Raw genomic sequence first — 60,948 nt, 5'->3', positions numbered from 1 at the left:
CAAAGAAGCTTATATGTTTTATAATCTTGATAAGTATACCAAATTACCCTTCCAAATATCTTAATAAATGCATATACCTCCTCCAACAGCATTTGAAAATGCTTGTTTTTTTTTAATACCCTCTAATTACACAGAATTGCTGATTCCCTGTTTAACCTTCTACCAAAAGTAAAGATAATCAAATCAAACCAAATTGGTAGGGAGATAAAGGAAAGATCAAAAAACAAAAGATCCCATTATCTCATCTTTAACAGTTAACAGATGATGTATAAGATTGAAACAGATAGTTTAGAAAAGGAGAGCTAAAAAGAAAACTTCATACAAAATGATTCTGAGACGGGTCTTTTAGGATCTAAAATCTCTTGTCAGAAAGAAATATGAAACTTAGCTATCTACTTTTCACTCTAGTTTTTTGTTTTTGTTAAACTCAAGTATATTTAATTTATATATTTTATGACTTTCTTTTTGTTTTCTGTGGTGGAGCGTTCTCTCTCATTCATTCTTTGTCTGTATTTATGTGCAGAAATACAGTCACAAAAAGTTAACACTGGTTATTTCTGGGTGGTGGTACTTGGGATTGCTGGTTGCTTCTTTCATTGTTCATTTGTATGGTGTTTGAGTACTTTTAATGATAATGCAATTTGATTACTAAATCAGTTAAGTTCTTATGTTAAACTCCAAAAATAAAAGTATGAAAAAATGTGTTAATATGTGTATCTATACATATACACAAACACACACAGGTTAAAAATCTAAGAGGTATAGAAAAATATAAATAGAAAGTGAAAATCTCCTCCCCTTCCCACTCCTTACCCCACAGCTCTTCTTCACAAAGGCAACTACTGTACATAGTTTCTTAAAATTCTTTTTATTTAAAAAGTTCTGTTTATACAGATATATGTGGATTTAATATATTTATAATCATACCCCTTTTTTACTTACATAAAAGGACACACACTGTTCTGCACCTTGCTTTTTCATATATATATGGTGTTTATTTGTTTGTTTGTTTTCACTTGTTTGTTTGGTACTAGGGATTGAACCCAGGGTGCTTAACCACTGAGCCACATCCCCAGCCCCACCCCACTCCACCCCCCCCCTTTTTTTTGGAGACAGGGTCTTGTTAAGTTGCTTCAGGCCTCATTAAGTTGCTGAAGCTCGCTTTGAACTCTCGATCATCCTGCATTAGCTTCCCTAGTTGCTGGGATTACAGGTATGCTCCACTGCACCTGGCAAATATGGTGTCTTAAACATCTTTCTACATCAACACTTACAGAAGATACACATCTGCTGCCATTCCTTGAGGCCCCATTCAATTTTTGCAATACACTTAAGAGTAAAGAATTTCAGCAGATCAATGAGAGTACAAGGTAAGTGTTGTATGGAAGTTGTCACAAATGAACTGATATTAGAAGACAAGGGCAAGTCCATAGTTCCTCCTCCTTTCAATCTTACCTTAATCATCAGCAAGTCAAAGGTTGAGATAACTGGTAGAATGTGCACATATCAAGAAATGAAACTTAAAAATCAAGTGAGTTCTATGCAGCATTTCTACTATGTTGGTAAGAAAAAGACACATATGCATATACAGTATGAAATACACATTATGTAAATCCCAGCTACTTGAGAGGCTAAGGTAGGAGGAAAGCAAGTTCAAGGTAAGCCTCAGAAACTTAGCCAAGACCCTGTTACAAAATAAAAAATAAGATAGCTGGGGATGTAGCTCAATGGTGAAGCACCCCTGGATTCAATCCCCAATACCAATAAACAAACAGCATTATGTATTTCAATGATTAGACACACATATTAACTATTCTTGTATTGGCATATTACAACTGGCATTGTGTAATATGAAGATGTGTAGTAAAAATCCAGGCTAATAATTTAAGTTTTTGTTTTTGCTTTTGTTTTGTTTTGTTTTTTGCTTAGAATGGCATTAAATAGCAAATTTTTTAAATACTATGATAAGTTCTGAGATCACAGTAGAAATGAAAGTGGGGTTTTTTGTTTTTTTGTTTGTTTGTTTACCATTTCAGCACCTTTTAACAGCACTTTTTTCCTACAAAGGGCTCCATATTTTCATTTGCACTGGTCCTTGCAAATTTATGTAGTTGATTCTGTTTATCAGACTAAAAACTGAAAGGAAATTTCAGTGAGCATGGGACATTTTCATTTCTTGCTTTACAGTAGCAGGGCAGATGCTGTAACTCTTCTGTCCTTCCTTGCTAAAAGAAATCCCAGTTTGTTCAAAATAACAATATATAGTTTTTTAAAAAATAAGAGTTATTATACTCTTATAGATACTCTTATCTCTTAAAAAGGCAGACTGTGTTTACCAAACTATTGCATTTATGGGAAACTAAATGATCCAGTGCTAGCTAGTATGATATCAATAAAAATTTATTCAGTGGGACTTCGGAAAAAGTGATATCTTGATTTAAAAAAGAGAAAGCATGTACCTTTGCCTTTAGTCTTCATCTTCTTTCTTCCTTGAAAATATTAAGTGATGGCTTAAAGGCATCTTGAGACATTGGAATGAAAGTTACATAAGAATGGCGGAAAAGAAACAGAAAACTGCCAACCTCTGAACTTCATAGTAGGTTAGAAATTGAATTCATATTTGGATAAGTCATTGTAGCCAGGCGTCTATTACTTGATCGGAACACAATCAGTCCTTAATACAGATAGATTAGACAACATGAAAACTCTTCCACTATAAACACTTAGAAATGTTGGGGGGAAAGAAAGAAAGAGAGAAAGAGTCGGGGCGGGGAGGAAAAGGGAAGGAAAGAGCTGACATACCTGTAATCTCAGTGGCTTGGGATGCTGAGGTAGGAGTTTCGAGAGTTCAAAGCCAGCCTCAGCAATTTATCGAGGCTCTAAGCAACTCACAGAGACTCTGTCCCTAAATAAAATATTTTTAAAAAGGGTTGGGGTGATAGACCTGGGGACTTCCGGGCAAGATGGCGGCTTGAATGCAGCGGGCAGCGGTGGAAAGCTTAGATGAGCCTTTCCACAGCTCCTGTAGCAGCATCTGCCCCAATTTCAGCTGAAGACTGAGGGTCCCCAGGGACTGGAAGAAATCACAGTGCCGGCTTGGAAAGAAGAAGAGGAGCCACAGCCGCCGCCGCCGGCCATACCGCCGCGCTCCCCTGAGCGCTGGTCCCTCCCCGCCGCCCGGTAACAGGCCGCCGCGCCTCCGCGCTCCCACCACCGCCGCCACAGGCCCGCCGGAGCCGGAGCCGGAGGGAGTGGAACGGCCCCGCACCCCGACCGCCGCCGCCGGCGCCTCGGACCGGGCCGCGCCAAAGCCACGTCCCGCCTCACGCGAGGAGGAGGGCGCGTGGCCGTTGTGGGACCTGGACCTGCCGGGGGCGGCGCCGAGTCCGCAGCGCCCGCGCCGAGCGGCCCCCGCCGCTCGAGCGCCCCCGAGGTCCCTGGGAGGCTGAGTGTGGTTTCGCCGCCGCCAGGCCCGCACCGCCGGAGCCCCGCGGAGCCGCTGCCTGGGACGGAGCCCAGGCCTGTGATTGAAAACATCAAGTCATGAGCCAAGGTGGAGGAAATCCATCACGACTTCAGCGCGAGCAGTAAGGCTGCAGCCCCAGGTACACGGCTCTATCGGCCCCATCTTCTTCTCCTCGCCGCCTCTCCGCCTTGCTTCTCTCCAGCTGTCTCTCCCCCCAAGCTCAGTCTCTAAATCTAGATTTCAATTTCTTTCCCCCATCCCGCCCGCTCTCCCGCGTGTCTGGTACCCGGCCCCCGCGCCCCGAGGCGCCGCCTCCCCTCCCCCAACCCGCACCCCCTCTCCGGGGGTCCCGAAGGCCGCTGCCGCCGCCTCCCACAGAGCACCATAGAGCAGACTCTTCACCACGCGAATGAGCTGCCGAATTAAATGAAACAGCTGATAAGATGAGAGACAATTTAAAATCCAAGTGAACCGAGAACACGCACTGAGCCCTGATCCGCTGAATTCAAACTCCCGGTCACCTGCTTCCCGCAGACAAGCTGCCCGGCTCCTTCGGCCCCTTCTCCTTCTCCTCTCCGCCTCTCCGCCTTGCTTCTTTCTCCCCAGCTGTCTCCCCTCCCAAGCTCAGTCTCTAAATTTAGATCTCAATTTCTTTCCCCCACCCCACCCGCTCTCCTGCGTGTTCGGTACCCAGACCACGCGGCCCTGAAGCGCCGCCTCCCCTCCCCCAACCCGCACCCCCTCCCCGGGGGTCCCGAAGGCCGCCGCCGCCGCCGCAGCCGCATCCCGCGGAACACCATAGAGCAGAATCTGCACCGCGCGAATGAGCTGCCGAATTATATGAAACAGCTGATAAGATGAGTGACAATTTAAAATCCAAGTGATCCGAGAACACACACTGAGCTCTGACCCGCTGAATTCAAACTCCCGGTCACCTGCTTCCCGCAGACAAACAGCTATGACACTGCATTAATTCATCCGGCTGAAACAACTGGTCAGCCCTTCTCATCATACGAATGTAAATGCCTACCGAGCCTTCATAAGTAGTGGCCACTGGTTTGAAACGGGGCTTGGGAGAGGAGGACCCACACGTTGAATTGGTCGCCCGGCAAAGGGAAACGACGTCATCAGACTGCTGCAGAGGAGATAACTTAGTTGAAACAGGTGTGTGATCCCATAGCCTTACCTCTCCACACATCGGGAAACCCTTAGGGCCCCTCCCAGCTCTCCCGTGAGTGCTACAGCCAGCCCGAGGAAGTCAGAGGTGGTGCGGGTCCCGCGGAGCGGAACCACCACCCCCACCAGGGCTGACAGCTGAGGTTCCTTGCACCAGCTACCGGGGGCGTGGCTACTGGAGGGCAAGTAAAATACACTGAGGATTCTCAGCCCCAAACTCTACAAGCTTAGGGTCTGAGGGAATGGCAAACTGGAAGAGTGTGCCCAGTCGTTCATGAAAACAGGGGTCCCGGGAGCAGCAGACTTGGCGTGTAGCCAGTATTGTGAGAGGGGGCCTGGCTAGAGAAAAAGTGGGAAGTGACTAGACACAAGAGGAGGCCCTAGACACTCAGGATTGGAGACTCGCCCAGTCTGGGAGGAGCTACTGCACAGTGATTGGTTCACGCGTATTGACAGGAGTAACTTGACCTGGTGGGCACAGCGCCATCTCCTGGAAGAGAAGTTAATCAAACTCTAAGACTGCATCTATTAGGGTTTTTTTTTTTTTTTTTTTTTGATCTGGGTTTTTCTTTCATTTTCATTTTTTCTTTCTTGTTGTTTTATTAATTTTTTTTCTTTCTTAAAAATTCTTTTTTTTAATTTTTTTTTCTACTAATTTTAATTTAAATTTTTTTAAAAAAAAATTATTATTATTACTCTATTTTATTATTTTTTTTAAAATCTTTTTCTTTTTTAGTTCCTATTCTTTTACTTCTTTAGTCTTTTCATTTTTCTTATCCCCCCTTTTTTCTTGAATTCTACCTGCCTATTCTCATTCTCTTTAGAGACTTCTTCCCTTCCCTTCAAATACCTTTCCTCCCAAGCATCAAATTAATTTATAGGAGTAAACAGTAACTCAGCAGTCAAACAGAACAAGAAGCAACATGAGCAGCTTCAAAAAACAAGGAAGAAAAGGAGTACAAACAATGCAGGAGAGCCTAAATATTCAGGAGGACCTAGAGTCATCAGATAAATGGTCATATAAAGAACTCAAGGAACACCTAAGACAGATGGAATGGAACCTTAAAGAAGATACAAGACAGCAAATTCAAGCAGCGAAAGAACACATTGAGAATGCATTTCACAAACAGATAAAAGAAGAAGTTAAGCATCTTTATCAGGAGATAGAGGTTATAAAAAATAATCAAACAATAATTCTAGAAATGAAGGAAACGATAAACCAAATGAAAAACTCAATTGAGAGTATCACTAACAGAGTGGAGCAGGTAGAAGCCAGAACGTCAGATAATGAAGACAAAATATACCATCTTGAAAAGAGTCTAGCCAACTCAGAAAGGCTGGTAAAAAATCACGAGAAAAACATCCAAGAGTTATGGGATAACATAAAAAAACCAAACTTATGAGTCATCGGGATAGAAGAAGGTACAGAGATTCAAACCAAGGGAATGAGTAACCTGCTGAATGAAATAATTACAGAAAACTTTCCAGAAATAAAAAAGGAAACAGATATACAAATTGAAGATGCATACAGGACACCGAGCACACAAAATCACAGTAGACCAACGCCAAGACACATTGTTATGAAGATATCCAATATACAGAACAAAGAGAAAATATTAAAAGCTACAAGAGAAAGGAGACAGATTACATTCAGGGGTAAACCAATAAGGTTAACAATGGATTTTTCATCACAGACACTGAAAGCAAGAAGGTCATGGAACAATGTATTTCAAACACTGAAAGACAATGGATGCCAACCAAGAATTCTGTATCCAGCAAAATTAAGCTTTAGGTATGACAACGAAATAAAAATCTTTCATGATAAACAAAAGTTAAAAGAATTTGCAGCCAGAAAACCAGCATTGCAAAGCATTTTGAACAAAACACTACAAGAAGAAGAAATGAAAAACAATAACCAAAACCATCAGTGGGAAGTGCCTCAGTAAAGACAGAGGGCAAGGGGAAAGACAATCATGGAGAAACAAACTAAATTTTTTTTTTTTAAAAAGGATAAACAATCAAACATGGATGGAAGTTCAAACCACATATCAATAGTAACTCTGAATGTTAATGGCTTAAACTCTCCAATAAAGCGACATAGGCTGGTATCATGGATTAAAAAAACAAATCCAACAATATGCTGCCTCCAGGAGACACATCTGATTGGAAATGACATACACAGGCTGAAGGTGAAAGGATGGGAAAAAATATACCACGCACACGCTCCTCGCAAGCAAGCAGGGGTGGCCATCCTCATATCGAATAAAATTGACTTCAAGACTAAGTTAATCAAAAGGGATAAAGAAGGTCATTATATACTGTTAAAAGGAACCATTCACCAACAAGACATAACAATTATCAATATTTACGCACCAAATAATGGTGCTGCGACATACATAAAACAAATTCTCCTCAAATTCAAGAATCAAATAGACCACAACACAATAATTATGGGAGACTTCAACACACCTCTCTCACCATTGGACAGATCCTCCAAACAAAAGTTAAATAAAGAAACTATAGAACTCAATACCACAATCAATAGCCTAGACTTAACTGACTTATATAGAATATATCAACCATCATCAAATGGATATACTTTCTTCTCAGCAGCACATGGATCCTTCTCAAAAATAGACCATATATTATGCCATAGGGCAACCCTCAGTAAATATAAAGGGGTGGAGATAATACCATGCATTCTATCTGATCATAATGGAATGAAACTGGAAATCAATAACAAAAGAAGGAAGGAAAAATCCTACATCACATGGAAAATGAACAATATACTACTGAATGATCAATGGGTTACAGAAGACATAAAGGAGGAAATCAAAAAATTCTTGGAGATAAACGAAAATACAGACACAACATATCGGAATCTATGGGACACAATGAAAGCAGTTTTAAGAGGAAAGTTCATCGCCTGGTGGTCACTCCTCAAAAAAAGAAGAAACCAACAAATAAATGAGCTCACACTCCAACTCAAAGCCCTAGAAAAGGAGGAGCAAAACAACAGCAAATATAGCAGAAGGCAAGAAATAATTAAAATCAGAGCGGAAATTAATGAAATTGAAACAAAAGAAACTATTGAAAAAATTAACAAAACTAAAAGTTGGTTCTTCGAAAAAATAAATAAGATCGACAGACCTTTAGCCATGCTAACAAAGAGAAGAAGAGAGAGAACTCAAATTACTAACATACGAGATGAAAAAGGCAATATCACAACAGATGCTACAGAAATACAGAAGACAATTAGAAATTATTTTGAAAACCTATATTCCAATAAAATAGAGGATAGTGAAGACATCGATAAATTTCTTAAGTCATATGATTTGCCCAGACTGGGTCAGGAGGATACACACAATCTGAACAGACCAATATCAATGGATGAAATTGAAGAAGCCATCAAAAGACTACCATCCAAGAAAAGCCCAGGACCGGATGGGTATACAGCAGAGTTTTACAAAACCTTTAAAGAAGAATTAATACCAATACTTTTCAAGTTATTTCAGGAAATAGAAAAAGAGGGAGCTCTTCCAAATTCATTCTATGAGGCCAACATCACCCTGATCCCGAAACCAGACAAAGACACCTCAAAGAAAGAAAACTACAGACCAATATCTCTAATGAACCTAGATGCAAAAATCCTCAATAAAATTCTGGCGAATCGAATACAAAAACACATCAAAAAAATTGTGCACCATGATCAAGTAGGATTCATCCCTGGGATGCAAGGATGGTTCAACATACGAAAATCAATAAATGTTATTCACCACATCAATAGACTTAAAGATAAGAACCATATGATCATCTCGATAGATGCAGAGAAAGCATTCGACAAAGTACAGCATGCCTTTATGTTCAAAACATTAGAAAAACTAGGGATAACAGGAACTTACCTTGACATTGTAAAAGCTATCTACGCTAAGCCTCAGGCTAGCATCATTCTCAATGGACAAAAGTTGAAGGCATTCCCTCTAAAATCCGGAACAAGACAGGGATGCCCTCTATCTCCACTTCTATTCAATATAGTTCTCGAAACACTGGCCAGAGCAATTAGACAGACGAAAGAAATTAAAGGCATAAAAATAGGAAAAGAAGAACTTAAATTATCACTATTTGCAGATGACATGATTCTATACCTAGAAGACCCAAAAGGGTCTACAAAGAAACTACTAGAACTAATAAATGAATTCAGCAAAGTGGCAGGATATAAAATCAACACGCATAAATCAAAGGCATTTCTGTATATCAGCGACAAAACTTCTGAAATGGAAATGAGGAAAAACACTCCATTCACAATATCCGCAAAAAAAATAAAATACTTGGGAATCAACCTAACAAAAGAGGTGAAAGACCTATACAATGAAAACTACAGAACCCTAAAGAGAGAAATAGAAGAGGATCTTAGAAGATGGAAAAATATACCTTGTTCATGGATAGGCAGAACTAACATCATCAAAATGGCAATATTACCAAAAGTTCTCTATAGGTTTAATGCAATGCCAATCAAAATACCAACGGCATTTCTTGTAGAAATAGATAAAGCAATCATGAAATTCATATGGAAAAATAAAAGACCCAGAATAGCAAAAGCAATTCTAAGCAGAAAGTGTGAATCAGGCGGTATAGCGATACCAGATTTCAAACTATATTACAGAGCAATAGTGACAAAAACAGCATGGTACTGGTACCAAAACAGGCGGGTGGACCAATGGTATAAAATAGAGGACACAGAGACTAATCCACAAAGTTACAACTATCTTATATTTGATAAAGGGGCTATAAGCATGCAATGGAGGAAGGATAGCATCTTCAACAAATGGTGTTGGGAAAACTGGAAATCCATATGCAACAAAATGAAACTGAATCCCTTTCTCTCGCCATGCACAAAAGTTAACTCAAAATGGATCAAGGAGCTTGATATCAAATCAGAAACTCTGTGTCTGATAGAAGATAAAGTTGGCTCCGATCTACAGATTGTGGGGTCGGGCCCCAAATTCCTTAATAGGACACCCATAGCACAAGAGTTAACAACTAGAATCAACAAATGGGACTTAATTAAACTTAAAAGTTTTTTCTCAGCAAAAGAAACAATAAGAGAGGTAAATAGGGAGCCTACATCCTGGGAACAAATTTTTACGCCTCACACTTCAGATAGAGCCCTAATATCCAGAGTATACAAAGAACTCAAAAAATTAGACAATAAGATAACAAATAACCCAATCAACAAATGGGCCAAGGACCTGAACAGACACTTCTCAGAGGAGGATATACAATCAATCAACAAGTACATGAAAAAATGCTCTCCATCTCTAGCAGTCAGAGAAATGCAAATCAAAACCACCCTAAGATACCATCTCACTCCAGTAAGATTGGCAGCCACTATGAAGTCAAACAACAACAAGTGCTGGCGAGGATGTGGAGAAAAGGGTACACTTGTACATTGCTGGTGGGACTGCAAATTGGTGCGGCCAATTTGGAAAGCAGTTTGGAGATTCCTGGGAAAGCTGGGAATGGAACCACCATTTGACCCTGCTATTGCCCTTCTCGGACTATTCCCTGAAGACCTCAAAAAAGCATGCTACAGGGATACTGCCACATCAATGTTCATAGCAGCACAATTCACAATAGCTAGACTGTGGAACCAAACCAGATGCCCTTCAATAGATGAATGGATAAAAAAAATGTGGCACCTATACACAATGGAGTACTATGCAGCAATAAAAAATGACAAAATCATAGAATTTTCAGGGAAATGGTTGGTACTAGAGCAGATTATGCTTAGTGAAGCTAGCCAAACCCTAAAAAACAAATACCAAATGTCTTCTTTGATATAATGAGAGCAACTAAGAACAGAGCAGTGAGGAAGAGTAGGAAGAAAAAATTAACATTAAACAGAGACTTGAGATGGGAGGGAAAGGGAGAGAAAAGGGAAATTGCATGGAAATGAAGGGAGACCCTCATTGCTAAACAAAATTACACATAAGAGGTTGTGAGGGGAATGGGAAAATAAACAAAGAGAGAAATGAATTACAGTAGATGGGATAGAGAGAGAAGTTGGGAGGGGAGGGGAGGGGGGATAGTAGGGGATAGGAAAGGTAGCAGAATACAACAATTACTATTAGGGCATTATGTAAAATTGTGGATGTGTAACCGACGTGATTCTGCTATCTGCATTTGGGGTAAAATTGGGGGTTCATAACCCACTTCAATCTAATGTATGAAATATCATATGTCAAGAGCTTTGTAATGTTATGAACAACCAATTAAAAAAATAAATAAATAAAAATAAATAAATTAAAAAAAAAAGTGTTGGGGTTATGGCTCAAAAGTTAAGCACCCTGGGTTCAATCCCTGGCACAAACACACACACACACACACACACACACACACACACACAAAGAGAGAAATAAAAAGAAATACATGCCCAATAAAATGTAGGGGAAAAATTACTGCATACTTGAGCTTGCAAAAAAGATAGGAAAATATCCAAGCAGCAGAAATAAAGAAGAAAATGGATACCACAGCCATAAGTATACAACATGACCCTGTCTTGAGTGGGGAAATGGCTGTTGGGGAAGATGTCTGAATGTTTAAACCTAGGTGGTGATGAATGGATAAAGACAATGTAGTATTTACATTCACAAAGGAATGCTACTTCGTCTTTTTTTCTAATATTTATTTTTTAGTTGTATTTGAACACAATACCTTTTTATTTATTTATTTTTATGTGGTGCTAAGGATCGAACCCAGGACCTCACAAATGCGAGGCAAGCACTCTACCACTGAGCCACAACCTCAACCCCTTTAAAAAAAGAAATTCTGTCATTTGCAAAATCATGGATGAACCTGGAGGACATTATGTTTGTGAAATAAGCCAGAAATAGAAAGAAATACCATCTATCTCACTTATGTATGATCCCTCTTATATATATAATCTAAGTTGAACTAATAGAAGCAAAGTATAGAATGGTGGTTACAAGGGGCAGGGGAAGGGGGGAATAGATAGGGGTTGGGTGATATTGGTCAAAGAATTCAAAATTTCAGTTAGATAAGAGAAATGAGTCCAAGATTTATTGTACCACATGGTGACTACAGTTAATAACAATATATTGTATTCCTGAAAATCACTAAGAAAACAGATTTAAGTGTTTTACCATAACAATAGTATGTGAGATAATGCATATATTAGCCCAGTTTATTAATTCCAATACATATATACATATTTCAAAATATCGATAAATATATGTCAATTTTAAAAATAGTGTATTATAAAAATCCATACAGTAACTAGAGAAAAGACCTTAGACCTTTGTTACAATCAGGAATTGGTAACAATTAGTGTCCCCATCCCCACTTCATAGCCTCATATATACACATAAATTAAAAATCATGAAGTTCTGTATCTTCAGTAGAAGGGTGGACCAGATAAAACCTACCGCATGGCTGATGGGGAAGATGTCTGAATGATGTTTATGTATCTGTAAATGATACTATTTATTTTCAAACTTTGTAATGGGTATAGAGATGTTTACTTTTTAATTAGGGATCTAATATTTTTGGTTTGTCTGCTTCTATTCTTTGTGGATTGATTTATTTTGTGTCTCATAACTTTTAAACCATATGATGCTAAGGAAGATTTTCTGTCATAGAACAAGCTCTGAAAAGGGACAGGGTCTTTCCTGAAATTTTATAATTATGGTGTACTCCCACTGATTTGGGTTTTAAATCTATAACAGCTAAATGATCTTGGAACTTCCAAGCCAAGAAAGAATTTCATACCAAAATTGCTCACTGGGCAGTGATATCCTTTAGGTACCTCTGACAGAAGAAACATTTTTAAAACAAGTCACTAAGAATGAGTTTAAAAAAAAAAAGCTATGTTGCCAAAAATTAAACAAATAATTTAAATAGAGTGAATATCTTTATTATATGGGGTTTTCTAACTAAAAACAAGGTTTCTCCATTTAGTCAAGTTTCCTTTGGTGGCCCCCAATGGAGAATTATAATTTTCTCCATATAGGTCGTGCAAAATAATTGCATACACCTAGAAAATCTACTTCCCTGATACTGCTAGGAATGAAATATTTTCTTTTATTATATTTTCTGATTGGTAGCTGGTGTAAAGCAATGTTACTCATTTTTAGATATTACTTTTTAAACTGGTCATCCATTTCTTATTAAAAACTGAGTAAAACAGAAGATATGGTTTATGAGACACAAAAGAAATCAATCCACAAAGAATAAAAGCAGACAAAAACAAAAGTACTATATCCCTAATTAAAAAGTAAACATCTATATACCCATTACATAGTTTGAAGATAAGTAGTATCATTTACAGATACATAAAAAAATTCACTGAAAGTAGAAAATAAAATAGACATTGATATATCAACTTAAGAAGTTAGCCCTGGGGAACAGAGGGAGAGGGATAGTATGTCCAAGAGCCTGAAGAATTGATCTAGATTGAAGGAGGATTGAGCAACATGTCACATGGGTACAACACATGCTCTTAGCTTGGATGCTTGTGCTGTAAATAAACTCTGGAACAATTGGCTAAGGCTTGAGTGTGGTTTCTAGGCAAAGGGTCTACAGAATTTTTTGAACCATTCTTGCTTTTTTGTTTGAAATTATTTCAATTTTTTTTAAAGAAGAGAACAAAGAAACATTTTGGAGGTAAAAACTGTCAGGAGGTAGGAAATGATCAAAAGGAGCTCAGATTTCTGGCTTAGGTGATTTTTCCATGTGATTCAAGTTGCAAATATAGGAACCTCAAAAAAGGAACAACTTTCAAGTAAAAGCAAACTACAACAGCCTTACCACTGGAAACACTGAACCTGAAAGTGAATAGGTATTTGGAAGTGGAGGTTCAGGGTACTGGTGTCACAAAAGAACCCAGAACTGTATACATCTTGACTTGAGTACATTATTCATCTAGCAAATTATCTGAAAATCCACTCTGTCATCAGGAATGTAGAACATAAAAATTTTAAAATAAATTGGAAATAGTTACTACCTTTATGAGACTCACATCTGGTAAGAAACAGAATCTATCTGTGGGCAAAGGGAAGAGATAGTTCAAGAGGACAACGGGTTCATTTTTAATCTTATCTACACATTAGATATCACCTGAGGGAGCTTTTAAACATCCGAGTGCCCAGTCCACACTCAGGATGGGATCCAGGCATTAGTGTTGCTTAGAGTCTTCAGGTGATGCCAACGTGCAGCCAAGATTAAAGGAACAGTGGCTCTACTCAGAACACCTGAGATCCTCTCCCTTTTAAACATGAGGTAATGGTGGGGAAAAGAGTGTGGAGAAGAGGAAATGGAAATAAGAAAATTTAGTTGAAGGAGATCCTACCAAATAGTCTGACGATTTATATGTTCTCTGTAAAGAAAAGGTATCAAAGGCTAAGAATAAGGATTTATGAAAATAAGGTAGACAAAGGGAATGGCAAACAAGATTACAGCTGTGGAGGGTTCAAAAGGAGGAAGTTAAGTTTTCTCTTTAAGTCTAGGAAAATCTGAACACTTGAGGAAGAGGATCCAGGGTTCTTTTTCTTAATGGTGGACATGGTGGTATAATGCATTTATAAACATAAACATAATTTATGGAAGATTACCTATTTTACACACACACACAAAGAGAGGGGGAGAGAGAGAGAGAGAGAGAGAGAGAGAGAGAGAGAGAATGCTTCTCCACATAAAGATTTAAAAGAGATAGTAAAAGGAAAATAGGATTTCTGATTGTATGTTTCCTGTTCTGTATTGCTGGAAAATAAGTGGAAATGAAAGATATGGGGTATTTCTGAGTTGGGAGATTTTGTGATATTGGAGTTGCTTTAAAAAGAGTAAGGGCTAGGGTTATGGCTCAGCGGTAGAGCGCTCCCCTAGCACATGTGAGGCCCTGGATTCCATCCTCAGCACCACATAAAAATAAATAAAATAAAGGTATTGTGTCCAAACAACTACAACTAAAAAAAAATATTAAAAAGTAAATTAAAAATTTATATGTTCTTTACAGAGAACATATAAATCGTCAGACTATTTGGTAGGATCTCCTTCAACTAAATTTTCTTATTTCCATCTCCTCTTCTCCACACTCTTTTCCCCACCATTACCTCATGTTTAAAAGGGAGAGGATCTCAGGTGTTCTGAGTTGAGCCACTGTTCCTTTAATCTTGGCTGCACATTGGCATCACCTTAAGACTCTAAGCAACACTAATGCCTCAACTGTTTCTATCACCACCAAAAAGAATAAGAATAAAAGAATATAAATATTTATAAGTTATCTACTTGCCCTTTTAATGTTTTTACTTCCCTTATCTTTCAATCTTAAACAGCATCTATTGCTTCTGTGACTGCTGTTTCTGAAGCCTAACCGGAAGCTCATTTCATTGCCTGTTGGGTCTGCATTTTCCCAGCCCCACTATATCAAATGGACACAACTACACACACACACACAAAAAAAAATAGTGTTTCCTTATTCTCGAAGTACCAATGAATCTCCTTCCACACTAGTACCTTTTTTAACTTCATTTAAGCATAGATTTTGTCGGAAGGCTGCTTTAAAAGTTACTTGGATGGACGGGATTTCAAACAGATTGGACATTATATTTGTTATTGAAATATCACGCTGAATTGTCAAGTGCTATCCTCTTTCACTCACTATGTTATACTTCTTTGTGTCCATGGCCCAGCACAGAGTCCCCAGCACCATGCTTTACAGAGCAGGCACCTAATATGGATTTGTAGTCCTGCAAGCTTGCTGCCTCAACGGATTCAAAGTCCTAGGAGCAGCAAACAGCTCCAGTTAGCAGAGTGAACACCCTGAAGGCTGTCAAGAGAGTAAGAGCATGATATCTCCAGCACCTAGTTCAGCGCCTGGCACACAGCAGATACTCAAAAGTGCTGAATGAATACACAACAGGGTCGGTGGGGATCCTAAATGCAACCCATTCTGAGAACGTTCGCTGAGTGGCCATCCAGGCTTCAGGGAAAGGCGGGGCGCGCCGGTGCTACGAGATGACTGGGGCCGGTTGGTTCCAACTTCACAGATACTTTAATTCTATGCCCTAACTTCCGTATTTCCTCTTAAAACTAAAAGCGGAACCTGGGTCCTCAGCACTCTTGGTTCTCAGAGGTTAACTGCGAACGTGCAGCAGCAAAGAGACCCCCGCGGAGCGCCCCCTAAACTCCCCGGCAAGCTGAGGGGAGGAGCTCCCAGCGCGCCCAGCGGCTGAGCGCCCACGAGCCTCCAGAGGGCGCTGTTCCCGCGATAACCATAATAAAGGCTCCGCCCCGCGGTCGGTGCTCTCTTCCTCGTTTGGGGAGCCGGCCCCACACCTCAGGGACGCCCGCCGGGGTCCAGCTCCCCCGCTACGGCCAGCGGCGACGTTAGAGGCAGCTCTCTCGGCTCGATTGGCCCAGTTTCTCGGCGGCGGCCGCCGGGCGCGCGGCCTGCTCCGAGGCGCCCATTCTCTCCCCCTGGCCCCACCCTCTCACCCCTCCTCCTCCCCTCCACGGAAACGACAGCTGGGGCGGCGGGGTTGGCGCCGCCTCCCTCCACCTACCACGTCTGCCCCCGCCGCGCTCTCCCTGAGCCCCAGCCCTGTCGCGGCGCCTCCGCCTCCCGGCCAGGTCCGCCGGCGGCTCTGCCCGGCTGCCGCCCAGAATGAACATTATGGACTTCAACATGAAGAAGCTGGCAGCCGACGCGGGCACCTTCCTGAGTCGTGCTGTGCAGGTACCGCGCTGGTGGGGGAAAAGGGTGGCGGCGCCGGGGGAGAGTCTGGGAGGGGCCGTCGCTGCCCGACTGGAGGCGGCGGCGCCCGGGTACCCCGGCCTCGCCATCTGCCCGCCGGCCTGTTGTAGCCCCGGCCTGCTGTAGCCCCGGCCTGCTGTAGCCCCCGGGCCTGGGTGAGGGGCGCGGCCTGGCCCCGCTGGCCGTTTCCCCCCCACCCCACTCCTGCTCAACCGCCGCTCCTGGGAAGCGAGGCTGGGTGGCGACGCGGCCCCGGACCTTCCTCCGGCCGCTGGAGGACACCTTGGGTTCGCCCCGGGGCGGGGGCACTGCCCCGCCCGCTTTTCTCAACCCGCGACGCTACTCCGTGTGACCTTCTTCCCCTGCCTGGGCCGGGCGAGTCCGGCAGGGTAACCCAGACGGACCATTCTTGCACCACCCCCACCCCTTCCTTTAGTCTCTCACCCTCCTGCCGAGTCCAAGAAGGGAGTTTCCTTTTCCTTCCCCTCTACCCAGGGAGCTGCCAACACAGTTCCCTCCAGCCCTCTCTGAAAGGACTGTCCCTGGGCTTGGCAGCTCTTGGGGCAAATGGAGATCTCCTGTTGATATCCAGACTCTGCCAAGTACACGGAAAACATGGGAGTTTGGGTGTTTTCACTCATTCTCAAAATGGGAAGCAAGGAGTGATGGGGGATATTCATATTACACCATGGTCACAGTGGTATGTTTCAAATATACTTTAAGGGGGAAAAGTTCACTACCTTTTGGTATTCTGCAATCAAGGAAGTGTCAGTTGTGGAGAACTTGGACAGCTTCCTGTAGTCATCACCCACATTATGCTAACTCAGTTAAATCTATGAACAGATGTAAATTTCACAACATGGTTATAGACAATCTGGTGTTTATGTTAATGACAGAGTAGCAACAGTATTCTCTTGTAAGGAGAAAAATAATTTTCTAATATGCATATCAAATTAACACTAAAATGTAAATCTGTTCTATTATTTTACTTTCCTTGTCTCCTTCACCCTAATTTTATTGGCATGTTTGATTCTACATTGCGATATCATTGGCAAAAGAAGGTAATAGCTGCCAATATTATGGAAAACTGTATGTCAAGAATTTTGCTATCCTTTCTGTCACTTTGCCAGATAGATGTTATTAATGCCCGTTTATGTATAAGGAAGCAGCTTCTGCGAAGTTTTATGACTTGCTTAACTTGCACAGCTAGTAAATAACCAGTGCTGTCTAACTTACTACAGCAAGCTGCTTTCTCATCCCACATAAGCAGTGCGGGTTTAAGATATATAGAATAGAATGTTGTAGCCTAGAGAGACCTTAAAGATCATCTCGTACAATCTGAGCATTTCAAATGGGAAATTCCTATAATTTAGTTCTTAAGTTTGCATGTTAAGCAACAAGGTAGTTGCTTTAACCTTCCTTTCTCCTACTTCTAAAATATAAGGTGAGTGAGAGTCTGAAGTAAATTTTGATTATGAGACATTTCTTTTAGACTTAACATTGACTGCAACAGAAGACTGGATGGAGCCTTTAGTATATTTTGTTTTAAATGATGTTTGCTGGTGATTCTAGATGCTTGATGGAAATTTGACACCGTGTAGTGCTGTTCTTTTAAATACAATTAGATGTGTTTCAGGTACTTATCCTACACTGCTTAAATAGGACAGATACATTTTACTAGCATTTAGTCTAATTTAAATTGCTGAGGGACTCGATTTTAAAAAGTAAATTGCCTTTTGCAGTGGCAGGCGCCTCTAATCCCAGCGGTTCGGGAGGCCGAGGCAGGAGGATCATGAGTTCAAAGCCAGCCTCAGCAAAAATGAAGTTTTAAGCAACTCAATGAGACCCTGTCTCTAAATAAAATACAAAATAGGGCTGAGGATGTGGCTCAGTGGTCCAGTACCCCTGAGTTCAATCCCCTGTAAGCCTTCCCCGCCCCCCCCACAAAAAAAAAAAAAGAAAAGTAATTCTAGCAAAGCTCCTAAAAGGTGTACTTCCCAAATGGATTTAAGTACTTGTTGTTTCAAATTCTTTAGGAAAAGGTTCTTAAATTCCATCTTCATCTGTTAGCTATCAACTAATTTTCTTATCAGCCTTCATGTCTGCCTGTCACTATTTTGGACTCTGGTGATATAGCAGTGAATAAAATCAACAAAGTATTTGCCCTCCCAGAGCTTACATTCTAGCAAAGCTGTTAGAAAAGGCCAGCAGAAGAGGATAATGGCAGGGTTGTTGGTGGTGGGTGTGTTATATAGATAGTATATAGTCAGGGCAGGTCTTTCTTGGAAGGTGAAATTCAAAGAACCCTCAAGAAATCACATAGCCACAGTGGGGTTTTCTGTTTTTGTTTGTTTGTTTTTGAGGAAAAGCATTTCAGAAAAAAGAAACAAATGCAACTTGTGCAAACTTGGGGGTTTCACAGGTAAAAGATAAAACAAGTTAGGGGACTATGGCCTTAGAACAGTCAAAAGGTAATTTTGATTTAGTTGATAGTAATAGCAAGAAGAGGTTCAAAATCTTTACCATGTTGGCTGTCACATTGACTCTGAAATATGAAAGAAAAGTTGAGGATGATTCCCAAGGTTTTAATGTCAACCATTTATTAAGAAAGGAACTTTTTCAAAATAAACAGGCTTCTTTAATGTGTCTTTTATATTCTCATAACTATCAGACATCAACTGAAATATAGAAAAACTTCTATCTTTGATGTTTGCTTTAACATATTTCAGAAGAAAAAACAGTTGAAACAATTAGTGTTGACAGTTTGTGAAGGGAAGTTATGGGTCCTTGGGCTTCTATTATACTATTTTTCATTATACTGTTTTATTTTTGTATGTTTGACATTCTCCGTAATACTTTCTTAAAAATAAAGGTTAGGAAAAAAGATGCTTTCATAAAATAACATGTAGTTTGAAATGCTGTGTGGTAATTTTCAACAAAACACTGCTTTCTCATTTCAATATTTAGTCAGTAACTGAGTTCCTACTCTAAATTGAGTTGACATCAGCATAAATGCCAGACTACCACAATTCATGCTAAGAGCTATGCCAGTGACTTTATGAGTAATAAAAAACAGTAGGGAAAAAATTAAGTTTTCTCATTACTAAATAATTTCCATTCAAATCAAATTGTACTTTAAAGAATAAGCCATTCTGATAGACAATTAATTACCATACTTTTTTTTTCATTTTACTTTAAAAAGTTAAAAATTAAACTTCCTTGTTTTAAAATACATCAGCTCAAACTATTAAAGTATGTATGAATGATCTTACCATCACTCCATTCTCTCTTCTAAAATTTGTTTATAAACCTTGGCATTTTTCGAGGTGAGCGCTCTACCACTGAGCCACAATCCCAACCCCAAACCTTGGCATTTTGAAAAGAATGTTAAGGTAGAATGTATAAAGGAGTAGGAATATTTATTCTTGACTAGTCCACTTGAGTACTTGTTTTCTAACTACCTCAAAACAATAGAATACAAAAGCATCAAGTAATTTGTCCTTGCTAAATTATTTAGTAAGTATCTGTGTTTTGTGTGTGTGATACTGGGGATTGAACCCCAGTATCTGGGACACTGAACTATATCCCCAGCACTTTTTTTAAACTTGAGACAAGATCTCCGTAAGATGCTGAGGCTGCCCTGGAGCTTGAGATCCTCCTATCTCCACCTCCTGAGTAGCTGGGGTTACTGGTATCATCACTGTGCTAGTCCACTAACGTTTTAATAGCCATTTGTTTGTTCTCAGACTCAGTTTTTTCAGACCAAATTTAGTTGAACATAAAATTCTCCCTTGCAATCTGCACTTTTCTGTCACTCACAAAAAAACTGCATTCTCATCACGTATTATTTTTTAATTTCCAAAATATCTTGTACTTGTCTAACTCCAGGTTTTTATAACCCATCTTGAATGCCCTCCATCCCCTCCCTTCTTATTCTTTCTTCCTAATAACAGCTTCAAGTCCATCTCAATTATGAAGGTTTTTCAAACCACAGGAGCTTGATGGGAAATCCTGTGTCATTTTTCAATTCTGTATGATCATGTGACATTTTTCTTTCCATGGAGTAGCTCTAAAATTCTACAACTCTGTGGCTTTCTTGTCTTCAACAGGTTGTATGTCTTAAGGAATCAGCTCTGTTTCTTTCTCTCACAACATGCAGTATGGTTATTTGATGATAGTGGTATTAATTTAATAAACTCCTAGAGAAAAGATAGTTTAACCTTGTGATGATGTTTACACTTATGTACTACATGAGGTTTACACTTATGTACTACATAAACAAGATAATTACAAAATCTACAAGATTTTCAATTCATAGTTTTTGAAATTATTTTTAAGATAATGACAAACCAAGTTTAGATAAATATTTAAATAATTACTTATGAGTTTACAACAGTGACTCTTAGTCTTGGCTGCACTAAAATTTACCTGGGGAATATTTTTTAAATGCCCACATATAGACTGTACCCCAGTCCAATGAAATTAGAATCTTAGGTGTTGAATTGGGCATCACTGTTTTCAAAACTCCTCCAAATAGTGCTAAAGAGCAGCAAAAATTGAGAACCCATGGTGAGGGATTCACTTTATAGTTTATTAGTATATCATATGCAGGATTTGTTATATAGTTTCCCCCTGAAAAGTTTAATTACTTTTAGAATATTAGCCTTACCTAATAATAGAGGGTATTATCTGTGCTCATGCCATTTTACTATAAGTGAAATGTTATAAAAAATTATATATTACATTTTAGAGAGCATTGGGTTAGGATTTCTATGATTTATTTATATTCTGACTTTTGTAAATTGTTTTCATTAAAGTTCTCAATTATTAAACTGTGCTGCTATTCATTCATTAAAATAACATGCCCAAACTTAGCTGTGGTTTCTGATTAACACCAGTTATCAAGAGACTATAAAATCAGCAGTGATTTTTGAACTTGAAGATGTTGAAAACCAAAATTTTTATGGGTTGATTTTAAATTTTTAGTAAGTAGAAAAGGGATCTTTTACATATATATATATATATATATATATATATATACACACACACATGTCTTTTGACTTCTGAAAGGATGCATTCATTATAATTTTACATTTGTATTAAAATAATATTATTATCCCAACTAGAATATAAAGTCCTTGAGGGGAAGAATCACATCATATGCTTATCATCTTGCAATAGAAGGAAATATATATTCCATAAATATTTGTATTAGTATTTTATTTTTTTAATAATTTTTTAAAATTTATATATGACAACAGAATGCATTATAATTCTTATTCCACATATAGAGCACAATTTTTCATATCTCTGGTTATATACAAAGTATATTCACACCAATTCATGTCTTTATATATGTACTTTGGATAATAATGTATTGGTATTTTAAATCTCCCAAATTTAATTGTGATAACTGTTTTCTGTAGCAAATGTATTTTTAAATTTTTGAGAGAAATGTATGTATTAAGTGACATTTTATTGTTAATACCACATACCTTCTGACTGATGAAAAAACTCCTGTAGCTTCCACAAAGAAAATAATGGAAAATATTATGTCTTTTGTAATTATTCATTTGGGTAATAAGACTTAAATACATCATTTCAATTTAAAAATACCATCTTAATGGTGGTGTGTGTGTGTCCGCCTCTTTTTTTCACTGAAGATTAAATTTTGTCTACCTTTAATTGGGTAGGTAATTATTGAGCATCATGTAGGAAACGGGAGAGCTAGAGGAGATAGATGTCTAAAACAAATACTTAGGAGCAAAGAAACACAGAATATTCGTGGATAATGGTGATATAAATAAAAATACTAATTTCTTTGAATCAAAATATTTAATGGAAGGGTAGTTTAGTTTGATAAGACATAATTCAAGCAGATGTGTAATTGAATTCCAGCATTGACACCTTAGGCTCGGTGTGATTAAACATTTTGCCCAAACTTGTTGATCACTAAAATTATAATTCTTAACAGAAGATTTTTTTGACTATCAGATAATGCCCAGCTTAGTGTATGGCATTTTTTTAACATCTAAAGTCTTGACATTAAGAATTCAAAAGTATAAGAAATATGTAATAATCTTGTTTTAAAAAGAAAACATTTAAAAAACAAAAGATAAAACCACATATAATAGACTGAAATGTGAAAAAAATCAGAATTTCTTATTGGAACTTAGATATTTTCTTCATGTGGGCCTTCGTATAGAACTGCCATTTTCTAAACATGTTTCCTTTATTCAGGCCATCTCACACATGTGAAAGAGTTTCTGATATTGTTTTGATTTGGTTTTGGCAGTTTCTGATATTGTTTTGATTTGGTTTTGGCCTTCTGAACTAGAAAGTAAAAAACTACTATGGTGTTTGTAAAGAACTAACTTTGTAAGTGAATTTACATATTTTGTTTCTACTTTACACTTATGTAATTACAGGACTTGTTGCACATACCCATCTTTGGTTTATTCTCGCATGTTTTTTTCACTAAAACTTGTTTTTAATGAGAGATACCTATAAGAGTACCATGAGAATCATGGAGAAAATTTTAAATAATAAAGCAAACAGGCCTTTGAACTGAAGATTGAAATGCTTTATTTTCTGAATAATTATTTATAATTGATTCTCTGAAATTCTGTCAGGGAAAACTTGTCTTGAATCCCAACAGGTGGCAGATAAACTCAGTGATTACTTAGTGACTACTTCTTTAATCACTATTATAAATTTTTTTAAGTCGTTTCTAGTCTTTTCTCCTCTCCCACCCCAAGTGCTGGGAGTTCAACCCAGGGCCCTGCATATCATAGGCAAGTGCTCTCCCACTGAGCTATATTCCTGGGCCTAATCTATACCTTCAAATTTTAGTGTTTCTAAAACATCTCTTAGGCAAGTTTAACATTTTATATACTGAAAACAATAGACCTGTAGGTTTAGACTTCTTAGATAATACTTTTCAATTTATTCTCCTGTATAACAGATTTTCTTGTTAGTAGAAGGGTACTTTACACAAAGACTGACTTAAGTACCATTTTTTATATTATTGAATTTTCTATTATTAATAAGTATTCATTTTTAAATACAAATAAGGAATGTCTACACAGAAATAACATTTAATATGCATAAAGGTGGTATTAATGATACTATAGAAATAATGCAACTGGAAGAAAAATCATCAGCTTAAATATACTAATCCTCTAGATCTTTATATAACTAATTTCTTATCACTAATTCAAAGATCATTTGTTACCTGCTCAAAGATGGGATTTCTCTCTAACCAACCCAATCTCAAATCCTTTATACTCTTCCTCCTTCTTCCAGGCCCTGGTCATACATCTCTTCCTGAGTGAAGCCTTCCCTGATACTCCTTCTTCACCCTTTCCCTGAAGAATTCATTCTTTCTCTACATTTACATTTATTATATCACTTAGAAATGATAGAATCACCTATTTTGGTCTTTTCTTTAGCATCTTATATCTTTGTGTCCCTGTTATCAAATTATTTGTTTTTTTCATTTTTGTCTTTCCACTAAAATGGTAGGTTCCTAAATAGAAATCTTATCTGCCTTGTTGGCTGCTGAAACTCATGTGCTTAGAATATTACCTAGCACATACATAGGTAGTTTCTTGATAGATTTTTGTTGAATAAATGAGTGAAGAAACAAGTGGATATTCTTGCTTAAGGAGAAATTTATGCAGGTATTTCCAGTTTTTAAAGTGCTGGGTGAAAGTTTTTCTTAGAGCTAGGTGTATCCTTCTCCTCTTGCTGTTGGTTGCTTTCCGGGAGATACTATATCTAACTATTGGTGGTATTCTTTTAACATGTTATAATCCATACCTCTGTAAGATGTCTATTGCTTAGAATCTTCAGAGATCTGTAAAGAGTACCAGTTTCTCTTCCTAGGAATGAGGTTGCATAGTGTATCCAGCTGACCTTGGGATCAGAATTTGCTTTTATCCAGTGCCCAGTTCTGACATACAGTACACTGCAAGTTTTGGGGCTTAGGCAATTGCTTTAGAACTGCTACTCTCAGTTCCACCCATTGAGTCAGTCTCTAAAAGACTGACCAGGCCATTCTCTAAAAGACCTAAAGCTTTACAAAAGCTTTAAAGCTATTATTTCAGCTGGGCATGGTGCCTCACACCTATAATCTTAGCTACTCAGGAGGCTGAAGCAGGATGATCACAAGCTTGAAGCCAGCCTGGCAATTCAGCAAGACCATGTCTTAAAATAAAAAATAAAAATGGGCTGCGGGTATAGCTCAGTGGTAGAGTGCTTGCCTAGCATGTATAAGCCCCTAAGTTCAATTCCCAGCACCACAAAACAAACAACCAAAAATAAACCACTGTTATTTCTAGTCCTGAACAGGACCTTCAGTAGAGATTATAAACAGAAGTCTAAGAATATGATTCTAGAGGACCCTTCAGCTAAACATGGTGATAAGTCAGTTGAAAGAACTAGACTGAGAAGAAGGATGCTGAAAGAAGCAGATAATAAAACTCAGAAAATAGGACAACAGAAGAATTTTTAAGAAATGACAGGAGCTGGGCACCGTGGCACTTTTCTGTAACCCCAGCAATTTGGGAAGCTGAGGCAGAAGGATCACAAGTCAAGACCAACTTAGCAATTGAACAAGAAGACCCTGTCTCAAAATAAAAAGTATTAAGGATGCAGATCAGTAGAGCACCCCTGAGTCTATTCTCCAGGACTGGAAGAAAGGCAAAGTGATACTGTTTTGTTATCTAGAAATGAGTCATGACTGAGTATAGAATTAGTGCTGGTAATGTGCCTGTGTTGAGATGAATAAAAACCATATATTCTAGGAAAATTATATATGATAAATATCCTGAGTCATCACCTCTACTTTTAATTAAAAGTATTCAGAAGGCACCATAAGCTCTACACAGAAATCTTTTTCATTTTTATTATTGTGTAGGCAATGCTACCTTTCCTCAAACATCAACACAATAATAAAAATTGCTGAGTTCAGCATGTTTAACTACATTTTATGATGTTCTAAAAAAATTACCTCCACAGTAAGACTGAATAGGATATATACCAAAAAATAGTCTATAAATTATAGGTATGACATCATGAAGAAACAAATGATATTTTTCCAAAATATTCCTTAAAAACCTATCTAACTTGGGTGTGATTAAAGTGCTAATAGTATATAAACAGCCCTTTCTAAATTTAAACTTAAAATAATAATTACAAGGCACTGAACAGAGTGAACTACATAGTGTTACTCAGTCCTCAAAACACTGTGTATTATCTCTCCTTTACCATAGAGAATACTAATGAAAAATATTCAAAATGTTGCTCAGGTCACACAGTTGGTAGCAGTCAGGATCTGAATTCACATCGACCTAACTCAAAGCTCTTAGTCCTTTCATTATGCTGTCCCACCTTTATAGGTAAGAAATATTTATATACCAAGCAGTATGCTAGATTTTCTACAGAATTCACACCATATATTCTAACAGAGCTACCCATTATAGCTATGAGATAAAGTCATTATGAATGTTACAGTAAAGGGTATGGAAAATTACCATGGGGCAAAAAAAGCATTTCATAAGCAATGGCATACAAACAAACCTGGAATACATTTATTTGTATGTTTTAGGGTTGTTTGGATTTGAGTTTGCTTTTTACATTGATAATAGTTTTCTAACACTTATTTGAAGTATATTTATTTCATTTTTTTATGTAATCACAGTTCACAGAAGAAAAGCTTGGCCAGGCAGAGAAGACAGAATTGGATGCTCACTTAGAGAATCTCCTTAGCAAAGCTGAATGTACCAAAATATGGACAGAAAAAATAATGAAACAAACTGAAGTGTTATTACAGCCAAATCCAAGTAAGAGGCGGGGAAAATTGGGGGGGGGGGGGTAGTAGCCGGGGAGTGATATTGACCAAATTATATTGTTGTATTGTATGCATATATGAATATGTAATAACAAATTCCATGATTATATACAACTATAATGTATCAGTTTTTTAAAGTGGGGGGTGGCAAATATAAGAAATTTTTATCTTATTTACCTAAAGTGCTATTAGTGGTTTTTTAATGTTGAAAATAGATTTTTTGATTATGGCTAAAGTATCTCTGGTTATTTTTGTGTGTACTTTGGGTAAAGAAGAAATGATAAACACTTTTGGTGTACCCTCTTAACAAATTTACAAAAAACATTTTTTTAAGCCTTTGTTGTGTACTCTTGAAACCTCAACTTCAGACACTGGCTTTGAATTCGAAGAGCTGTGAGAGGCTGAACTGATAAATACATTTTCCTTTTCTGTCCAGTTAGCGGTTATCCTAAACTATTAAGGGAAAGTTATATGGAAGCTTAAATAATTACCAGTTTTTTATCTTTATTTTATATTTTCAAATAAATTATCCTATTTAATTACCATATTTCACTTCATAATCGCCACAGATTTTATCCCAAATTGTTTTTCAAAAATGGGGTGTAGCAACTATGTGAAACTTTTAAAAAATTATGTCAATATTATTTAAAAATTATTTATTACTAAACTATCTTTGGTGCAAGATTAGGATGCAGGGAATACTTTAAATATATGTTAATATGGTAGTGATAATTATGTGTTTGAAATATTATATCAGACAACTGTGAGATCACTCATGTCAACCTTGCCAATACTTGAATGTTGCATGAAACTCACAAAGTTAGCCTCTGTCCAGGGTAACATAGCTAATTGGATGTGGAACATAGACTAGAACCAGGTTTACTGACATCTAGTCTTTTCAATGTAAGCTTTATATATCAGAAATAAAGCACAAAGGCAAAAATGAATGCTTTCCTTCTCTTTTCCCAAGTACTGTTATGACCATGTTATGAAAGGCCATAAACTTATTTTTAGAAACTAATTTAAGCTTCAAGAGTAGAAATATTAATAATCCTGTGTGCCATTTTAGTTAAATTGTAGTGATCTTTTAAAATAAGCCTTTTACACCTTGAGTGAAGCCTATTTTCTTTGGACGCCATGTGACATTTCTTATTCATTTAAGGTTATTTAAATTATAAATCATAACACTTTTTTAAAGTAGTATGCAAACATATTTACATTATAGCAGAATTAACTACATATTTTAATATTTTATGATCTATTGAATGGGCCACTATAATGAAGCAGTTATTTTTGCTATATTATTATCATACATAGATGTTTTATTAACCAAATGAAATAATATAGGATTTGCCTTTAAACTTTTGACTAGATAGGTAAAAAAAACAGTCAAAACTAAGAATCGGTTAGAAAATGAAATTCTGGAATGAAGTTAGCATGTTTTAAATGATTATTTTTCAATGACTCAGTTTTAACTAGATTTTAAAATTCTGTTTAAAAACTCTTCTGAATTTGCACCAGAATCTGCCAGAAAAGCAAGTATTAATTGTAACATCCTTTAATATGTATATTTTATTTTAACTCTTTTGCCAACTTCTGACATGCTTGCTGGTTCAGCTCATTTTTGGAATTTTTCAGTGCCCTGTGTGAAACTTCCAATTATATAGGAATCTCTGGGGGATACTTACAAGGAACCTATTTGACTTTAGCTTCAGATTGTAATTCTAATTTATACTTAATTATTGTTTCTGGAAACTTCTACCATGTTTACATTTAGACCTGAAATACCTTGCTGTTGGGCAACAAGGAGATTTTTTTGGTTTTATACATTCCCCTATAGAAGTATTTATTCAGCTTTTATTGTTTTTTCCCCCTTTCCATTTATACTAATGTTCTGTATTACTTTGACCTTTTGTAATTTAAACTTATTTTTAATGGTGAAATCTTGAAAGTGAATGCATGCCCCTGTGTATCACCCATATACCTATGAACTTCAAGTATAACTTCACTAAATCCATGGTTTCATATTGCTGATTTATCTATATTCTACAAACCTAGATTTTCTATTCCTTAAGCTCCTATGTCTATATTTAGACTCTGTCAAGAATGAGTATGTGTTCACGCTAAATGTGTCAGATGTGACTCTTAAGTTCTTTTAGATTCCTCATGTCCATCCATATTTTCCTAGCCAAAAATTCCTGATTGTGAACATAAATGGAGTGTTTAAAGTACTAAAATAGGGCAAAGGCAACATTACTAGATATTAAATACTACCAATTTTCTTCTGAAACAAAGCCCATAGACTACTCAAATAATGGTTTCAGCTTTATTGTAAAATGTTTTTGTGCTGAGATATTTCATCAGATTTCTAAAATACAAATTTCTTAGAGCTATATAATTCTCTTAACATGTAAATAAAAAGTTATACATGAAGATACATACTTGAATGAATGCTAACTTCATATTTAAGAGGCAGTAAATGATTGGGAGGAGAACAAAACAATATTTTAAATAGTTTTGCTCTTTTGAAGTCACTGATGTTAACCTTTCCCCTAGATGCAAGGATAGAAGAATTTGTCTATGAGAAACTGGATAGAAAAGCACCAAGTCGTATAAACAACCCAGAACTTTTGGGACAATATATGATTGATGCAGGAACTGAGTTTGGCCCAGGAACAGCTTATGGTAAGAAAAAAGCAAAAAGTTCTGATAAGAAATGTCTTTACATTTAGATTTTGGCTATTCAGAGATGTCATTAACATATAGTAGAGTCAGTTTTAGTTTCATATTTGTTATGTAAATATTTTGAAGTAAGACCTGTAAGTAACCAATAAATATGTACAGTTTAATACTTAAGCATATATTTACTCAGCCATAAAGAAGAATAGAATTATGGCATTTGCTGATAAATGGATAGAAATGGAGAACATCATGCTAAATAAGCCAGACTTAGAAACTCAAAGGTTGATTGATTATTTTTCTCTCATATGTGTAAGCTAGAGTGAAATAAAGGGAAGGAGGAGGGAAAGACAGGATATCAAAAAGATATAGGGATGATCAGTAGTGTAAAAGGAGATTGGGGGGGAATGAGGAGGAAGGGGAAAAGCGAGGAAATGCAGAATGAATTTTTTAAAAATCATGTTATGTGCATATATCAATATACCGCAGGGAATTTCACCTTTATGTATATGTAGAAAGAACCAATCAAAAATAAATAGATGAGTCCGGCATGGTGGTGCATGCCTGTAATGCCAGCAGCTCAGGAACCTGAGACAGGAGGATTGCAAGTTCAAGGCCAGCTTCAGCAACTTAGTGAGATCCTATCTCAAAATTTAAAATTTTAAAAAAGGGCTGGGTATATAGCTCAGTGATAATGCATCCCTGAGTTAGATCTCCAGTACCACAATAGATAAGTAAATGGATGGAGGGGTGAAAGGTAAATCAGTAGAGGAAAGAGAAGTGGGGTCATGAACTGAAACTGCATTCCATGCATGTATAATTTTGTCAAGATGAACACAATTACTATGTATAATACTCTAATTTAAAAAAATTTTAAGCATACATTTAGTTATTCAGAGAATTCATATCTTTTTTTAGTTCTAAAAATCTAAAGAATTTTTTAAGCTTTTTTGAGATCGTTTTATTTCCTATTAAAGATACTATACACACAATAAATGTTTGAAGAAGTCACTAGTACTTTTGTAAAAAAATTTGCAGTGATATCAGTAAGCAAAAACAAAGGTTAAAAGTGGTTATCTCTAGATGTTTGGATAACATTTCATTTTTTTCTTCATATATTTCATGTTTTCTATGGTGGTGTTTTATAATTAGCCCAGATTTATTAGTTACTGTACTTTTTAGATGTACAACTGTGAAGCTCAAAAAAAGTTACACATCTTTGAGTTACAGCTCAAAATTACACATCTTTATTTTTATTCAGATCTAAAATTCTCATAACGTGAGACTATTCAGATTTCTGTTACTTCTTTTCCCTATTGTTTATGGCTGATAATTCTCTTAAGACTACTGTAAGAAAATGGTCCTTATTTGAATGTGAAATGGTAGGTAGATTAAATGAATTTCCACAAGTAATTCTGATTTATAAAAAGCTCCTAAATTCTGGGATTATGTGGGTTTCAGGTTTTAGTAGTTATCTTTTTTTCAGAAAGAAATAACCTGAATACTGTATAATGCCATTAATACATTGAATGGCTTTTTAGAGGTACAACATTGAAATATCTACATTATAATTTTTAAAATCTAATTTTTGGAAGTCTGAAAATTCTTAAAAACTTGAAATTAATTATAAATAACTTAATTTTTAGAAAACCTTTGCATGTTAAACATGTTTTATTATTACCTGTTTATTCTAGGATCATATAGGTAGGTATATGAAGGGGACCCAGCTCATTCCTTTCATGGAGCTGAAGGCCTAGTAGAGCATGAAAATTATAAAGGCTTTCACTTTTTTTTTTTTTTAATGTTTAATCTCTTTGCACCTCTTAGTAATTCCAGTGAATGTGACCTGATTGTTGGAAGGCTTTGAGAACCTATTATTAGTAAATGATAATAGCTAAAAATTAAGTATTACAGTCATTAGGTTAAGCATGATACAGTATATATGTTTGTGTATTATTTCAGTAAATCCTTACTTACATTCTGCTTATAATATAAATTCTTTTATCTCTATTTTAAAGACGAACTGAGGCTTGAGGAGGTTGAATAATTTATCCATGTTCACACAGCTAGTAATTCGAATACAGATCAGAGACAGAGCTCTTAACTATTATGCTATATTGCCTTCCTTACCAATCAGATCTAATCTTATTGTAACATGAAGGAATTAAAATATATTAAACTAAAGCTTATTGGAGCTAAAACTGGGAGTAGAACCCTAATCTTAGGGTTCCCTTTTTTTCTGCTCTTTCTGCCTCTGCTTTGCTATTGTACTTGCCCTATTTAAACATCACGGGGTTTTCTTAAGATGTAAACTGTTCTTAGTTATGTAAGAGCATGGATATAGAAATAAAACAAATTGTGACTGATATACTTGTTAAAATATTTATATATATAGCTTTATATTTTTCTAAGCTTTTCTATCTGAATTGGGAACATTAATATTTTGGGGCATATATGTCCTCTTTAGTACCATTGGTAGAATTTGTATAGTTAACCATGATATGATAGTGCATAATCTTTGGTCTATTTTATTTAGATATTCATCCTAAATTTACTTTATTTTTTTAAAAAAGAGAGAGAGAGAATTTTAATATTATTTTTTAGTTTTCGGCGGACACAACATCTTTGTTTGTATGTGGTGCTGAGGATCAAACCCGGGCTGCACGCATGCCAGGCGAGCGCGCTACCGCTTGAGCCACATCCCCAGCCCCTAAATTTACTTTAAAATAATCAATGTTAATTACATTTAATTCTGTTTGATTTTACTGAAGTTAACAAGTGACAACTAACTTTTAAGCAAATCAAATTCATGATTTATTTTTATGTGATTTTTAATTTTATGACATTGCTAGACACTAGTTAAAAAAAAATCTTTTCTTTGCAGGTAATGCTCTTATTAAATGTGGAGAAACACAAAAACGAATTGGAACAGCTGACAGAGAACTAATTCAAACATCAGCCTTAAATTTTCTCACTCCTTTAAGAAACTTTATAGAAGGAGATTACAAAACAATTGCTGTGAGTTGGAAAATGTTCTCTTTTTTTAGTAAAATATAATCAGATTTATGCCTAAAGTTGTGTTTGTTTGTTTGTTTGTTGAGGTACCAGGGTTTGAACTCAGGGGCACTCCACCACTAAGCCACATCCCCAGCCCTATTTTGTATTTTATTTAGAGACAGGGTCTCACAGAGTTGCTTAGCATCTCACTTTTGCTGAGGCTGGCTTTGAACTCATGATCCTCCTGCCTCAGCCACTGGGATTATAGACATGTGCCACCACCCCTGGCCTTAAAGTTTTTAATGAGTAATTTTTCCTCTTAGTGGTCATAAATGTAAGCAGATTAGAAAATTTAAATATTCACCAGGACACACAGAGCTAAACCAAAATAAAAGAATATTAGTAACTTTGGCTTCATTTTTTGTGTGTGTCCTACATTATTATTGATACATTTACATTCATTCTCGTTGATTACCAACATCAAAATATAACAGAGTTCCTGGAATAATTATGGAATTTGCTCTAATATGTAGCTATAGTATAGTTATGTAACTATTTAAACTGAAATTAGAAACCTAATTATTGGAAGATATGTTTCTGGGTACTATTCTTTATGCATTCTTAGAAATATATTATCTTTTCACATTACTGGGTTTACTTGCTGAAGTATAAAACAAAAAACTTGTTTTCCAAACCTAATCTGTTAGTCTCTATCTTTAGTTTAACTTGTTAAGGATGGAGAGTGAAGATCTTGGTGGATTTTTTTTCCTGAAATTTTGTAAGACTGATCTTTATTGTAAACATAATTACGAACATTTTTTTAAATGTTTAAAGCTTCTTTTTTTAATATTTATTTTTTTAGTTGTAGTTGGGCACAATACCTTTATTTATTTTAATGTGGTGCTGAGGATCAAACCCAGAGCTTCACACATGCGAGGCGAGCACTCGACCACTGAGCCACAATCCCAGTCCACAATTATGAACTTTCATTTGCAAGTTTTTTCTTACAAAACCTTATAAAATTTTCAATATGTTTATACAGTGGATTTGTATGTGTAAATAAGTATTTGGCCTAAGACAGAAGAACCAACTTGAAATAAGATTTAAAAGATACTAACTTCTCAGTAGGATAAAATTTTATGTATAGAATCCAAGAATTAATAAAATAAGACAGAATTATAATAAACTTAACCTATTATACAAAAGCTTAAAATTAATGTGAGGAATTCTGAGATACTAAGTAAGTTTATTCATTCTATAAATTTGAAATTCCATTTTGGAGTAGAGTTGCATTCAGTGCTGTGATATGAACAACAGCATGCGTAGGCTGGGAATGTAGTCTATAGGTAGAGCATTTTTTGCCTAGCATACCTATGATCTTGGGTTCCATACCCAGTACCAAAAAAAGAAAAAAACAGAAAAATAGCCTGCCCAATCCCTAAGGTAGATCACATAGGACATCAAGGAATCTTGCCCTATTTGTTTCCTTTACCACCGGACTTCCTGGATAATCTGTAACTGTTTGAAATAGAGTTTTAACAACCTAGCTACCATTAACATTTTGGGCAGAGTAATTCTGAAGTGGGAGCTGTACTATATTATAGGATATTAAGTAGCATCCCTGCCTTCTACTCAGTAGATATCAATAATAGTCCCCAATTGTGGAAAACAAAATTATATTACCAAATATTTCCTGTGGGTGGGAGGAGGACAAACTCATAAAATATTAAGACTAATATTTCTTTGTTTCTATGTTCTATGCCATCTTTCTTGGATTCCCCAGATTCTAAAATGTTTTGGTTATTTTAAAACTGAAAATCTTTTTTTTTTTAATTTATTTTTTTGGAGGATACTGGGGATTGAACTCAGGGACACTCAACTACTGAGCCACATCCCCAGCCCTATTTTGTTTTATTTAGAGACAGAGTTTCAGTGAGTTACTTAGCAACTTGCTTTTGAACTCAGTTCTCCTTCTTTGATAGGATTACAGGTGTGTGTGCCAATGTGCCTGGCGAAAAATTATATTTTAAAGTCAGATACCTGGTCTGTGTGTGTGTATGTGTGTGTGTGTGTGTGTTGCTGGGGATTGAACTCAGTGCCTCCCACATGCTAGGCAAAGCTTTACTATATGGGTGCTTTATAAGCCAATTTATAATCATAGATCTTTATCAGGTGATACATATATTAAATGGAAAGGAGTATTTCATGTATGCTTTTACTGGATTTTAACATCTTGAGTATTTTTTCTTTTCTGTATTTATAGAAAGAAAGGAAACTATTACAAAATAAGAGACTGGATTTGGATGCTGCAAAAACCAGACTAAAAAAGGCGAAAGCTGCAGAAACCAGAAGTTCAGTAAGTAATTTTTTTCATTTTAATTTTAAAAAAAGTTTTAACACTTTTAAAATTTTGTAAAATATTTTACAAATATACCAGGCAAGATACAGATTGTCCTTAAGAAAAGAATATAACTTTCTGGTCATGTTTTTGTGTTTTTAAACAAATTTATCAGAATTAATAATTCAGGTCAGTCAAAAGTAGTCATTTCAAGAGATGTTATTCAGTGATACAGCTGTTGCTAAAAAATAAAAATTATGATACCTCCTAAAGCTGTGTCATGTTCTGTAAATTTCCTTAGTGGTGATGACAAATTTGTATTTATTTAGATTTATAGATTTAGGTAGGTTTATTAAGTTAGGAAACAGCAAAAAAAGATGGTAATTAAGATCAGAATGAATCAAATCTGGGAATACTTAATGTAGCTTAAAATCTAATGGATTCCTATACTATACTGACTAAAGGAAACTCTCACCAAGAGTAGTTCCAAAGGCATAATGGGCTCCCATTGGCATAATGGGCTCCCAGGTGGCTATTTTGAAGATGAGAAAAACCCACTTAGATAACTAAAAGTTTTGGAATATTTTTCAGAAAATCAACTTTCAGCATACTTTTTTTAACTGAGTAGCTTCAAAATATTATAATTTACTAACATATTAAATACAAAAATTTGATGATTTTATACATAACTTTCTTAAAAGGATTCATTTATAGGTTTTTGAGTTAATGTCTACTGTGATTCCATTCCAAAGTTTAAAAGAATTACTCAAATTTAAATTGGCACACATTTAAGATATGGGAAAGCTAACATTCTTAATTTAAGCAAAGGAATGTTAAGAGGTATGATATGTCCAACTCACTACCACTACCACTACCACCAGTGAGTCTCATTGCCTAAATAAGCATATTACTTCAGTGCTGGTAGTAATCACATAATTCTCTTCTTTTAAGGACAATAGGTTGAGAATTAAGAGTGAAATTTAAAACAGATACGGTGTTAGTGATATCTTGTGATACTACCCCAGTACCTTTTATGAGCAGCGTTAAGTTTTTCTTACAGGAGCCTTCTTTTGGCTTTTATATTAGATTTTGCATTCACTTTCATTTTCACTTCAGAGTTTATCATGACATTATCAGCATAAACAACATCACTTCCCTAACAGACTATCTGCAGAATTAAAACTTTCAAAATGAATACTATAGATGGCAAGAGACCCTAAATTATTAGTTTGTAGTTGCTAATAATGAATTTATATTATATAGTAAAATTAAAATTGGTTTTTAAGATACTAATTTTATAATCAAAAAAATATTGAGATAAACAAAGGTCACTTAAATGAATGTTTGAACTAGAACAGAATCTTTTTTGCTTAAAATGCCTGCATATACCCAGTGATGATTGTGGAATAATAGCATTATCAAATTTATAGAATATTGATAGTCTGCTTTTTACTTAGAAAAGTCTCAGGACGTACATAGATTTAACGGTATCAAAAGTCCTTTTTATTCTCAACTATTTTGCCACTCTATTAAAATGTGTAAGAACTAAATATAATAGTAAACACATTTTGGGCATTTACTTTGATACATTTAGGAAATACATTCGCAGTTTTTCTGTGCCATATTTTTTTTAATATTTTTTAGTTATTCATGGGCACAATATCTTTGTTTATTTTTATGTGGTGCTGAGGATTGAACCCAGTGCCTCACATGTGCAGGGCAAGCGCTCTGCGCTGAGCCACAACCCTAGCACCTGTGCTATGTATTTTTAAGGACCAAATTTTTCCCATGGAAGTTTGTTTAAAATTGAAATGATTTAAATGGCATAATCCAGCAATCTCATTTATATACTAATCTTCTGGAATATCTATATTACATAAAATTTATCTGTTGCCAAATATTAAAAACATTAGTCTAGGCAAAAATTCACATTTCCTGGTTTTTATTCTTTCCATGAGATAATCAATTTATTTTCAGCAATAAGTCTAAATATTTGGTATAGGACTAGTTCTTTTAATTTACTACATAAATTCTTAAGGTATGCCTATATTTGGTGATCCTTCCAACTCCACACCCCACCCCCATATTTCTTTTGAATGACTTGTAGAATACAGAATAGAAACCACTAGGGGATTTTTGCTTTTTTTTCCTCTGACAGATTCTTGATTTCTAGTTGGTAAGTGAAGAAGTTAGTTTAACCTCAGACTTCGAGTTCACTGCTTTATAAATTTACATAGATTATTTTGTGACTAGTTTATACCTGTACATGTGAGGTTTTTAAAAAATTTACTAGTTTCCTGTGACCTCTTTTTTAAATTCTGTATTTATTGAGCGCTAATTTTGCACAAGGTACTATACTTAAGAGGAGAAGTTTATAGATAAATAATAAAATCTCTACTACCTTCAGTTCATAATCTAGCATAGTAAAATTTTTGGTGATTTAGCCCTAAAAGGGAAAAATCTGCCTATAACCAATATTGCTCCTTCACTAACTTCTGTTTGACTAAGTTAGCTTATTGAAGAATGGTAAACAACATCAAACACATTTCTTAAAATATACCAATTGAGCACAAAGGAGAACTTTAATGTTTCAAAATGAATAGAAATTGTTTGCAGATATAATAGAATTTATGTCTTGAGGAACCAAGGACAATGTATAATAAATACATTTATTAATATAATCTTAGTCTAATATAAACTTTTTAAAAATTATTTCAGAGTTTCATTAATGGGAAGAAAAAAACAGCTGTTTTCAAAATTTTCTAGTATGTAGAGGTTTAGACCTCTATTATTTGGGGTCATACAAATTTAATGGAAAATATTTCTTCAAATACTTCATATTACACATACTCCCTTTACACTTTAAGAATTTTCACAGCAGTCTAGATCTTTTATCTTTAATATCAGTTGGTAGCACCATCATATAACCTTACCTTTATATGTACACATGTTTGAATTTAAAGCTTATTAGAAATACAAGGATTGACATTCCTTTCATTTGCCTACAGGGTTTGCCAAGACTTGATTGAGATTAATTAAAAAAAAAATGGTTGAAGGCATTGTAAATTAATAAAATACAAATGACCTTTGAATAGGAAAATTGTAAGATAGGCAGAAAGCTTTCGTAGATCAAAATTTAATTAAAAATTTGAGAGTTTTTAAAATGCTTTTTCTGAAATGATTCTAATTTAAAATTAAGCATCAACCATTTTTATTTCTTGGAAATTTGAATCTTTTAGAAAAATTAAATACCACTACATGAAATTTCATAGAATAAGAATAGTTGGATTTTTCTTAAGTAGAAAAAACAATTTTTATCAATTCTTAATACTTGTTTAGTGTGTGCTTTATTGTACAGAAGTAATTTGTTTCACCTTGTTCATTGGTATGTGTTCTTTGTCTCTTACCTATGCACTTAAGCAACTAAACTCAGCTCGCCTTGAAGGAGATAATATTATGGTAAATTTCTCTTACATGCTCAACTTCCTGCATGTAAAATGGCTGAAGGTTTGTTGGCCTACTGTGTTTTCTACATCTTGAATAAAGTGCCTTCTCTTGCTATTAGCTACATGTAAAAATCTAAAATAATTAAAGCCATTCGTTCATAATATGTGTAGAAAGGTGTACTAGCTGAAGTGATAATGGATCTTAAAGAAAATACACTATATGTTCTTACTGCCAATATATGGATTATATCAAATACAGATTTTAGAATCATAGGTATTTAGTTCCTTTTGACAGCCAGTAAAATATGCTAATTTAAGCTAGCATTTCATATTTTCACTTTTGGCAAAGAAAAATAACAAAATTTACCTTAGAGAAAAACAAAGGTATACAAATTGACTTTGCTTCTCAGTAGCATCAGTATTTACCTTTTTGTTACCCAAATGTACTATTTTCCTCCTCCATGCCAGGATTAGCCAAACTCCATTAGGTCAGGTATTCCTATAGGCCAGGCCCATTTCACATCCAGTGCTATCTCGCTTAAGAAAGTTTCAAAATGGTGATAACTTTGGGGCAAAAATAGAGATGAAGATTGTTTTATAATTTCCAATGTATATATTGAGCTCAATTTGAGGAAATTTTTGAGATATTGTGTTTTTAGCTTTAATGAAATAGGTAGTTATGAAATGAGCATAGGCAAATAACTTACACATGTTAGGCCAATGAAACTTTGTAGGGCGTGGCATTATATTCCTAGGTGCATTACTTCCATTAGAAGTGGTTAGAAATCTGCAGTATAGTTAATAAATTGGCAACTAATTGATTTTTTTATTTCATTAGCATTGAACTAGAAGCAGGGAAAAAATGTTTGTTTTTCTTAACTGTAGTTATTTAAGCCCTTGCTAAATTACGGCTTTAGATAGCAAGAGAATGCATTTCCATTGTCCTATCTATAGCTAAATGAAAAGTGTGAAAATGTTTTAGTCATTGTTGAGTTTAGTATATACATTATAGGTTTTCTTTTGTCTTAAGTAAAAATGTCTTCCTAAACAATTAGCAACTGTTTGTTTCATTTATTAATCATTTGTTTTACTATATCATCTACTTATGGTGAGATATATTTAACTCTGGTAATTTTAAATTTTTTATATTTCAAGTTTGTTGTCCTCCCTCCCCCAAAAAAGTTATTTTGTTGGCATTCAATGACCCTTTATTCTTGCTTTGTTTTTAATTCCTAAAATTTTAGAATTTATTTTGAAAAAAAAAATAGAAATTATTTAGTCCAAACATCGCATTTTGTAGATGAGAAAACTAAAACTAAGGCAAGTCAGATGTTCACAATTTGACAAAGTTTTTATTCTTATAAATTTATAGAATTAGCATAAGATTTAAAAATCAGTAGTATTGATTCCTATAAAAGGCATATTTTCACAATATGTTAAGCTGTACTGATTTAATTAGTACTGTGTTTAATTTGATAATAATGACATTTTAGAAAAAGAGTATGCCATTTAGATTAAAATACTTACATTTTTCTATACTAAGTAGTTGTAGAAAATGTTAAATTCCAACTTTCTTTCATGCTGTATATTTTTCTCTTAATTTTTAATGCTTGCTAGATTTGGGCAGAGGAAGTGACAAAAGTAAGTAAATTATTACTAACTACAGAATTATGAAAGAAGAATTTATTTGCCTTGGGCTTGGGATGTAGCATAGTGATAGAATGCTTACCTAGTACACAAAAAGCCCTGGGTTCAATCCCCAGTACCACTAAAATAAAAAAATAATAATAACTTAATTGCCATTAATTCAGTAAACATTAGGTGACACCCATAGGTCCAGTCAGTCTGTGTTACTGTACCTTTATTTTTTTAATTTTTTTTTTTTAGTTGGTGGTGGACCTTTATTTTTTTATTTATATGAGGTGCTGAGAATTGAACCCAGTGTCTCACACATGCCAGGCAAGCACTCTACCACTGAGCCATAACCCCAACCGTATATTACTGTGCCTTTTAAAATCTGAAATGGAAATGCTCTGGTCTGTTTGGCTAACAGCAGCTCTACAGAGCAGTAGAACAATGCTGCAGAGATGTGATTTGCACACACCATGATAAATCCTAGATACCTGTTAATAGTTATCTTATGGTGCCTTGCTAGAATACTAGATACTTGGTTTATTCATTGATAACTTTTTCTAATGACACATTTTAAAATATGAAGTATAATTAACACAATGTCCTTTATCTTCAGAGAAGCAAATGTATCATGTCTTATACAAATAAATTTTAGGTAACTGACATTTGTTCTCTTCAGCACCAAAGCTAGTTTTCCTGTCACTTTCATTAAAAATATCCATTAAAAATGTACTTTATTACTTCATTGAACACAGAATAGCAAATATTTGCAGTTAAGGTCTTTATTATGAATATTCATCATTCTGTGATTTAATAATTAATCAGTGCTTTTGTCTTACCCTCAGCATCAGTCTTAGATTGCTTCTTGTAGAATCTATTTGACTTCTAACAGTTCCTCTGCCTTTGTTAACATTTCTAATCTTTGGTCTGGGAAATCAAGTAATAAAGTAAGAGTTTAAAAAGGAAAAAATATGACTTTGATGCAGATTTATTTCAAATTCTATTTTAGGTTTTTAGAAGCATTTTTCATTTATTTTTCATGCTCAGGCCTACCAAAATCTTACTTTTATGTGAGGATGATGCTGAGGATTTGAGGGCAAGTAGTAATTATGTCCCCTGACTTTTAAATAGCTTCATAAATGTTAACATTTTCAGACTTTGTAGGATTGCCAATTATATAGTATGTTTCATGCGTAGATTACTGAGCTATTGATTTTATGAAATCCAGTGTAAAATTCTTGATTTATACTGTCATCCTCCTTTGTGGAATCTTTTTATCAACTTAGTATGGTTCTACCCTAGCTTCTGATCTCTTCCTAAACCTCTAGCATAAAAAGGGAACAGAGCCACATGGGGGAGAATATGGGTTGAACAAGAAAACCAGGTGTTGCCCCTTTGGTTGGCATACAAGTACATCAAAATGTTTCTGACTTGATTTTGCATCCTCTACAAATTTGAGAAATAGCTGGTATAATGAATGGGAAGAAATTTATGAAACAAATATTTATAAAAAATACTAAGGAAATATGTCAAAATTAATTTGAAGAGTTTTTTCTTCTATACTCACTTTTTGTCATTTTTATAATTTAAAAGTATAAATTTTAAATTTTCATAGTCCTGGAATATTTTTAAGATTTAAGCTCCATAGAAAATGTAGATAACAACCATCCACAGATGTCTCAAAAGTATGACCAAAATTTCTGTCTTGCAGATATCCATTGCTGATTATCACAGACCAGTAGATTCTTGCCCATCTTCCGAGTTAGATCTTGAAATAATTCTTCTTTACCTAATATCTATAATTCTTAGTAGAGGTTTTTTCCTGAGGATTATACAACTTAATTGTAAAATTAGGTCAGGGAGCAAAATTGTTCTAGAGGTCAGAATATTAGGTGTTTAAATTCATTGCCTTTAGACCTTTCTTATCTTCTTCTTATAGACCATTTTCTTCCTAAGTAAACTGATTGTAAATGAACCTAATTGAAAATTCCTTAGCCTTGCTGATAAATTATGCTCAAGTTACATATGTCAGAACCATAAATGGTTTGAGACATTTGACTGTTTACAGCCACTCCGTATGTACACACTGAAACTTGTCCAAGAAATGAGATTCATTCCTTTCCTGCTGTTTATCTTTTCTAAATAGAATGTCTAGATTGTACAGAATAGTGACTTTCTAAGTTTTGTAAGATGGTGCTTTTCTACACAATTACAGTTTGTTCAAACCTAGAAAATTGATCCCTTTCATGAGATAATTTAATATTTTTATTTAATATTCTTAGAATTAAAACATTATTTCTGCTTCAGTCTCAAAACTTCCTACTTATTTTAATCAGCTACCTAGCTTACTTTTTTGTACCTGTACAGAAATATTGCCAGTTAGTAGACTATTCTGCCATTTTTACTTATAAAAATAGGCTATAAAGTCAAGTTATACTTTCACAAAGACCTAAATGCAACCAACTTCATTTACTTCTGAAGTTCATTTACTTTGGTTTGCTATGGTTGTTTTCTGTTAAAGCCATTTTATATTCAAATAAGCAGAATAGTAAACAGTGTAACTGTAACACTGAAGTGATTGGTTTTCCTAATGCTTTCCTTGGGAAGAACATTGTTTTCTTCTTCTTCTGGGACTTTTTTTCTGCTTCATAGTAGCTTACAGATAAAGTTGACTTTAGCCCTGCTAAGGTTTTCTGGTTTTATTCAAATTTCATTTCAGTTTTTCACTTCTTGAGGAATTCAAGCTTATTTTCATAAAAGTAAATCTAGCCAGTTCTTAGTCTCCTTTGCCAGTGGGATATTATAGCAACTGATTACTTTGCTGCTACTTTGTTGACTGGCTTACTAAGTTAATTTCCTATCCAGAGGGTTATTGAGATGGAAATTGAAAGGAAAAAGTGCACACTTTGTTTTATACTTACTACATCTTGAAAATGTTGTAAATTATTTGCATGGCAGGAAAGATTTTTGTACTACAGATGTAAAATAAAATCATAATGGCATTATCACCAGTGATGATAATTGTTTTGAATGGGCATGAGGTTTTATTTTCTCCTCCTCAACGTATTACCAACCTACTCCAGTATTTTTGGAAGATTTTTTTTTTTTTTGGCTATTTTTAGACCTTACTAATTTTTTCAGTGAAATAATTTATTCAAGCACTAAACATTGGATGGTTGAAGTTACACTGACTATACTATATTAGTGGTATGCTATTATATACATCTCTTTCCCAACTCTAAAGTCAGTAACTTCACCTTGGTAGTTTCAAATCAGCTGTGGTGGGAGTATTTATATCATGAAAATCGGAATGTTAGAGCTTTTCCTTTTTCCTTGAGAAAAAATTTACCAGCTGGGCAGCAGTGGCCCACTGCTGTAATCCCAGTGACTTGGGAGGCTCAAGCAGGAGGATCACAAGTTCAAGGCTAGCCTTGGCAACTTAGCAAGACCCTGTCTCAAAATTTTAAAATAAAGAGGGCTGGAGGTGTGGCTCAGTTGTAGAACACCCCTGGCTTTAGTCCCCACTACCACAACAAAAAAGAGAACCAGTTTACCAGCACAACACTGAAAATAAACCATAACTTCTTAAAAGAAAGTTTTTAAACCCTAATCTTGACAGACAGTATTTCTGAATGACTATTTTATGCATAGTTTAGAAAGAAAATTTAAAAGAAAGACATTTAAAATGTAGGACAAAGATTCCTTTGAAGAAAAGTAAGAACAAACAGTTCCTGGCAACAAGTATTTGGTAACCAAATTCAAGAGATAGAAATCCTGTGACTTCAATCTAACGTCTTTTGCATTTGATATATTAAGACTATCATTAACACCAAAGTAAAAAAAAAAAAACAGCTGGCTCCGTGACACACACCTGTAATCCCAGCAGCTCAGGAGGCTGAGACAGGAAGATGGCAAGTTCAGAGCCAACCTCAGCAAAAGTGAGATGCTAAGCAACTCAGTGAGACCCTGTCTATAAATAAAATACAAAATAGGGCTTGGGATGTGGCTCAGTGGTTGAGTGTCCCTGAGTTCAATCCCCAGTCACCCTGCCCCCAAGAAAAAACAATAGTAATAATTGAGAATTTAACAGTAACATTACTTTACAAACTATGGCACTCTTTAAGATTTTGTAAAAATTAAATTTAGCAAAATTGATATTAGAAAACATGTGAAAATATCCTCTGACTATCCATAGTAAGTTTTCTAGGCTTTTACAAGTATGTCATTAAGCTTTGGCATTAATAGATTCTTTTGAGTCAAGTGCTGGTAAGCAATCAGTTCTATTAAGGTTGAGTAATATAGAAAAATTAAAGCATAGAAACAAGGGACCCTTTCAGATACAAAGCAAAATCAGGGAATTGCTGGATTACAATTTGGGGTTGGTTTGGGGAATTTTTAAACAGTCTGGATACAAAATTCTAAAATTATCTTCTAATTTAAGTCTGAACAGGAATTAAGGATAACTCAAAGTGAATTTGATCGTCAAGCAGAGATTACCAGACTTTTGCTAGAGGGAATCAGCAGTACACATGTGAGTATTTATTCATTGGAAATTCATTAGCACAAAGAATTAATGATCCTAAAGCAATTTGGAGAATAAAAACTGAACTCCCTTTTTAGTCATTTATCAAAGAAATTTAAATTATGGTGCTTTCTCAAATAATATAAAGAAATATTTAAAATTTTTGCTTAGTCTCATCATCACCTAACTTCTCCCATCCTTATCAAATCTTTTTTTTTTTGCTTATTATTGACTATACTGTTCACTGAGGTTGATTTTAAAAATAAGGCTCATAGTAAAATGATTCTTGCATATTATAGTGCCTTGTCCCATCTTTAGCATTTACCACTTTAAGAACCTAAAACTGACTCTTAACTTTCCTTTATAGGCCCATCACCTCCGCTGTCTGAATGACTTTGTAGACGCCCAGATGACTTACTATGCACAGTGTTACCAGTACATGTTAGATCTCCAGAAACAACTGGGAAGGTGGTAATTTCCTCTTTGCATATTAAGTCCTGATATAAGAAGAAATTCAGATTTTTATACAAGAATAGCAATGGTGAAGATTAGAAGAATCAAAAGGCTTTTATTAGTTTACATAGAGTTGTATTTTTTTAATATATTTTTTAGTTGTCAACGGACCTTTAATTGACTTATTTATATGTGGTGCTGAGAATCAAACCCAGTGCCTCACACATGATAGGCAAGTGCTCTACCACTGAGCCACAACCCCAACCCCTAGAGTTGGATTTTTAATTTTTTTTTTATTTTAAAGGAAAATAATGTTCAGACTAATGAGATAACAAAACATTTTGAGCTTTTCTGACACAGAGGTTAACAGGGATGAGAAGATAATTTAAATGAATACCTTTTTAGTGCCACATAAAGAAAGCTTTAGAAGTATTTGAGGTTTCACTTTTTTCTTGATACTGAATATTTTTTGCTGTTCATTGAGGGAGATATAGGTTCACTGACAGGTACTCTTCAAGATAAACAAATTTGTATAATCACTATTTTAAAAAAAGTTTTTGAATATTCGGTAAAACTTCAAGCTCTCTGTTATGATTATTCTGAGTAAAGCAAAATAGTATGTAAAGCACAGTCGTTCATTCTTCAGAAATACCTGCCATGTGCCAGGCACTGTTATATTCTAGGGTTACAGCATCAAACAAAACAGGCAACTTGCCTTTATGGAATTTAGATTGTAATGTACAAAATAATATATAGGACAAATATAGTCCTTGCTGTCATAATACTTAAAAGTCCAGGTAGGAATACACACAATAGCTGAATAGGACATATGATAAATTAAAAAAGTAAAAGAAGTGCAGGGTGTTATGAGGATATCTTAACTGTGACTCAGTTGTGCCTAGCAAAATTTCCAAGTGAAGTTATTCTAGTGGGAGTCATCTAAATGAAGAAAGGTAGGGTGAATATTCTAGGCAAACTAAGAACATGTATATTGAAAGAGCTAGGGGGCAAAACTCAGTGGTAGAGCACTTGCCTGGCATTTATAAGGCCCTGGGTTTGATCCCAGCATCACAGATTTTTTTTTTTTAAACTTCAGTAAGGGGCTGGGAATGTAGCTCCTTAAGTACTTACCTAGCATGCACAAGGCCCTGGATTCCATCCCTAGCATGTGGGGGTGGGAGGTGGCTTAAATATGAATTTTCATAGATAATTTCTTACCTTAGAAATGTTCGAAGTTAAATGATTATAAACAAGTCATTTTGTACTGTTTTCTAGTTAATATTATTAGTGAAGCAATAGCCTTAAAATAGAAATCTGTCTTCAAATTGTTCATAAGCATATTAATCACAAGATTTCACTGATTGCTACTTAAACTTTTTTTCTAAAAAATAGAATAAAATGAACTTGAATTTTTCCCTATATATTGATTTTGTATTTCATTATAATTATCCATTATCCATCATAACGAATTATTTGAATGTCTTATCCTCTCATTTATTTATATATCCTTAAGGAAATAGTATCCTTTCATCTTTATGTCTTCAGCTTATGACAGTAATGCAGTACTCAATAAATATTACTGGAATGAATAGGAAAATGTGATTGATCCATTTTATATAAAAAGAGTTTAAGTATGCTAATATTTCTCAAAGTATTAACTTAAGAAACCTTAAAAAAAATCGTTTTTTCTGGGATGTAAGTAGCCATTATATTTAAGTCAATAAAGACAGCTTTGAAACAAATTTTCAAGATTTATATTTGAAAACCACCTGAATTGTCTCTAGTATAATTGGCCCAAGAGGCAAGAGGTAACTAGAATCATTAAAGTATAAAATAATTAACATCTGCAAATTGTCCATTTGGAGGTAGAAGATAAACAGTGCCACCAAGTGGTGGCATTCAGGAACTTTAATCACTTTGAAATAGCTAATTGAACATTTTCTTTTCCACAGTTTTCCATCCAGTTATCTTTCTAACAACAATCAGACTTCTGGGACATCTGTGCCATCTTCTTTAGCAAATGCAGTTAGTTCTCCTGCTGTGGCTTCAACAAGTGGCATAGTAATCACCTCTCCGTCCAACCTCAATGACCTTAAGGAGTCAAGTGGCAGCAGGAAGGCTAGAGTTCTCTATGATTATGATGCTGCGAACAGTACTGAATTATCACTTCTGGCAGATGAGGTAAGCAATGTGGGTATGAGAAGAAAATTATATCACAGCTTGACATATAATAACAAAATTCAAATTCCTCATTACTTATTCAGAAAGTTTATCATGAATATTTTATGACTTTCAGGTGGTTATATTGACATTTTATGAAATTTTAATATAATTGAATATCACAAAAATATTTTAAACTTTTAACTGCCAAATAACTTGAAGATATATAAAAATGCCTCCAAAAAAATCCTTATCTTTCAGCAAAATTGATAATGTTTAAAGTCCACTTATAGGAAGTAATTTAAACAAATGAAATACCAATCTGGTTTGTTATAATTTTATTTTTAATATAGTTAATAACTTGAAATATTTTATTTTGTAGGTGATCACTGTGTTCAGTGTCGTTGGAATGGATTCAGACTGGCTAATGGGGGAAAGGGGAAATCAGAAGGGCAAAGTGCCAATTACCTACTTAGAACTGCTCAATTAAATAGGTGCACCTATGGAAAAATTACCCATCATGACACCCTATTTATATATAATTAACTCCAAGTAGAGCAGTTTTAAGTATCTTCCATTTTAATGTCTTAAGAGACTGAAAGAAAAATTTACCAGTCATCAGAAACTGGCTTTTCTGCCAATAAAGTTGCATGGTAAATATTTCATTACAGAATTTATGTTAGAGCTTTCATGCCAAGAATGTTTTCTTACAAAATTCTCTTTCTACTGAGATTTCACTAACAGCTTCTATACTTGAGCCCCAACTTAAAGCAGAACTGTTTTCTACTGAATTTTTCATTAACAGCAAGCTTTTCTTTTATGTAAAATAAATTTATTGTGAATTGATATCAGTGACTCATTTATTAGGTATAATTAATAACCAAAGAGTAAAGTTAAAATTTGTTTTCAACTTTTGATTTAAAAAAGAGCTGTCAGATACAAACTCTTCTGTGAAGAATATGTTTTTAAATGCTCCCATAAACAGAAATGCAATTATACCATTTTTACCTTGTTGGTCAACAGGAATCAGATTACTTCAATACTATGTTTTAATGGACTACTTTTGTTTTATTTTGTTTGAATACTACTGAATTGTTTCTTTGGAATTTAAAAACAACTAATCCTTGAATAGCATGACCATATTTCTCTGATAAGAGTTGTAGTTAAAGTTCTAATACATTTGGAACAAATTGAGTTTACTAAAAATAATAAGATTATTTGATTGCCACAATTTAATGCATAATCAGAATTGGATTCATTAAGAACATAATTCAGTAAAGAGGATTAGTTATTGAACAAGTAAATGTGAGTAAAAATATGGATTAGTGCAGCTGTGTTCATTGTTGAGTAAATTATATACAAACAAAACAAACTTTTGGTTATTCTGAGCTTACTAATAACACTTTGAAGATTTATTAGTGAATGTAGATTATCTTGGCTAGGGCTCAGATCTCTGGTTTTGAATCACATGCTATTAAAATTATTAGTAATTCCTTTGGAACCAGATAATTGCTATTTGGACATTGCTAGCAATCAACAGTTGCTATAAATCAGATGTTGAAGTTTTTTCCTGTGTTAGGACTTCTGTTCTCGTTCATTTACTTAGCAGACATTTATTGAGGGCCAGGTACTATGTTGATCAATTGGGGACACTACCATATTGCACACAGTTCTTTTCCTCTGTAGAGCTTTTCCTCTTAGAGGATACAGAAAAATAAAGCAGTTGTTCTATAATAGGGTTAGTGTTAATGATGGAAGAAATAAAGGGTATTGTGTTTAGGAATCACCTAACTCAGAACTGCAGAATGAGAAATGGTTTGGGAGGAAGTGTTCCAGGTAGAAGGGAAAAATATACTCCAGGCTAAGAGCCAAGACATCGTAAGTAGTTCAGTCTTAAGCATGAAATGCAACAGTGTAGTACATTTATTCAGAGAATGTTAATCTATCAAAATGATATATTTTGGTAGTTTTAAAAAAATGAACACCATTTTAAAATATTCTTTTGTGTTAAGAGCTCCTAATAAGAGCTTGGTAAGCATGTTAATTTAGTTCAGTAAAAAGTTTAACTGTAGCTGTTGCCCTTTTATTTCTGTTAGGAGACAGATTCCTGTGTAATTTCATACTTGTACAGGATGCTTTGACTCACCATGAATTGCCACATGTAACCCCCGAAGCTGCTCAGGCTGGTTAGTTTTCTCTAAATCCAAAAAGTGATGCTTTTTTTCGCCCTAAGAGAGGAAGTTTTACAGACTAGAGTACCATCTGTTATGTAAGTCTAGATTTAGGCTTTGAAAGATCATTAAAAAAAATTCAGGTCAACTTAAACAGCAACTTTAAATAAGGTTTATGGAAAGTAGAATAGTGAAAGACAAAGAATATGGGTAATGGAGTGAAATAATCCTGGGTTCATATCCAGCCCTCCTCACATACTCTTTGAGCTTCAACTCAGACATATAACTGCCCTTTCTTGAATAAAATGGGGATAATTTTTATGCCACTTTAGGTTGTTTTGAGATTATGCAGCAAATGTTATGTCAGGTGATCTTTAGGGAAAGTCTTGGCACATAGTAAATACATTGTATAAATATCAGTTTCCTCTTATTATCCCCTTACCTTCCTGTCCTACCCAGACTGTGGGCCTTATTTATGACCGTACAAGAGGGACCTCCTAAATCCATGCTTTGCTTACTCCCTATCAATTCCATTCTCTACCCTCTTTAAATCAGACCTGGATGCAGGTTCAACCCAACCACAGTCAGTGTAAATTATTTATCAGAAGTTTCTGCTTTCCATCAGGTGAATATTGATTATTGAAGGCTCCTATACATTATTGGTTTACTATAGTGTTAATACATGCAAAGGCTTCTTATACCTTTTACCTCCATTAACAGCACAATATGTAGGCTTGTTCTTATGTTTATTGCTTTTCATTTTAATGGGGTTTTGTTTGGTTGGGTTTTTTTTTTTTTTTTTCATTTTGGTTTTGGCTTATTTAAAATCATAGGTTGGGTTTTTTTTTTCTCAGGCAATAGCCCAAGAATGTCCTTAGGCATGGAAGAAAGCTTGGGAAACCTGTTATTTCATTATGCAATTCAGAGGCTGGGGAGTCAGCTTAGTGGCAGAGCAACTTGCCTTGAATGTGAGAGGCCCTGGGTTCAGTCCCCAGTACTAAAAAAGCAAATAATTGTTGTACAATTCAGAATTGCTTAAATAAGCCCCATGACCCTGACCTTAATCCAGAAGTATAGTAATGTGTGAAAGGTGCACATACGTGTGAAATAATAAACTTGGAAATATTTGTAGTCTCTATTACAAACAGAAAAAGTGATTAAATTGTATCTATTTTATTCTCAAGGCAATCTCACCTACAAGGTTAGTGTTAAAACTTTTTTATGGTGCTAATAAAAAAATCATATCACAGGATATGAAGTCCCAAAAATGGAAATGTACCTCACTCTGGACAACATGGGGAATGAGAAACTTGAGGCCAGGATTCCTAATGAGCTACAGCCCATCTCCTAGTCTGCTGTTATCCTTCACCAGAACAAAGGAACAGAAGGAAACTGCTATTGGGAGGACATTTCTGAGATCAACTGTAAAAGAGCTTACCCAGAGAGGTCCAGTTTACCTCCATGCTTTGTTGATGGGATTCCTGAAAAATATCCCTACCCTATCTCCCAAACCCTGAAATTTTGAAGTATGTTGCCTTAGTTGCCCTTCAAGCCTGAGTGAGGAGCCATAATGGACAAGTGGCCTAAAAGCTAACTTTGCCTTAACTCGTTCTCTAGATGGTTAAGAGGCTCCTATCATGTTGAGACTCTAAAGGTAGGAGGGATTTATTTGACCACACCTTCCCTTTCTCCCACATTATCCTAATTAGGAAGTTTATTCATTAGAGCAGTGGTTGTCAAAGTGTACATCCAGATCAGCAATATCAGCAGCATTAACTAGAAACTTGTTAAAAATGCTAATTATCATTTTTAAAGATTCTACTTTTATTTATACTTACCTTTTGTCTTCAGGGTCCTCTAAAACTACTGTTAGTATCCTGTGTGGTAGCTTTTTAACTATTTTAAGATTAAATCTCATCTTTTTTACTGTGTTCTAACACTAATAATTTTAATTAGTTACTTTTATAATTTGTTTACTTAGCATATATCTGTTACTTTAGAACACAGGCTTTCTGAAATAAACACTAAATCTTTTGATCAAAATTCCTCTTAGCACAAGACCTAGCTCATAGTACGTACTCAATAAATATTAGTTGAATGAAAGGGAAAATGGAAATTCCTAAGCCTTCTCCAAGACTGCTGATTCAAACTCTGGGGGTAGGGCCCAACAATCTGTTATCACAGGCCATTTGAGGGATTCTGTTGCAATCTAAAGTTTGAGAACCACTGCAGTTGAACTTGCCTTTCACCTTCAGGATTATTATCTGACCTCACTTGAAAACTTTTGCCTGTCTGCCTTTTAACTCTTACCATCATTACTCTGAAGGGTATAGGAAACTTACTAGTATATATTTTAAGTGGGTGTAAAAGTAAAAGGGCATGTTTTAGTGTCAGGGAAATATTGCTTAGAATGCCAGTATCTAGGCGCTGTGGAAGGTTTCTAGGAATAAGGATCCCTCAGCCTAAAGAAAGACAAGCACGACTATTGCACACATTTCCACTCAGCACAGTGCCTTTTAATTGGTGTCTAACATCAAAACATCCTGACAAATCATTAAAGCAGTAGTGGACTAAAATGGATATCCCTGTGCCTCAGGTTGCTAAGCTCTCTCTCATTCCTACTTTGAAGGAGACTTTTTTAAGAATTCTTAGTGCTTTTTTTTTTTTTTTTTTTACAATACAAGTCATAACCATATTGGCAAAAAGAAAAAAATTAGTTTTAATAAAATTCAACCATCCAGGGAGAACCACTATTATGTATATGGACTTCCAGACTCTCCAGTTCATTTTTAGATTTTTTTAAAATGGGATCAAATTGTACATGCCATTTTGTAACTTCTTCACTCAATAGTACCATGACTATCTTGTTATGTCATATGTATTTCTACATCTTTTTAAATGGCTGCATGATATTTCATCATATGTGCCACATTTTATTAAACTACTGTTGAATTTATAGGTTTCCAGTTTTTCACTAATAAATTAAAGAACATTGTGTTGCTAAAATCTTGTGTGTTTCTGATTATTTCCTTAAGATGAATACTTTGAAGTGGAATTATTAGTAAAGAAAGTACTCCAGTTTATAAAGGAATGCTATGGATTTGGGGGCAAGAAGGACTTGTTTTTTGTTTTTGTTTTGGGGGACTTCCAACTGAATGTTCTTAAAAGTGTTTAGTTTAAAAACAAAGTGTAGCCTGGCTCTATAGCGCACACCTGTAATCCCATTGGTTGTAGAGCTGAGACAGGAAGATTGTGAGTTCAAAGCCAGCCTCAGCAACTTAGCAAGGCCCTAAGCAACTCAGTGAGACCCTGTCTCTAAATAAAATATAAAAAAGTGCTGGGGATGTGGCTCAGTGGTTAAGCGCCCCTGGGTTCAATCCCTGATACCAAAATAAAATAAAGGATAAAAGATAGATTAAAAGACCCAGCAAAATTAAAACAAATGTCGGTCTTAATTTTTCTGGCTAGACATTTGTTCTCCTTTATGTCATATTTTTGTGATACTTTGGAAATGTTTGTAATACTAACTGCTTCTTGGTTTTTGTTTTGTTTATCTCTTAGGATTATCAACTTTCTCATTTTTGCTGAGGTGTGGTAGAAAAACCACCTTAGCTAGAGTGGAATTTTGTGGTAGCTTTGATGCTGGCTTACTTGCAATGGTTTCAGGGAGCATGGCCATACTGGGGAAAGTAGGACTCTGGAAGGTAGGCAGAGCACCAGCTCTCCCACTTGGCTGCCTGACTTATGTCAATCAATAAATCTCTTTGGGCCTTGTTCATCTCTAGAATGAAAATATAAACCCACCTGGTACATTTGAAAGGATTAACTATCTTAACAAAGCAGCTGGCACCTGGTATATAATAAACAACTTATTAGGGTTTCCAAAGTGTATTAGAGCAGTTGCTGTTGTTAACCTGTGTGGAGTAACTATCAGTACTTGAAAGTAGTCACAATAAATGGGCATTGCCTTGTACATCCTGCTCTCCTACAAAATGAAGTTCTTACAGCATCTGGCTCATTTTTTTCAGTCAAGTATTCAAGTAATCTAACCAGATCCTCCAAAGTGTCCAGTGGCAGATTGGTAAAAACTTTACTAAGCTTTTATAGCAGTGTATAAATGTGGTAATGTTTTAAATATTGAGGGGAGCGTGTCAGCCTTACCATATACTTCCTCTCTGACTAAAACTGACCCAACCTTGGCCACAGCTGATCTTTATACTTGGAAAACAGAACCTGTACCTGTGAGAGACTGACATAAAAGACAGTAAGTTCAGCATCTCTGGAAATGGAGAACGCAGAATTAATATGTCCATATTAAGAGATACTTAGAGAAGTATGAGAATTCTAAAAAGGTCAGGGTCCCAGGGTGATGGCTTCAGTAATTATAGCAAAGCCCCAGAGACCAACCCATTTCAACATTTGGATGAACACAAGAAAATTTAAATTAGCATCTGGTTTGTTAAGTGACTCAAGCTACTCGGCCGATAAGAGTGAAGAGTCAGAGAACCTAAGAAGATTGTAAGGAAGGCTATTCAGAAGGCTTCAGGTTTATGAGAACTAGACAAGTGAAATTTAGAGAAGTAAAAGAAGATTAAGAGATTTATCTGTTCTAAGAGATTTCTCTGAGAGCTACTGATATGGGCATGTGTTTCTGCCTAGCCTCATTTTCTAGTTAAGTTTTCTGAAGCTCAAGGGATAATATATAGTTCCTGACAACCATGCACTTTGATGCCTGCTTGTCTTTTGTATATAGTTTCTTTACCTAAAATCCCTTTACTCATTTGTCAAGAGTAAACGCAAACACTCCCTCTTCTGTGAAGATAATCTGAACTCCCTTGGGCAAAATTGTATATGCACAACTATAGTATTTATTGTCTGATTTATGCTTAGTAAGCTAAACTCAAATAATGGGAACTTTGTGTCCCCTACCACCTAGCACATTAAAAAAGAGAAGTTTCAGCAAACCCATAGCTGCTTGTAGTTTTCTAATTTCTATGAGAGATTAATGATTCAGCTTTGATGCTGTTACCTGTATTTGCCCAAACATTGGTCCTTTTGGACAGCAGTATCATAGACAATACATAATCTACTTTCCTTGGAGAGTAAACCTCACAATCTATCCCCATTATTACTTCCCATTGACTGGTTAATTTTACAGTGCTCATCACTGACTTTGCAAAAACAATAATTGATTATAAAATGGACTTTTACTGGTTTCATGTATACTTCAGACTTAGAATATGTCACCTCAAGTAATCTAGGATTGGATGTTTCCATTGTTAGGCTTTTTTTGTGTAGATGTCCTCTGTAAAAGAGCTCAATGTCCTTCCTCTCCCCTTTACTTTTCCACCCTTCTGTTTTTCCACCTCTGTCATACTGTCTGCCTTCTTTCAAAACTGTTTACTACCTAACAGGATAAAGGTAAAAGGACAAAATAGTTGAAGAATGTGTAGCAGAAAATTCTGTTCAGTTACCATTTATGCATGACAAATCTGAATCATTTCTAGGAGACAAGGAACTGTGATCAAATTGACCGTTCATGTATAGAAACGGGGGTTGTTCAGGAGATGGCCACTCAAATGGGGGCACTGAGGACATCATCAAAAAGCAAAGGCAGAGTTAGGTCAGAGTTCTTGATCTCATTCAGGAAGTCATTTTTTTAATATTTTTTTAGACATTAATGGACCTTTATTTTATTCATTTATTTATACATGGTGCTGAGAATCGAACCCAGGCCTTCACACATGCTAGTCAAGTGCTCTACCACTGAGCCACAACTCCAGCCCCCAGGAATTAAATTTTAATATGACTGCTGCATTAGCATTTTCAGAAAACTGGGAATATAAGTAAACACAAAATAATTCACATTAACACCCTGAGGTACACTGATTCTTGAATCTTCATGGGTCAGATCATCATCAAGTTTCCCTTCCCTGAATATTTCTGAAACTCTCCAGCGACACTTCCTTGTGTCTACAAATCAAAGATCCCACCTGCTGGTGGAGAAGGGACCCTGTACCCCATCACACTCTCCAAGACAATGTCACATAACGGAGCTTACCCAGATGCAGCTTCCTGCTGACCCCTGACCAGCCCTCTCCTTCAGTGGTATGTACAATTTCCAGTGCCTGCTCACTGCTGATCCAGATAATCAGAACACCAAGGCATGGTGAGAGCTATTTCTTTTTTCCCCATTACACTCAAGTCAGGGTCTCAGAAAGCACAACTTAAAGCATAAGGGCTCTTAAAATTTACACGCACACAGTCAATTCTCCCAGGAGAAAACCCTCACTAAGGCAGCTAGTGTAGATAAATTCCACTAGTGAACACTGCAGACCCAGCACCAAGACTTTTCTTTGCCCTATAGTCTTAAGTGACAGAAGCTGCTCAATATCTAGTCCATTTCTACCTTAAGTCCCTCTTAGGGGCATATTACTGTCCAACACTCTGGCTTTGCTTAGGAACATCTCCCAGCATCCACATGTTTTAACACATTTGGAGTGTTAAGACTTACAGAGTCTTACCCTGTTGCTATTGCTATAAAATGTTACTATTTTGCCCAAAGTGTCCTATTCAGCAATTAAGATTGTAGACTTTGGAATCAAAGATACCAATTTTTAATCTACCACCTATTGGCTGTGTGTTGAACAAGTTACATTATCTCAATTCCTGTTTCTTTGTCTATAAAATACAGATTAAAATGTATAACTCCTAGGTTTGTGGCAAAAAGTAGTTTGTAACAAAAAAAAAAAAACCAGCAGCATCATTATTACATAAGAATTTATTAGATGTGCCAATTCTCAGGTCCCTACTGAATCAGAAGTCCTAGGAATGAGGCACAGCAATTTGGGTTTTTAACAAGAACTTGGGTGATTTGATGAATACAGAAGAGGGTAAACTACCAGTTGTGAGAATTAAACAAAACTGCATGTAAGGACTTGATTTAATAACTCGCATAGAGTAAATACTTAACAAATTTATAGCTCCTATATTACCCCTATTAGAATTCCTAAAGTAATGAATGGACTACACACAGTCTTCAAGCAACGTTAAATATATATTTCCCATAAGAAAGCTTTTCACAAGAATTTGGCAGCTGAAGGTTTGAGGTTAAGACTTTTTTGTTTTGGTTGGTTTAGGTTTGGTTTGGTTTTAAGGTACTGAGGGTTGAACCCAGTGCTTTACCACTAACCTACATCCCCAGCCCTTTTTATATTTTTGTTTTGAGATAGCATCTCACTAAGTTGCTAAAGCTGACCTCTAATTTGCAATTCTCTTGCCTTAACCTCTCTAGTAGCTAGGATTACATGCGCTACTGCTCCCGGCTTGAGACTGATTTTCAGTGAGCATATGGAGTACAAATTCCTACACTTTAATCAATTATGTAGAAAATGAGTTAAATTTTTTTTTTACCAGAAATAACTGAAATCCGTTTAGAAAGTCATTGTACTTCTACAAAAAGGAGTATTAGAGAAGGGCTCAAGATTTTTCTCAAAAAGTAGTTTAGGGTCTGCTTCTACACATGGAAAAATGGGGCAATTGAAGTTCTGATATTCCATATCATAGATTACAACCATGATCATTTTGACCAGAGATTCTCAAAGTATATGTTGCCTATTTTATTCTGTGATCATAAAACAATTCCTATCATGCATTCAATAAATGGCTAGCTTTATTCCATGCACCTTCCTGATAAATACCTCAAGATAAATATGTTTCATAATGTAACCCTAGGAAACTAAATGAATTCACATTCTGCATAGAGTGTTTGGCTATAAACCAATTACATGTTGCAGGAGACTAAAATAATTGCAGTTTTAGAATAGTTTATCATAAGCCATTCTTTCTGAGATTTAGGCAGCAAGTCCAATAGAAATTAAATTTGTGGTTATGTACCCTCTGGCAAATTATTCCCTTAACCTCTTAGGCCCATAGATTCCTCATCTGTAAAATAAAAATATTAAACTAGATGATCTCTCAGAAGTTCCTTCTAGCTCTTGCATCTTAACATGCCCTAAAAAGTCAAAGTTGTTCACGTGTTAATAATTAAACTAAACTGCAAATTATTAACTTAAAAGCATGCACAATTCTACTGACAGCAATTTGATGGGGTTATTTTCTTCATATTTTACAGTACAAAGCTTCTCAGTCTGAATTTTCTAGAAAAGGCTGAAGGACAACTTGTGAGAGAGTCATTTGGAAATCCCTCCTGGACTGACCACACCTCACCTTACCTTTTATAGCAATAGCAATAGGGTAGGATTCTGTAACTCAGAAAGTTATGCTCCAACTTTCTAGTAGGTTCTAATGAGCATATATTAACAGGGGCACTGTTTTAAACACTTGGGGATTTTTATATTCCCTTGGGAAATACTGCTAACATTTATTGGTATTAATAACATTTCTAGTGTTTGTTTATGATAGTTTCTTTGAAACTAGCAAGAAAGCACATTTGCCCTCATTTTACAGATGAGAAAACAGAATTTTACAGCTTTGCCAGAAAGTGGCAGAGCTGGTCTCACTGCTTGTCTTCCCAGTTCAAAGCTCAAGCTCTTAATCAGTGTTTAACATAGACACCCATATTTTTATATGTGCCCCCAAATATGGTCAATGGCTCTTTATTTTTTGCACTTCTGGGATAGTAATTTTTCTTAGGAAAGAAAAAAAGTGTTTATCTTAACAAAAAGTATCTATTTATAAATCATTATTTAACCTACTAAAAATACCTACAAATTTCGTGAAGCCAAGCTAGGATCTGCAGGCTCTGTTATCATCACAGCTGAAAGTGCAAAGAAATCAGCATTGGCTTAACTCAGGCTTCCTAAAGTTCAGGTCCCATAAAACCAGGTTGAGGCCCATTCATTTTGTGTTTCAACAAGCTCTCCAGGTGATTCCAATGTACATGTTCAAGAACCAGGCATTTAAATACAGCGGAGACGCTAAAATGGCTTTTCTGTCCCTCACTTTCAAGCTGACTCACTTGTAGAAACAATGAAAGAGAATAATGGGCCAGGCATGATGGCATATATCTGTAATCCCAGTGATTCAGAAGGCTGAACAGGAGGACGGCAAGTTCAAAGCCAGTCTCAGCAATTTAGTGAGGCCCTAAGCAACTTAGTGAGACCCTGTCTCAAAATTAAAAAAAAAAAAAAATTAAAAAAGACTGTGGATGTGTCTCAGTGGTTAAGTACCTTGGGTTCAATCCCTGTTCAAAAAAGAAAAAGAGAGAGAGAGAGAGAGAGACAATGATGACAGGTCCCAAAATATTACTCCAGGCTACTAAATTAAACTGAAATATAATGCCATTTTACTATCAATTAATAGGCCATTCACTAGTGAGAATTTGATAAGCAAGTGAAAAGGCTCAGAACATAATTTTGCCAGGAACAGGGAAAAGAACCCATGAATTTATTCCAAAGTTTATTCCAAACTTCAGCTAGAAGGGAAAGAATATGCTCTATACAATTTGTCTCTTATCAATGTAAGAAATCTATATAATTTTATTGTTTCTTTCTAGCTAGTCACTCTTCAATAAAGGGGTTATATGCAGGACAAGAGCACATCATTAAACAAAATAAGTGCCATTCCTTGGCATTTAACAGGTGCCAGTCACTGAGTGGAGTGCTTTACATACATACAGTTTCATTCTTGCAACACTACACAGTAGGAATTGTTGTCCTCTGTGGAAGGACAACTCAGATCCAAAAAAGAGATTTAGGACCAGACAGGTGGAAGACAATGGAAGGCACAGTTGTGATAATAGACATGCTTTATTTGAAGGTGGCAGCAGCCCCCAGCCAGCCCCCAGCTCCAGCCCCAAGTCATCCCCTTGACCCAGTTAGTTCCATATGTAGCCCCCTGAGCTGTTTCCATAAGCCTTTTATTATTTTTGTTTTTGTCTTCTAGTACCAGGCATTGAACTCAGGGGTGCTTAACCACTGAGCCACATCCCCTGTTCTTATTTTTCATTTTAAGACAGGATATCACTAAGTCGCATAGGCCCTCACTAAATCCTTCTGCCTTAGCCTCTCAAGTTGTTGGGATTACACTGCCTGGCTCCATAGGCCATTTTCACATGCAGGCCAGACAAAGAAGGTGCATTGCCAAGAGGTTAAATAAAGTGGGCACATGTAAATGTTTGGCACAAGTGAATGTTTATGACCTTGAATTCATATGCTGAATCAGGGTGTTATGACTTCAACTACATACTAATAAACAAATAGCCCACCAGAAGCCTCTGCAAGGGAGCCTAACTGTAGCCATCTTGGGCCTGCCCTACATTCCAGATGAGAAAACTGAAACTTAAAGACATTTAAGTGTGAACCTGCTATGTTCACAGCAGAGCTCCCAAGTCTCTAGAGATTTCCTAAACTGAGTCTCCCTTTCCTCTCTTGATGCTCTTGCCTCCATCCCTTTACCCTAAGACTGTCAAATACAGGAGGCCATCACTCTGGGCCTTTCTTCACAATCCATTTCCACTTTTAACTGTCAATATGATGCCCACTTAGGCTAATTTTAAGCCAAATCTGTAAACTCCAGCTGTTCGACACCCAGACAGCTGCCCTAAGAGAGCTAATGAGACTCAAGGACCCACAGGGGCTGGGGAACAAAGAATGCCCCTCGGAGGTGAAAGAAGAAGAGCAGCAGTATAGAAAGCCTGACTTGATAGGAGATGGGAAATGCTTCAGCAATGACACTGAACATAGAGATATAAAGCAACTAACAAAGAGAACAGTGGAAAATGTGATTGGTCAAGCGAGAAATTAAAAGAAGTGCGCTCATTTCTGTAAATAGTGTACTATTTGTGCTTCACTGCCATATAGCACAACAACTAGCCTGCGTATGATTAATGAGTTGGATTAACTCTGTGGCTCTAAATTATCTTGTTAGAACACTGCCTTCTAACAAGTCAGTAACAGTTGACTACTTCACAGTTGGACAACCATTGTTCGTATCTGTATTTCTCTAGGTTAGAGAGCACATATCCACCAACGGTACATACATTCTAAAGCAAATTTTTCAAAAATCCCTGAGTTTGTTAGTGAACAAATATTGGTACTGATCCAGAAACTTGTAGAGCTCTGAGCAGCCACATGTCTACATTAGAACCCTACCTGGCTGCAGTTGAGAGATCCCCTTCCACTTGTGGTCACTTGTTTGTTTGTTTGTTTGTTTGTTTGTTTATTTATTTATTTATTTATTTTGTGGTAGCTTTGCATTACTGATCATAGGAACCTCGGTTTCAGGCAGGGTGGCCAAGCCAGGATTACTTTGCCTGTCCTCCCTACCACTTTCCCAGGTCCCTCTCTCTCCTCCAAAAGTCTCATCAACAGAAACTATAACTTTACAAAAAAAAAAAAAAAAAAAAAAGGAATGATAATAGCGGCAATGATTTTAAGTATGAACCACGAACCAGGCAACTATAATAAAAGTGATTTACACTCATTATCTCATTTTCACAACCTGTGAGGCAGGTACTACTCTTATCTGTGTTTTACAAAAGGGAGAATGAAGGCTTTTAAATCACATATCCTGGTAGAGTAGCAGAGCCTGGACTTTGATCCAGGGCTCCCTAATTCTGAAAGCCTTACTCTCAATTTCTAGAGAGGGCCCCCCAATGAACTATGATACCATGTAGCCTGGTCAATGTTTGGGATGGATAGGACCAGAGGCATCCTTTCTATAGGCAAAGTACAGTGCAGCCTCTGAAACGCATCTGAACAAACAACTCCAGCACAGTTTGATGGTTACTGCCCAGGAGGCTCTATTCCAGGAAATGGGTCCTCTTTCCTCTCATTCCTCAAACCCTGTGGTGCCCACTGTTATGGTCCCAACCCTACCAGAGTGTAGCAGGGACCCTTTCTAGCCTGTCAGTGATATAGAAAGAAGCACCTCGCCTGTTGTCCCCAGTCTACTCTGTTCACCTCAGTAACTTGTCCACAGGATCTCTAGAGAGCTTGAAACATCGAGCTTGTTCGTGTACTATAAATGGTGATAAGACTCCCAAGTCAGTGCACCAAAATCTCTTATCTCTAACATTCCTGAAAATCCATGGTGCAGCCAAACCAGAACAGTGTAGAATTGAAGACCCTTAAATTTCTCAGAGCCCAGACTTTTTCCAGACTCTTTCGTCCCAAGGCAGGGACAAGCACATAATAGGCAGTAATAACAGCTAGCACTGAAGAAGCACTTACCAAATGCTTGACAGTGATCTGCGTGTGCATGTGACCTTCACAGCCGCTTTAGACAGTCAGCACAATTATTAGGCTCAAGTAACAGGCATAA

General features: G+C 35.8%; 1 protein-coding gene across 4 annotated transcripts; it reads left to right on the top strand.

Moving 5' to 3' along the window:
• Positions 1–16,186: 16,186 nt before the first annotated feature.
• Positions 16,187–51,669, top strand: SH3GLB1 (SH3 domain containing GRB2 like, endophilin B1). Of its 4 annotated transcripts, XM_081306325.1 has the most exons (11): positions 16,187–16,394; positions 26,116–26,257; positions 28,822–28,950; positions 31,829–31,962; positions 34,205–34,297; positions 37,700–37,738; positions 39,343–39,366; positions 43,799–43,888; positions 44,247–44,347; positions 46,285–46,513; positions 46,875–51,669. In XM_081306325.1, exons 1-11 carry the CDS (start codon positions 16,323–16,325, stop codon positions 46,980–46,982), a joined length of 1,161 nt encoding a protein of 386 aa, XP_081162451.1. In that variant the 5' UTR covers positions 16,187–16,322; the 3' UTR covers positions 46,983–51,669. The 4 variants fall into 4 exon arrangements, with proteins under 4 accessions (XP_081162451.1, XP_081162453.1, XP_081162452.1 ...); XM_081306327.1 differs by lacking the exon at positions 37,700–37,738; XM_081306326.1 differs by lacking the exon at positions 39,343–39,366.
• Positions 51,670–60,948: the final 9,279 nt, after the last annotated feature.

This window comes from Spermophilus citellus (assembly GCF_964194105.1).
Source record: "Spermophilus citellus genome assembly, chromosome: 9".
Lineage (NCBI taxonomy): Eukaryota > Metazoa > Chordata > Mammalia > Rodentia > Sciuridae > Spermophilus > Spermophilus citellus.
The sequence above is the reverse complement of the archived record's forward strand: the minus strand, read 5'-3'. Positions and strand labels throughout refer to the sequence as shown.

Bases quoted from the DNA above. Each gene is read 5' to 3' on its own strand.
- SH3GLB1 (XM_081306325.1), top strand. From the start codon at position 16,323: ATGAACATTATGGACTTCAACATGAAGAAGCTGGCAGCCGACGCGGGC. The intron at 26,258-28,821 runs GTAAGAGGCGGG...CCTTTCCCCTAG, and splicing joins GTTATTACAGCCAAATCCAA to ATGCAAGGATAGAAGAATTT. The intron at 34,298-37,699 runs GTAAGTAATTTT...TATGCACTTAAG, and splicing joins CTGCAGAAACCAGAAGTTCA to CAACTAAACTCAGCTCGCCT.